This window comes from Chenopodium album, chromosome 7 (assembly GCF_948465745.1).
Source record: "Chenopodium album chromosome 7, dcCheAlbu1.1, whole genome shotgun sequence".
Lineage (NCBI taxonomy): Eukaryota > Viridiplantae > Streptophyta > Magnoliopsida > Caryophyllales > Amaranthaceae > Chenopodium > Chenopodium album.
Window position 1 is genome coordinate 49548480 of NC_137840.1, and position 72089 is coordinate 49620568.

The 72089-nt window shown below is 34.2% G+C and overlaps 4 protein-coding genes and 1 pseudogene across 4 annotated transcripts in view; 2 read left to right on the plus strand and 3 right to left on the minus strand.

Annotated features, from left to right (window-relative positions):
* The first annotated feature begins 2496 nt into the window (after positions 1–2496).
* LOC145639039 (peptidase uncH-like) lies at positions 2497–20335 on the plus strand. Its single transcript, XM_081690143.1, has 18 exons — positions 2497–2857; positions 4728–4915; positions 5437–5541; positions 5705–5776; positions 6056–6203; positions 9704–9786; positions 12311–12366; positions 14014–14150; positions 14415–14505; positions 14603–14668; positions 14820–15042; positions 15758–15859; positions 16095–16180; positions 16267–16389; positions 17331–17400; positions 17523–17614; positions 19440–19544; positions 19645–20335. Exons 1-18 carry the CDS (start codon positions 2535–2537, stop codon positions 19756–19758), a joined length of 2184 nt encoding a protein of 727 aa, XP_081546269.1. The 5' UTR covers positions 2497–2534; the 3' UTR covers positions 19759–20335.
* Positions 20336–20386: 51 nt separating this feature from the next.
* LOC145640270 (uncharacterized) lies at positions 20387–21346 on the minus strand. The gene has a single exon (XM_081691572.1). It carries the CDS (start codon positions 21344–21346, stop codon positions 20387–20389), a length of 960 nt encoding a protein of 319 aa, XP_081547698.1.
* A 17902-nt stretch (positions 21347–39248) lies between these two features.
* Positions 39249–40259, plus strand: LOC145637884 (uncharacterized). The gene has a single exon (XM_081688891.1). It carries the CDS (start codon positions 39336–39338, stop codon positions 40113–40115), a length of 780 nt encoding a protein of 259 aa, XP_081545017.1. The 5' UTR covers positions 39249–39335; the 3' UTR covers positions 40116–40259.
* A 12871-nt stretch (positions 40260–53130) lies between these two features.
* On the minus strand, positions 53131–64920 carry LOC145640271 (protein FAR1-RELATED SEQUENCE 5-like; annotated as a pseudogene).
* Positions 64921–70574: 5654 nt separating this feature from the next.
* The window catches only part of LOC145639040 (uncharacterized), a 4484-nt gene continuing 2969 nt past the window's right edge, over positions 70575–72089 (minus strand). Inside the window, exons 9-12 of the mRNA XM_081690144.1 lie at positions 72009–72068; positions 71763–71846; positions 71532–71654; positions 70575–71145 (exon numbers count right to left, since the gene is read on the minus strand). Of these exons, the coding sequence (XP_081546270.1) occupies positions 70843–71145; positions 71532–71654; positions 71763–71846; positions 72009–72068 (570 nt within the window). The 3' untranslated portion in view covers positions 70575–70842. The remainder of the gene's footprint in view (positions 71146–71531; positions 71655–71762; positions 71847–72008; positions 72069–72089) is intronic.

The following is a 72089-nucleotide window of genomic DNA, read 5'->3' on the forward strand; positions in this document are numbered from 1 at the left end:
AGGAGTAATTGAGGATCCAGCCATCATCTACGAAAACAATACTGCATGCATCGCATAAGTAACTGAAGGATACATCAAAGGTGATAGGACTAAACATCTACCCCCAAAATTGTTCTTTACAACGATTTGCAAAAGGAAGGGAAGATAAATGTCCAACAAATCCAATCATGTGATAATCTCGCAGACTTGTTTACAAAGTCCCTACTGACAGGGTAAAGTCGTATCCCCTAATCAAAAGTAAATACCTAAGTCCTCTAACTAAAGTAGATAGGGAAGTAGGGTCGATCTCCACAGGGAAACAAGTCTTTTTACTCCTAATTAATTATTATAATCTAAATTATTTAAGTAACCAATATTTATAATTGAATAAGAAACTAAACTACTAAGGTTGAGAACAGGAAGAAAACAATATATGAAAGGATCTAGGGCATAGGTTCACCAATAAATAATACTCCAGGGTAAAACATAGTAACCAATCATTGACATTGCATAAATAACATGATTAATAGGCTCTCGCAATTTATTAATCAACATAGATCTAACAGGCTCTCGCAATTTACTAGATCTAAGTTCTTATTGAAATTAGCCTTTAATATCAAATTAACATCTGCTCGATTCATCAATTTAATATTGCTATACTTTTACAAGCCGCAATTGTAAAACATTAAAACAATCCAATAAGAAATTATCATGCAATACCAATAATCAATAATAGTCAATCATCAATGCATCAATTAACCAGATTGTAAAGGGCTTTCGCTACGTATTACAATCACACAATTAATTTACCGGTATTAAATCTCATCTCTCGATTCTCGACTTAACCATTTATAAATTAATCTGCCTATTGAAACTAGACCTAAACATTAATTCTCATCTCTCGAATCTTGAATCAATATTGTCAAACTCATGCATAAAAGATAGGCCTAATCTAGTCACAGAGCATTAATCCAATCAATAGGAAATTAATCTAGCATTGATAATCAACAACAATAATTTACCCCTTCATATTATTTATTAGATCCCCATAAACCCTAGAAATTTAATTACTCACACATAATAAAAACTAAACTAATCAAAGTAATAAAATAAATCATGATGAAAGGAATAAAATAAATAACTAAGATTAAGGGAAGAGAAATCGTTACCAAAATAAATCTGGAATTAATGAAAGAAATAAGAACAAAGGTTTAGAGAGAGTTTAAGAGAGAGAAAGTCTAAGAGAAGAGGGTGATAAGTGAAATTAATCGTCCTCAAAAACGTACTTAAAACCTAACTAAAACAACTCCTAATTAGAAACTAATTGCTCGTCAAAAGACCCTTCCAGAAACACGCGCCCGATCGGGCCCGCCTTTTTTCTCGCACAGGTCTTCTCACAGCACCGCCCGATCGTGCTAAGCCTCGCACGATCGGGCGCGCCTTGGCTTGCTGCGCATCTTGCCCTTGCATGCATCCGCCCGATCGGGTCTATGCTTGCCCGATCGGGCCCGGTCTTCTCCTTCGAGGCTTGGACTTCGATTGGGCTAGATTTCTCGGCCCAATCCATATTTCCTCTCGGGTCTCGAATACATGGTCCAAATGCCTCGTGATCCAAATCACCGAGCCCTTAGTCACCGGCTCGATGGCCCTAGCCGGCCTTGGGCTCCAAAAGTGGTCGTGTTCCTCCAATGCTCGTAGTTGCTTCATAAAAATCCCGGGAAAATGCTCCAAAGGTGCAATTCCCTGCAAAACTCAACCAAAACTACGAAAACACTGGAAAACACCGATTAGTAATAAAAGTGGCTCTAAAGAGCCAAAAACACTACTAATTACGACCAAGGGACGGGGGTAAAATACTATATAAAATAGACATATCACCTACCTTCGAAGAGTTTTGAGCGGTTGGTCCACAAGATTGGGATGCGTCGTATTCGTGAGCTACGTTAAGATTCAGGGGAGTATTATATGCACTGCACTCTTTTTCCCTTCGATTAGGTTTTTATCTTAATGAGTTTTTCCCGACAAGGTTTTCAATGAGGCTATACACTAAAGCACATAATAAAATATTGCTGTACTCTTTTCCCTTAGCTATGACTTTTATCCCAAAGGAGTTTACCTAACAAGGTTTTAATGAGGCAACAAATACCATATTTTGTATGGACATTCAAGTGGGAGCATTAAAAGTTAATTAATTTGATCATTAGGTATGGTGTGAATTTCCACACTCCAAATTTCTTCGTGGAATTTAATGTAGTAGCCAACCTTGTTGTCACCGTTTGTAGCCCACAATGTAATAGACTAATAACAAGTTCACTTGTAGGAAGCACAAAAAATTTACCAGAGTAATATTTACAAATAATAATTCTACCCCTTTTACCTTCTTATCTTAATCCTCTAATTTCTTCCTATTTCATAACAGTAATTACTAATTAGATTTTTTTATTTTTATTTTTTTTATTTATTTTTTTTTATTTTTAACTAAGAAAAGAACATTTTGAAGGAAAACAAAAGTCAACACTCAAAAGACCAGTCTCCAGTACTCCAGTGCAAATGTTATGGCTTTATCAACAGTAGTAGCCACTGGTCTAACTAACTCCCTTCTCTATTCATCTCGTCTCAGCCATTCTCTTTCTTCACTCACTCTCTTCAACTTCGCTCGCACTCCTCTCACTCGTCAACGCCGTGTCACCACTCTGTTTTCCACTACCTCTCGCCGAAGCTTGATAACAATGGCGGCGATGAATACGACGCCTTACGGCTCTTGGAAATCGCCGATCACCGCCGATGTTATTGCCGGCGGTGAGAAGCGTCTCGGTGGATTCGCCGTTGACGGTCATGGCCGCCTTATTTTGCTTGAATCTCGTCCTACTGAAGGAGGGTAATTCCTCTTGCCTTTTATCATAATTTAATCTGTATTGCATTTTTATTTAATTTTAATTGTTGATTTTAATGCTTAAACCCTAAATTTTGGTGTGTTTAGGATTAGTGAGAGAGATATTGATGTTATTTTATATGATCATGTAGCTCTATTACTTGGAATTCGTGAATTGATAATCTATGAAGTTTACAATGTTATGGAATTGATTCTAAGGAATGAAATTAGTAGAACAAGGAGTTTAGTTATAATTACATCGTACGATGTGATTTAGAGCCGTTTCGGTTAATTCTGTAAAGTCTAATGTACTGCCTTTATTTTTAATTAGATTCAAATGAGCCATGCTTATGAAATTATTCTTCATAGATGAAGTCGAAGCTCGTTATTTTCTTTTCTCATCATAGCTTATGATTTTTTTTTTTTGAGGAAAATAGCTTATGATTTCTTTAGTGTAGCTGGTGAACTCAGAATGATTTTAACTCCGTGTGATGTTAATGGGACACCACTGTGTTGTGATGAATCGATATCCTGTTGTTTCTACCCCGTCTAGAACTCTAATAATTTACAAGCACTGATTAAAGGTTGTAGAAATTTCTTCAATTTCTACCCCCTAGAATATTTTGTGGAAATTGTTTCTTTTGCTAAGCTCTTGGATGATTATTTGGTGCTGCATTTCCATCCTTCTGCTTGAGGCTCGTTAGGACGTCAATGAATTCAATCAGCATTTTGGTCATTAGAATTGGGATGGAGAAGTGAGCTAAGGGGGTAAGTGTATTATAAAATGTGAGATCCATTTCCTACTTTGAGGGCCTAACATATTGCTTTATAAGCTTCTACTAAGTTTTGTTTGCCAACTTGCAACTCCCTAGCGCTCCTTTTGGGCAATGTGTTCATTAGCTGTTTTATTCCCATTAATCAGATTATCTGCCCCAGTGATTCAACAAAATTCATCAGCCAATGACTTTAATATGATTTATCTTTGATTACATATAGGAAGAACAAATTTATTTAAATAGGATGAGCTATCAGCTATGTAAGCTCGGCATTACAGTTACACTCAGTTCCTTCACCAAAGCACTGCACCTTCACTGTAACCTGTTTCTTATCTCCTATACATGTAATATGTTGATGCTTGGATTAGCCCTTTAGTTGCTATCTGACCTGTGCTTTCACATTGTTTTCCAAATGTAATTGTAAGGTATTGTAAGATGGTTATATAACGGCATGGAAATATGGGGAAATTAAGGGTATTTTATATGATAAAGGTAAAAAAATAGGAGTATTATGGTAAAATTACGTGAATAAAAAAAGGCTTATTGGAAATAGGCATAACATTTTAGGAAATCTGGAAATGAATACACGCACTGTACTATGGGACGGGAGTTAGTAATTTAAATGTCGAAGTTTATCTCTTTCACATCTTGAAATCTGTAGCATTGAAATTATGGTTTTAAGGGTTGCCTTTGACAAAAACAACTTTATACTCCCTCGGTCCACAATTAATCTTCTTTTTAGGTTTGGACACGCAGATTAAGGAGTTTGAAAGGGGGGTTAGAATATGAGAGAAAGAAAGGTAGTGGAGGGGTCCACATCACCTGGGCTGAGTGTAACAATTATCCGATTTATGTAACATGAAATTTTTTTGTGGACATTCTAAAAAGGAATAGGAAGATCATTTTTGGACAGAGGGATTACTTGCTATCTATTTATGCAAATGAGAAAGAAGATTATTCCATGTTTCTCCGTCGAACGGTTTTCCTTTGTTACTTAAATAATAATGCCTTACATGTCCCTAATAGATTTCGTTTAGTGGCATCACTAGCATGTATGGCAATTGTTCAATCTTTGATAATAATTTTAATTTTGGTGTTAGACGAGGTGTCCTCATTAGAGAAGCTGACATTGACGAAATGACGTCAGTTGACATCACTCCCAAAGAGTTTTCTGTTCGCTCGCGTGCTCAGGAATATGGAGGTGGTGCCTTTGCAGTTTCTGGAAATAAAGTAGTATTCTCGAATAATAAGGATCAAAGACTGTATCTGCAGTCAATTGGTCCTGGAGGTAATGTGCTTAAGTAGTTACGTGAACATCTTTTAATTTGTTTGTTTGTTTTTTTTTTTCCCCCATGCATTGAGGTTACAACTTATAACAAGTTAGATGGAAATAGTTATTTTCTTAATGTGAAGATTATTTTAGTTGCATCAGTAAGGATGTAATGGGGAGTGAGGCGAGTGAAACATGGAGAAGTAGCTTGTGATTGCTTTGGGCTTTAGGAATTGTATAGATATGCTCCTATCACACATAGGTCTCTAATGGCGGGTCATAAACTCTTGTATATATTTCCAGTTCTAGTTGATAATCGAAAGCTTTATGCTATAGGTAATTAAGTGTTGGTTTCTTTTGTATTCTTGCTGTACAAAATTATGTTATAATATGTCAAAAAAATTGGGATCAGGCAATTAGAGGGGATGCCATTTCCTTTGTAATATGAATTATGGTTGGATGTAATGATGACTTTTGCTTGTGTTACTTTCTGATGGACTGGGATCTAGTAAGGTGATTGGTAGCATTTGCTTCTGTAGATTCTTCTCCGTCTCCAATTACTCCAGATTATGGTGGGCCAACAATTTGCTATGCTGATGGAGTGTTTGATCCTCGTTTCCCTCGTTTTATCACTGTAATGGAAGGTATGTTATAATTTTTTGTGTCTACAATATTTGCTTTTTTAAAAAAAAAATAAAAAAATTTCGTAGGTTTCTTTATTTCTTTTTATTTTTATAAGGGGTGGGGGGGGGGGTCTTAGATCATGATGTACCCAAATATAATTATTTTCCTTCCATATATTGCCAGATCAACGTCTAAGTCACTCAAATCCAGTCACCACAATTGCAGCAATTACCCTTAGAGATCATAATGTTCAAGGTAAGAAAGGAAGGAACATACTCTTTTGAAGTTTTGGTGGATTAATCATGGTCTCTCTTTCTGTATGTGTGTGTGCATGCACAGGTTGCGCGCACTATACATTCATTTACTGCATGTATTATTAGGTTGTTTATTCCAGAACCTAAAATTATCCCATATCCTGTGCCATGTTCTGTTTCTGGTCCGCCTTTTCAGTCATTTAATATTTTTTTATTGAAATCAAGAACCATGTTGGAAATTGAGTCATTGACTATCATTCTACTGGGCTGTCATTTTCAGAACCTAAAATATTAGTTAGTGGGAATGATTTCTATGCTTTCCCACGTGTGGATTCCAAGGGGGAGCGAATAGCTTGGATTGAGTGGGGCCATCCCAACATGCCGTGGGACAGATCAGAGCTTTGGGTTGGCTACATATCTGAAAATGGGTGAGTAAGATGCCACTTTGTTACCTCTTTTTTTAGTAGCACATACTCAAGCTTGTTATTTGCACATTGATTGTAAATGACTGTTACTCAGAAACATGAAATTACTTTTTAATTTTGATAGATGTCGACATATGAACATTTGTGCAATTATGGTCAAAATATTTTTATATAAATCTTGATAATGATGTCTACATGTTGTGGCGGATCAAAGATTTTATGGATAGTGGGTTACTATTAATGGTGAGATTTCCATAAATTCAAATTTGGCAAGATATCGTCCTGTAATATTTCCTATTGACGACACCATATTCCCTTAATATTATTAATTAATATAAAAATAACTTGAGACTTATAACAATGTCATAACAATGTCTCTATCTTGTTGTTGGGTACATCTAGCTAGCTAATGTGCTTTTAACTAAAGTTTATTAGTTTTGCTCATTTGATGAACATTAAATAAGGAGAAAAAAATGATATGGTAAAAATTTGTATACTTATGATGATTATTAACGTAATCTTATATTTATTGTAAATAGATGAAAACTTAGTGCATAAGACAATTTGATTGGTTACATATTATTAAATGTAACATCAATCAATCAATCAAAGCCTTAATCCCATATAAGTGGGGTCGGCTAACATGAAACATATTTGATTATTCCGTGTAGTCATCAACATAAATCTTCCTCCTCCATCCCTTACGATCCAATGCTTCATCTTTATGCAAATCCATCTACTTCATATCCTTCCAATCTCCTTCTAACCAAGTCATTTTCAGTCTCCCTCTCCCTCGTTTAACCCTTCCATGGTCCTACTCTTCCACTCTTCAAATTGGTGCACCCTCGGGTCTCCGTCTTACATGCCCAAACTAACGCAGACGATTTTCCCTTAGTTTATCTACAATGTTTGCCACACCTGCTTACTTGCGGATAACCTCATTTCTGATTCTATCTCTTAGAGTGTTCCTACACATCCACCTTAACATGCGCATTTCCGTTACCTCCATCTTTTTAATGTTCTCCTTCTTAAAAGCCCTACATTTTAAACCATAGAGCAACACTGTTCTTATGGCAGTCTTGTAGAATATTCCCTTCAACTGTAAGGAAAAACTTTGGTCACATATCACTCCCGTGGCTGCTCTCCATTTAAGCAACCCCGACTTAATCCTGTGGGCTACGTCTTTATGAATGTCACCATTCACCAGTGTGTTTTCCTACCCAAACTATTCCGACTCCACGGTAAAGCAAAGATCGGGCTGGCTTTTCAATCAATCTCCGGCCGCTACTAGATAACTCTCTTCAATTATTCTTGAGAAGTCTATGACCTGTTGTGAATGCAGTCTCGAAATGGTTCATTGATCACTTATGATTTTTCCGAAACTAGAGAATTGAACATCGGAAATCTATTGGTGTTGTAGTTCCTGGAGTGAGTGAGACCGGGGCGGACTCACGTACGTAGCTACAAGGGGACCTGCCGAATTGTTTCAACGAGATACCGTTAACAAAACGGAGCCTTCCTTAGACTTTGAGTAGCTAAAGGAAGGGAAATCAACCGAGACCCCGTTGCTTAAAATCATTGACATATAAAACACCAGTCGTCAGCTGGTAACCAACCTCGGGATTGATTGTTGACGGATGGCAGATAAAGGAGGAAGGTTTCGGTAGGCCAGTGACACCGAGTTTAAAACTTTGAGTATGCTTTGATAAAAATCTTAAGAACAAGAAGTTAGAAATTTGAGATTCTTCTTCCTTATGGAAGTTTTACCACTAAAACTCTTAGTTGGCAAACTGTGGTCCACTCGTTTAATTTTTTAAATTCTACTGTAGATTTATTAACCTGAATTTGGGCTCAATTGAGTAGTTTAATTTTTTAATTCTACTGTAAATTTTATTAACCTGAATTTGGGCTCAATTGAGTAGTAAAGTATCTCATAGTTTTTGAAGTATGTAGCCCAGGGTTGTGTGTTATTTATTTGATTATGCATTTATCTGTTTCTTCTTATTTCTAAAGTTCTAAACTTATTAAAGGCACTTTTGTTGTTAGTTAAACTATACAGGAGAATGGTTCAAAAAAAAAAAAAAAAAAAAAAAAAAAAAAAAAAAAAAAACTATACAGGAGAAAACGAGAGGTTTTTTTACGATTGACCATACCGTTTAAGATAAATGGTACGGTTGACCATAATAGCAGTTATTTAAATTTGGTGACTGCAAGCGTACCATTAAAAAAGGGTTGGTTATAGGTTAACCATTAACGCATAATAATTAAATTCCTTTCAACAATACGTTAGTTTCTTTTTGGTATTTTCCACAACTGCGTCTTCTTCATTCCCGATTCAAGTGATTGGTTCTCCAATTTGTTACTCTTAGAGTCTCAGGCAACAAATTTTCATCAACAACACTCTCCATTAACAATAATCTGCAGGAACAAAGAAAACATATGAGTACAACAACCAAGTGCAAATATCACTCAGTTAGGGCTGAATTAGAAGAAAATCAAGACTAAGTGAAGAGACTAGCATTAAATTAGAAGCAAAAAAAAAAAAAAAAACCATTGGTTTTAATTAGGACGAAATTTTTGTCAAAAAAAAAAAAAAAAAGGACGAAATTTAAAGACTAAGTGTGAGACAAAAAACACAACAATAATTTCATGAAAAAAGACTTCAGTGAGAGAGAGAACCCATGAGAAAAACAGATTGAATGAGGGCAGGCATACCTGAAGAACAACAGCATTTTTTTGATGGTGTAGCCTCACTGCTCCAGTGAAGAGATGAAAAGGATTCTGGTGAAGAGAAACAGAGAAAGAAAATAATGAAGAGGTTGGAGGCAGCTGAAGAGTGTTTGGGGAATTGTGATCTTTATAGAGGAAAGGATAGTTGCATTAATTTAGTGAAAATTAAAAAAAAAAAAAAAAAACCTATTTAATTTGTTGGTTAGCCATTTACTCAAAATAATAACCATGACCGTAAAATTTAACTACTATCTTTATCAGTTTGGTTAACCGTAACTGTTAAAAAGTCAACATACTCCATGTTGTGACTTTTGGATGCACTGGCTCACTGCCATACGCAGGTTCTCATTTATGAGAAGGTTATACTACTGATACATGAGCATTAATTTTGTATAGTGTATTCATGTCCTACCTGATCTATCCCTTCTAGGCTTGGGCTTGTGGCTCTATTGATAGAACTATCTGGTTGACAGTTAAGAGTATTGGGAGGTTGATTAATGCATTAACAAATACGAAGTTTATTATGCCGATAATGTAATGTCATGATGTAGTCTTTCACAAAAAAAAAAAAAAAATAAATCATTATCTCGTCTTTTTATTTTGTTGAGAAATATTGAATTAACGAATCACTACCATATGCTTTTTTCATTTTCCATCATGTACAATTGTAATTTTCTTACTTTATAATGTTCTATTCTTCATCTCAAAGCTACTTTTATACCTATTGTGTCTTCATGGTTACTTAAATTGCTTGTTCAATACTTTTTGTGTAGTGATGTCTACAAACGCATCTGTGTCGCTGGTGGGGATCACACCCTTGTTGAGTCTCCCACCGAGCCCAAATGGACACCAGAAGGTACCATCAATGAATTTGTTTATCAAGTTTTGCACTGCCAAAATTCTAATTATTATTAATATGTTACTACAATAATTTGTTTAGCATGTGAATTGCAGTTTAGTAAGTGACAAGTTTTCATTTATTTCATCAATGAATTTGTTTATCAAGTTTTGCACTGCCAAAATGCTAATTATTATAACTATGTTACTACAATAATTTGTTTAGCATGTGAGTTGCAGTCTAGTAAGTAAATGGTACATTTCAAGTTTCCATTTCATTTGATCCAATATGCATTTAAGGCTGATAAGCTGCTTGCTGTAATCCTCTATTTGTTTATTTATATCTATTTTTTATGGCGAAGGAAAAATTTTCATTCATGATAAGCCATATGGCATCTAAAATGGAAATCAACCTAAAACAATACAAATTCAAGAAATATTACTCATTATGTTTCAAGTTAAATGCAACATTTTGACTGCATACTGGCCAATGCACATTTTAAAAAAAATAATTTCTAATTATCAATTAGTAAATATAATGAAAATATGATATGTAGAAAATATACATTGACATAGATCTAGAAACATCTTATGTTCTTACAACATGTTTTTAATAATAATATAATGTGTTTTTATTATGTAAAAATGTGTGTATTTTTTCTTTCATTTATTTCTATTTTTTTTTTTGTATTGGTTATTATTTTTGATTTTTTTTAATGTTATGTGCTTTTATTCGTTTCTAATTGTCTATGTACTTTTATATATTACCAATGTTTTTTTATAATATGGAGTAATATTTGTGCTTTTATTGTAGTGCTATGTGCTTTTGTTCAGTTTGTATGTGGTATTATCATACAAAAGTACCAAAAGGAAAACAATCCCGGTCGCATGTAGATTTACATGTAACCAAGTGTATGTTGTAATTTGTAGTTGTCGATAACTGAAAATCCGGTTGAATGTGAAAGCTACCAAAATTTGGTGGAATCCTAGTGTATATATATACCTTTCCTGTTTATAGAAATAGCCAAACATTACAAACAGATGACAGATCCTGCTGCATTGTCTGAAAGATTTTGTTTGTAATGGTGATGAATGAATGACTGATGAGGTATTCTTTGGGTGTGCTTTCGTCTGTTGGTAAGCTGAGTGCCAAGGACCAAGGTGCTGTTGCTGATGATATAGTATTAAACAATGAGCAAAAGTTTGGGTGAAATTACAAAAAAAAAGGACTTACACCAATGAGAAAAAACAAATTTGCTCATGAGCAAAATGAAAAATGCTCATAGGATGAGCAATTTTTAAGGTGAATAGTAACTATGTGGGGTCCACAAGGTAAGTAAAAATAAAAGATAAAAATAATATAGTAGAGAGAAATATAAGTACGTGTTAGTAATAACTAAAAAGTAAGAGAGAATGGTGAAGAAATTTTTTTTGATCATTGGTGGGATAAAAATATGATTACAAAAATGCTCACGAGTTGGAGGGGAGAGAAAGTGGGTAGAGAGAGAATGGGGAAACCATTTTTTCTTTTTTTTTTTTTTTTGCTCATTGTTGATAGTGCTCTTATATGTTGATCTAGCATTGTGAGAGACCATCCATCTAGACTTTTCACTGGAAGACCACTAAAATGATTGCATTTGCTTGGGATTAGGGAGCTCCACCTTCAGGCAGTTATTACAAGTGGAATGTAGACATCTTATTCAAAATATGATCTATGTGGCAAATTGGGTTCAAGTCTAATGACCTGTTTTTCTTCTTAATCAACAGAGGAGAAATGATGAGAGAGTGGAAATTAATCATATCATACCTTCTGAATTATTACTGTCATTATTATTAGTAAGTATGTTGTTGGGGAGGGGTGGGAGTCATAATGGATTCTATCCAATGTGTCATAGTATATTCTAAGAGGGTTTTATAGTTGTTGTAGAGTTCTTATTATAATGGCACTATTTGGGAGTCATATATTGTTAGAATTCTGTATTTATTTATTTATTTTAGAGTTCTTATTATATTGGCATTAGGAAACTATTGGGCTTCTTGAATTTTGAATTAAATCAAGAATTCTCAATTGTTTTCTCAATATAACTTGAACTATATTTAAAATATTTCATATAGCTTTATTATTTTATGATAGTGCAAGCGCTAAAGCAAAGCTGATAATATTATTGTGAATCTTGAGATAGTTGTAATTTGTCTTTGATTTGTTGAAATGCATGAACTTTTTTTTTTTGAAAACGAAATGCATTAATTTCAGGCTTTTCTTGTAGTGTTGTAAGCAAGCCAAGCTCGTTTGGTTACTAAAGTTTGATTTTTCCTACATGTTCCCTTTGGTAATTAATAGAACCACAAGATGTTTTCTTGGTTGGTCTAGCACTTGTATATAGCTGTAGCCCTAAATAAAGTCACTCTTCATTTTTTTTTTATTTTTTATTTTTTTTTTTGAGGAAAGCCACTCTTCATTTGCACTGGACAAAAGTCTATATGCTAGAAAACTTTCAAGTTTTTTAATTTTAAATTTTAATACTGTATATTGGTTTGCACAGGTGATCTACTTTTCATCACTGACAGGAAAAATGGATTTTGGAATCTCTATAAGTGGGTAAGGCTTTTAGATTTTAATCCAGATGCATAACCAGTATAAGCTGAGTAGCTTGTTTACTTGTTATAATATATCTCTAGACTCCCTTCTTGTGCTTACTGGAGACTATATTTGTGGGATGTGACATTTAGGTCGCTGAAAAAGATGAAACCACTATGACAGTATTGCCACAAGGCCCACAATGCCACATCTCTTGGCACACTGTAGATCACCCTTTTGGTTTGGGTGGTCCTTTCTTAAAGCAAAAAAAATTGAAATAAATTATGAGGGAGAAAGTTATGAGTGAATCTCAGCAGTTTTTTGGCTTTGATTGTGAGGTAGAATGTGTCACAGCAAAAAGAGGCAACTTCAGGGCCATCTCCCTTTTAATGAGTAAAGGGTATCAGTTTGAGGGACCCTAGATGATCTTGCCCATGTTTGGCTATTGAATAGAAATGTGACATTCGGCACTTATTTCTTGTCAATGACTGTATTAGGAGTCATTGACTGTATGTTTAGTGAGTTAAGTTTACTTGGGCTGGTAACAACTAACTAGTGCCTTTGACAAAACCAGGCATGGTAGGATTAGGTGACAATGATGTACAAGCTAACTCGTGGCTCTTGCTTTCTCATGATGTAGAGGTATGGTGGGCATTAGTTGAATTTGATGTACAAACTGAAATTGAGAAACTGGAGATAAAGAAACAGTCTATACATGTCAAACATGTGTTATTTAACGTTTGGATTGAGAATTTCTTGTAGTTCGGTTAGATCTAAGGTGTTTATAATTCCTTTTTCCTATTTGTATTGTTAAATACATGAAAAAGTGAAGCCACGCATTTACTTAATGGACGCCTTTTGTACCACAAACCTCCTCACATTCTCACAAATAATTCAGTTCCTTAAGTTAAAAATTAAATACTAACTGGGGAGGTATAAAGTGTGTTATTGACGAGGAGGATGAAAGGAGGGTAATTAATTGTGATGTCCCTTTAATATTATTTCCCGTCAATAAAGTTGAATAACTATTTCGGTACCTAGTAAGAGTGTAAGAATTATAACATGTTTCCTTTATTTATAGGTCCTTATAACGATTTATGTTTGTTGTGGCTGAACTTCAACTTCAACCATATTCAATTAGTGATTATATTGATTTGCTGTTGTTTGGAAGTTGATGCTTTTGGCAATCTGGTACTAAATTAGCAATTTTCGAGTTCAAAGCCTTATTATGTCAAGAATTTCAGTTGGAATGGTACTTGATTTTCTCAATTATACATGTATAGCTGGAAGATAGAATCTGAACAATGCAATGTGTTTGAAGTGATACTGTTTAGTTGCTTAATTCAATACTCCCTCCGTCCCTTAATACAAAGCCTCTTTCTAGCATTTATTACTCACATAATAAAGAGAAAGAGGCTTTTAATTTAGGGACGGAGGGAGTATTACTTAATCGAAAGATGGAAATGTTTGATACCCGCATAATCCAACAAAGTAAAGGAATGGACCATTATTTCTCTCTCAAAGACCTTATATTCATTTGTTATGTGGATATATACTATATATTGAATTGTAGTTCATATCATGGATAAATATTAATTGTTGTGCCCCACTTTTTATTTGTAGCAGCTGGTATTGATAATTGTTAATGTGTATACTTGTTGATGACAGATTGAATCGAAAAATGAGGTTATTGCTCTTTGCACCATGGAAGCTGAGTTCGCAAGGCCTTTGTGGGTTTTTGGCATGAACTCTTATGAAGTTGTAAACAGTCATGATCAAACGAACTTAATTGCTTGTAGTTACAGGTATGTTTTTAATGTTGGTGCGGAGAGTTATTTTGGTGTATGCACATTAATTCATGTCTATCCTCTATAACAACATTGTTCTGTTGGAAATTTAGATTATACTGTCTTGCAACAAATGTAAAAAGCAATAAACTCTTTAAACCTTTGTAACTTTGTTTGATGGTTGGGTTTCACTTTTTACCAAGAATTGTATGATTGTCTTTGGGTTTGACTATCTTGTCTTTTTGAAAAATAATGCTTTTAGTTCTTGGTATTGTGTTTCAGGTTGAAAGGTAGATCATATATTGGAGTCCTTGACGATGCTCAGAGCTCTTTGTCTCTTCTTGATATCCCTTTCACAGATATAAGCAATATTGTAATACCTAATTCCTCTACTTATTCTTTTTTGATGATTGAGAAGCTCCATCTTGAGCAATTGTATAGTTTATAAAATTTGCCTCTTTCTTATGCAGACATTAGGTTCCAATTGCTTGTATATTGAGGGTGGATCTGCTTCGCTTCCACTATCGGTGGCTAAGGTGCACTAACTATCATTTGAGCATTTCTTATGATCTTCCCACCTTTTTCTATGTAATTACAAGAGTGCTGCTATGTTGGGTTACTTAGATTACTGATGGATCCTGTTTGTTTATTTACCATGTTCGCTTGTTTCTTTTTTTGTGCTAGTAGGTGTCCTTGGATGATCAGAAACGAAAAGCAGTAGATTTTAGCATTATGTGGTCCTCATCACCAGGAAGCTCGAAATATGACTCATATTTTAGCTTACCAGAGTTGATTGAATTCCCTACTGGGAAAACGGGACAAACTGCTTATGCATACTTCTATCCTCCCACAAACCCTGTACATCAAGCTGTAGGTGGGGAAAAACCTCCACTTTTGTTGAAAAGTCATGGTATGTGTAATTTTCTTTGCATATACTATATGAAATATACTGATGTATGCAATGTGCTTATACACTATTAGCAATTGTGGCATTCCCTTTCTTCCCTGTATAATTAATCAATGATGTTCAGACTTAGGGTAAATATGTCGGACAAGGGTCTTGATTTAATAGCCTGACAGAATATTCTTCTGTTAAAGATTCTGGACAGGTGTGTCTTAATATAAGATATAGTCTGGTAGAAGGATACTTTCTTCTGTTTCATATGTATTATTATTGGGAAAGTATCTATTTCTATAGATTTTTGCCAAATTTGAAGTACTTAAATATTCAAATGAAATAAAGTGTCAGGAGTCTAGTATATATATAATTGAGCTAATTTAAAGAGTTGGAGATTAGGTTTTGGCTAGCAAGTTCATAATTCAATTTAGTTTCGAATAATGATCTGCTTGAGCTATGTACTACCTAAGACGCAGTTTTTATTTTATTTTTTTCAATTTGTAATTGGGAGAAATTTTTGTGTTGTTTCTTTTAGCAAGTATCCTAAAAAAACAGAAGAATGTTAAGGAACAGATGGTTTTTCTTGGTTACACATTGAATACTTTTTGGTTTATATAAAACAATCAAATCAATTTTGGGAATAATAGGCTTATTATTGCTCCGTTTGGATGTCAGAAGCTTATAGTTTTTTACTCTGATCAGTTCCATTATATCCAAACTTGTTTAGGAGGACCCACTGCAGAGACTCGTGGAATCCTTAATCTTAGTATACAGTACTGGACCAGCCGTGGCTGGGCATTTGTGGATGTTAATTATGGTGGAAGTACAGGTTAGTTCTACCATTTTTCAATGTTTCCTTCATAAGAAAGCCAGTTAAATTTTTATGCTTGCCCAGAAGAATTTATGCAGCCTTTCTTGTCAATTGTTGGCCTTTTATAAAAAAAATGCTCTCAGGACTTGAGAGTTCTCACTATCGGTCTCTTACTCTCATCTCATATACATTGTAAATTTGTAACTGAGAGCAATTTTTTGCATTTTTAATTTTATCTTTCTTTTTTGTATAGGCTATGGAAGAGAATACCGAGAGCGCTTGTTGAATAACTGGGGCATTGTTGATGTTAATGATTGTTGCAGTTGTGCTAAATTTCTGGCAAGCTCTATCCTTAGGTCTTTCAGTCATTGTTACCTGTTGTCCAAGAAGCTTTAAAATTAAATTTTATTTGTTTTATTTGGCAGGTGGACAATGGAAAGGTAGATGGTGATCGACTCTGTATAACTGGGGGTTCTGCTGGTGGATATACAACATTAGCTGCTCTTGCATTTAAGGAGACTTTCAAAGCTGGTGCATCATTGTATGGTGTAAGTATGTCAATTTTGTGATAACAACAGGTGCTGATTGTTGACCAACTTTGGAAAAATTCAATATTTCTTTTATTTACTCGCTTATTCAATTTGGAAGTGATGTTAGTTTTAGTTCGATTTTCAAAAAGATGATCTTAGATAATATTTTGATAGTTTTTATTGTATCTTATGTACTAAATGAGTGACATGAGAATATGATGCTTGACTCTGTTACTGAGAACACAGATTAAACAACTGAGTATAATTTAGTTAATGCTCCCTAAGAAAAGTAATCAATTTCAGAGTGGTTCTGTCTAAAATTTATTAAGGCTAAAGGAGTATATGTTGGAACCTCGTAAACAAATTTGGGTTCTTTGTCGTAGGGACTGATATCATTCATCCTTAGTTCATGCAAAGACTGTGATACAATGCCTGTAATGAACTGAAGAAAATAACCCTAACTCACCTAGGACTAAAATATAGAACAAAAGCTGAGAACATTTCTAAGTGCAATGCTCCCAGCCACTCGTAACATAAATTATTATGACCAAGAATAAAATCATTGTACAATTTTGAACGCTAGCAGGCTCCCATGTCACTTGAAAAACTCTAAATTCATTAAAAATAAATAAATTAATTAATTAAAAGAGCACTGATTTTGGACTGCATAGTTTAAGTATTAAATATAATAGCAGTAAGCTCTTGTGACTTCTTTGACATCATAACATGTTTACAATGGTATCTATACCATGATTCCAGAGTTGGACACTTGTACATGAGTATGCCTTTATTTTGATGTTTTGGCAAATCAGCTTACTTGTTTTTAAAGATTAATACATATTTTTTTAAAACTTTATCAAATGAAAATTGAAACAATAAAGCCTCTCTCCTCATCCAAACATAATTGATATCTTTTTTTGGCTCACTAACCTGTTTTACATGCCTCGGTTGTTGAACAGGTAGCTGACTTAAACTTGCTCAGAGCTGAAACACACAAATTTGAATCACGTTATATTGACAATCTTGTTGGTAATTATTCTGTTCCACCTGAAATAGAAAGTTTCAAAGAGTTTGCTTTCCATATCATTGGTTTTTTGTTTATTAGTTTGATTTAACCCAACTAATTTAGTGTACCCTTTATGCTGTTGTAGGGGATGAAAAAGCTTATCATGAGAGATCACCCATTAACTTCGTTGATAGATTTTCTTGTCCAATTATCCTTTTCCAGGGATTGGAGGATAAGGTATTTGTGATCTAATTTCCTCTGCAAGTTACTAGGGGTGTGAATTGGGGCATTGGGCAGTCTGAAATGTATTAGTACAATTTCGGATTCAGGTCCCAATCGAAAATTTTACTTACCAAATTAGTTCAACTTCAATATGATATTAATTGTATGACACAAAACACATGGGTTTCCATCGACCATGAAACACTTGAGTGTACCATGCACACATTATGTCAACAGCTGGGGTATTCAGGTGACTATAATTGAAACTGCACAACCACACAACTCACCGCGTTAGCTGTGGATTTTAATATTTTTAATACATGCTCTCATATTGAAATTGAATTATCTTAAAACTTACATGGTATTATTTTAAGATTTAAGAATTAAAATAGTACACTTGTTTAGAGCCTTTTGGTATCTTCATAAATTATCAGAGTAAAATACGGAATGTATGATTCTTTTCTTTTTTGTAATGAAAAAATTTACATTTACAAGGATATAGTGGAATATGATGGTCGTAGCTTGCAACATAACACATTGTTGGATCCTGAAAATTTGGCTTATGGGTTCGAATTCATTGAAGGCTACTCTTTTTGAAAATACAAGTATAGCTTATGGGTTCAGATTCATTTTGCCTAAGCTACTGATAAATAAAACTAAATTATTTTGTGCAACAAAACAACATAATATTATTATTTTTTTTTTTTTTACCCCAATTATAATTTAACTAATTTGGGGTTTTGATTATATACTTCATCCGGTTAATACTTGCAAGACACATTCACTGTATTTAAGAAAAGTGAGACTTAAATGATTTCATACACTTAAATGGGGTTGAGAGATTGTTAGGAGCAAAATTAAGTGGGCCATGAGCTTTAAGAGAGGGTAATGGTACAACTTTCACTTAAAAAATTACAATTATAGTACGGTGTAAGTATTGTGACTCTTCCATTTTAGAGAATTGTTGCAAGTATTAAAAAAGTATCTTGTAAATATATAGCAAATAGTATTTTATCTGATAATAAAAAAAATGAATAAAATAATGAAGCTATAAAGACCTGTTGGCACTATCGTTATTAACTTGTGTATTGGATAGGAATATAGGGTGGAAAGGGAGGCTAGGGAAAGTGAGTGATAAAATTTCCCTTATTTGGGTAAGGCATAGGGCAAGGAAAGGGAAAGGAAATGGAGATATTCATTTTCCTTCATATTTTGATAAACCGAATCCCTCCATTGTTGAGATTTTAAAGGAAAATAGGTCACTCTCACCCTCTCCCTTGCCTCCCTTTCTCTTCACTCTTTTTCCTCCTCCTCCCCCTCCTTTTCCCTTCTTAATTGTTATCCTAACATAGAGTAAGAAAATTGAAATGAGAATGAAAATAAACAAAAAATGTCTCTCATAGTGCTTGAACCCACGACTTAAATCACACCTTTGCATGCTAGTTGTTCCAGAAATCATTACTATCTTTTTTTTTTCCTGCTGTTTTTTTCTGATCATTTTTTTTTTTTTTACATTCCAGTACAGGTTCAGTTGAACCTATACTAGATTTGCCTCTGACAGAACACCACTTGAGGTGTTTTTGTTTTTTATGGTTCTAAACTTCTAATAATTATCAAATTGAGACCTCAACTTTAAGTACTCCTTTTTTCCTACTGGTTTTAATTAATTGTTGAAACTTAAGAGTGATGGGAGTGATTTTCTGGTTATTAAATTTATCTCTTGAAGTATGAACTTGGCATTGTTTATTTATTCTCTTTTAATAATAATAAAAATAAAAATAAAAAATAAAAAAATAATAAAAAAACTAAAATTGTACTATATATCATGAACACTTTTCAGGTTGTACCCCCTGATCAAGCTCGAGCAATCTACAAAGCATTGAAGGAGAAGGGCTTGCCTGTTGCCCTTGTTGAGTATGAAGGTGAACAACATGGGTTCCGAAAGGTAGATGATGGTCTTTCATTTAAAAAAAAAAAATTGTTTTCATATAAAATGTAACTATGCATACCCAAATGGGAATTTTTATACTTCGAATAATGCACAGGCTGAAAACATCAAGTTCACCCTTGAGCAACAGATTGTCTTCTTTGCACGCACAATAGGAAACTTCAAAGTGGCTGATGATATTACTCCAATCAAGATTGATAACTTTGATTGATCAGCAATTGACAGTTTGACACCCTATTAATGCACTTTGGGCCTCTTTGACTCAATCATGGCTTATGCATTGATCATGATGATCCCATGATAACAGCTATTGTTGATGTTTACTTGCGTATGGCACAGTTTATTGGCGCGCATAGATGCATGAGTGTATGACTCCAAAAGGTTGGCTAGACAGGCGTATATCTGTAAGGAGAAGTTTCCTTTCCTTTCCTTTTCTTTTGGGCGATGGAATTGTTATACTGAAAATGCTTCCCTTACTAATCTATGGTACTTTAGCGGATGTAGTTGGATGATCATCTGAAGATTGCTTTTTGATTTTACAGTTTTCTTCTGATGCTTGTTGCTTGGTTAGAAATATACAAAGTACTAGTATGTAGTACTCGTGTAACTTTGCACTTGTAGAATAATTCTTGCTTCTCTATTCCCGGGGACCTATGAGTACATGACTATATGTGGGAATTTTTTTTTGGAATTAGCTAGCTAATGCTCTATACAGTTATCTGAGAATCTTCCCACTTATTCTTTTGAAATGATTTCAAGTTTCGGTATGGACTTCACAAAATTGGAGAGGTCTAGGTCTAATTACAGTTATCTTATCTTTCATTCTTAACTACGATGAGCTAAAGACCATAACCATGTGCTAGTGCATGAACTGTTGGATTGATTGCCAAGCGACCTAAAATCCCTTGTTTGTATGGGAGGAATGACTTCTTCCTCATATCTTGTGAGATAGCCTTATTTACAGTATAGTGCAGCTCGTGAGCTGACATCGGTCCTCTTCGAGCAGGAATTATACTCGAGGAGCCTTGTGCTGATGATGGTGATCCTGGGTTATTGGCAACTTCGTGTTTCCTATGCACATATGAATATTTCTTCAAAAGATCTTTCTCTGATGCTCGTCCTTCTGATGCACTACGAAACAGGAACAGATCTTTTAACCTCCACTTTTTACTTCCTTTAGAAGAAGTGGACAATGTTGATGGAGATGAAGTTGGCTTTGAAGTGGAGGCGATTTCTTCTGTATTCTGCTCTTGTTCCCATGGATACTTAGATTCCCGTGGTGGAGAAAGTGACCTTATCACTCTCCTTCCATTCCTAGAGTCAGATAAAGCTGAAACCGCTCTCTCTCTTGCTCGTTCTCTTCCTTTCTTTTTAATTCTTGTTCCCTCATTGTCAACTGCAGGTTTATCAGGTTCTGATTCCTTCTTTCGTTTTGGTGAAAACACGCTCCAAAAACTCTTCTTTTGCTGTAATTTGGTTGAATGTGGAGATAAAAGAGGACTATCTATGGATTCTAGTTTGTGCCCTTCAAAAGGCAGAGGCTTTACAAGGGATTTGGATTCTGTCTTTGTAGCAAATGGGAAATCAAATGATAAATCAGAGGTAGATGTATCACCTCTCGTGTAGTTACTAACCTTGGAAAATTGCTCAACTTCATGATAGATCCCTATGGATCGAGCTGGACTTGTTGGCGCACTAAAGTAGTAATCACTGAACCCCTTAGGAGTCGATGGAGAGCTTCCACAGGGAGATGCCCGGCCGCTGTTGAAATCAAACTCTATTGATGAAGGCGATTGCATTTGCAATAACTCCTTTTTTCTTTGGTATAATTTGGAATAATATTTGTGATTATTGGCCCTTAAAATTGATATTACAATAAGATTGTATTTGTTGTGCTCTACCTAAGTTCTCAGCATAATGCTTATATTTTCTTCGCTTGATTTCTATTTATTGAAAAAAAGTTTGACTTTTAACAATTTAATTATAATGAAAATACGTTTACATAGTATTAGAATTAAAGGAGGAAGTTGGTTGATGTTGAATTGTAAGCGTAATGGGTGGCATCATCTTTAGCTTTACCCCCACGTTTTCTAGCTAAATATAATAAAGTCATAGATTTACATTCTAGATGCATAACATCATAATATCTTTTGTCGCATTTTTTTCATTTAAAAATTAACTTATGGTCCAATATTACGGTCTCAATAAATTAGGTATGTATTTGATGGAAACAAATGCACTCCATCTAGCACCCCTGTACTCGAGCTGCACGGCTATAACAAGCAAATCTTGATGTAGTAAAAATTTTAACTTCTAACAATTATGAAGATAAGAGATCAAATTTTATTGGTAGTTCTTTAAAATTGGACAATTTGGGGATTCCTATTTCCTTCCCCTATTCTTCGTTGGGACTCATGGAAACTTGACACCTACCTACTATTTAATACATGAATAAACTATTATTAATTATGTTTTAAATTAAGAGCTATTATACAATAATTTTAAGGGTGCTTTGCCACACTGTGTGACCGGGGTTACTTATTCAGGAGTTACTCAGTCAGCCACACGGTGTAGCCAATCACATATGAAAATTACTGTAGTCCCAACTAGAGGTTAAGGTTGAACTAATGGTCTGATGGTTTCCCATTTTGGAATTCAATTGTATAATAATCTTCTTCTTATGTCCGTATTTAAGGCACGTGTTGCTGCCCATATCTTCACTATAATAAGATTTAATATAGTTAAAGGAGTGGAGGCTTAGATTGTATTTCGGCTCTACACTAATTTTTTTGTAAGTTGTATGATTTTGTTTGTTTTTCATTTGTCATAATATTAAGGATATTGCAAAGGGAACAAAAATACATAGAGAAGACTAGAAGAGAGGTAGATTCTAAGCTTTTCTCCTTCGGAGGGTTTTTTTTGTTCCCTCTAGGGTTTTTCCCGTGGGAGGGTTTTTCTAGCCTCCATAGCTAGGTTTTTTCAATTCTTTTGAAGGTTTTCCTTCACTCCTCTCCCTTTTCTCTTCATCTCTACAATCTCTTTTCCTCTTGATCTTAATTGTGAACCTTTGTAGGGGCCTCCGTTGGTGTTCTTGCCGGTGGTAAGCCCCAAAAACCTTTAAATTGCTTTCAATAAACAAATCTCATCCTTGAGATGATGTTTTTTCTCTTGAGTATATTTTCTTTTTATGTTTCTTTGGTAAGAGTTGAAGATCTAGGGTTTCATATTATGTACAAGAATCCAGATGACCACATGAATATTTTCACTCAAACGACTACGCATCCGTGGATTTCAAGCCGAATCAGTGCGAACTCACAAATTTATTGCTTCAGATGAAGTTTTTTATAAAGACGATTATTAATCAATTTTACGATATATTTACTTTTAAGGTGTGTATTTGTGCTGGAATTCTTGATTTCTTAAGAATTATATGTAAGTGTCGTTTGGCGACATTTTATTAATGAAATCTCTTTTTCTTCTTGTCAAAAAAAAAAAAAAAAAAAAAAAAAAGATATTGCTAACGAAATCCCCTACGACGTTATATAAGAATTTAAAATACTTTCTAAAGTAATATTAATTTGGAAATGTATGGCAAAATCACACGTCGATCAATGTAATTAATATTTATTTTAATTTAATAAATCAACTTTTACCTATCGTATCCAACACCTCGGGACGTTTATTAGCTCTTGTCTGAAAATAATTATTATAATAATAACACCCAAGTTGCATGTGAAGTCTTTGATCCGTTAGCATAATTAATGGAAATTCGATGCTTGTTGTAAATGACGGTTTCTTATTGGTGCCCATCTGTAATAAACTAATAACTTACACTTCTAGATAATAGATGACGACTTCTTCGTGTTTATTCATTATTTTGGTTGGTGTACTATGAGGTGTTTCTATTATTCTATTAATGCAATTTTTGACGAATTTTGTTCTATAAGTTGAATTTAATAACCTTACCGTCTAGAAGGTGTGTGACATCATAATTTATACTTCTGTTATTTTTAGTATTGCAACATTTACAAGTTTCACACCATTCACGTACTCCTTTACATTCACATACATTGATATATAAAATAAACTTTTGTAAAATCTTACTAGTTAGTCGTTTCATCTTAATACATAAATTCACAAAATCAGACTTTAAGGCCTGTTCTCATACGTTGAAATTCAGTTCAGTTCAGTTCAATTCAGCTCCTAATTTCCTTCTCTTATAAAATACTCATTTCAGTTCAGTTCAGTTCAGTTCAGCTCATTTCAGCTCAGTTCAGTTCAGCTCATTTCAGTTCAGTTCAGTTCAGTACAGTTCAATTCAGCTGATTTCAGTCAATGTGAACAGGCCCTTAATGAGTACCATTACATCATTAACACAAATTTTTTTATGTGGCTAGCCACATAGTGTGGCCATTTCACATAATAACATACAAGATAAGTAATTAATTAATAGGGGGTTACGGTGATACGTAAATGAGGTTACCTTAACGCGTATGTAAGTTATTAATAGGGGTTACTTTCTTAAGTAAGTGGAATTATTCTTTCATTTTTTAAAACAAAATAATAGGGGTTATTCGAATGAACAAATGGAGTTACTTATTTCTAAATGACTTGTATTCACTCGTATAATGAATTTAGGTTACTTTTATGGACAACATAAGGTTACCTTTATGAAAAATTGAGGTTATTCATACATATAAATGAAGATTACTCTTATAAACTAATGTGGTCACACCGTATGGCTAACCACATACAAGACTTATCCCCATAAATAAAGATTAAGTTTTATATGTCTAGCTCCTCGAAGACATCTAATTAATAAAATTGTAACAATAAATTTAAAGCGTAATCAATCCCTAGCCTCGTGTTGGAACGAGTTCCTTACGATGGTAAATCATAAATTTATTCTTTATTTGTGTCGGTCTCAAACTAACACCTCACATACTATCCAATGTGGATGTTATTTGTAGTAGAGGTTTTAGTTGAAACAAACCGCTAATACCGTTGTTGGTTTTATTATAACTAAAGATATTACGTATAGATGATTAAAGATTTACTAGCATACGTGTCTAAGGGAAATAAAATCAAGTAATAAAATAAAGAGGGGATTATTGAATATATTGATAGTCTAAGTTGAACAACAAAAAAAAAAGGTCAAGTACCTAAATACAACCCAAAAAAGTCCGAAATTCTGTTTAAATCCAACAAGCCCGCTACTTTAGCCCAACTAGACCCAACCCCCCTTCCCCCGCCGCAAATTTTAACATGCACCATGTATGCACCACAAGTAATAAGAGGCCACATATTCTACAATTTGCCAGCAAAATAACAACACTATTCTCTCTCCTTAGTATTTTCTCTCTCCTCTCTTCTCCTCCCTCACACTTTCTTAATTTTTGTTTTCTCTCCTCTATCTTCTCTTTCTTCTATTTTTCTCTCTCTTAAATTAATTCATTATTTTGTTTTTTATTTAATTTTTTCATCACCATTACCAATTACCATTATACATTAGGAATTTCCCTTGTGAGGAAAAAAAACAATTACCATTGACCATTGTTGATCACCATAGATTGAGATAATTCATCTCCTCCTCTTACAATTCATATTTTTTTTTCTTTCTCCTCTATTTTTCTTTTTCTTGAATTCATTCTTTATTTTGTTTTTGATTTAATTCCTTCATCACCAAATGTCGCCAGGTCACAAGGCAGCGACACTTGGAGTTCCAACTTTTCGCCAAATGTCGGCCACGTAGGATAGACATAGATAGACTTTATTACAAGATAAAAAAAAGTTAGTTTAGAATTCATTTGGATAGAATTTTAAGATAAAATTGTTAGTTTATAGTTTTATTTTTGATAAAATACCAATATTTCAAATGTACAAATTGAATTATAATTTTATTCAAAAAAATTATTAGATTATAATTCTAATATAGTTCAAAGCGTAAAATATCCCTTTATGATGTATACTAATCGGCTAAAATAACATGAGTACTTCACAATTTAATAGAATTTTATTACTACCCATCAATTAGGGTTGGGTTACGAGTCATCTCGAATTGGGTCACTTCAGCTTATGAGTAAAAAAATGTTCGAATCTTGCCCAAAGTTTTAGGTTCGGATCAACCCAACGGATTTTGAACATTTATTTCATTTAATTTATTTTTTGCTATTTTTTTTAGTGTATTAAATCGAACATTTCCACCAACACTATTATTAGCCAATGTCTATTAGATAGCAAATCGTCACAAAAACACATCCAATTCCTAACTAATTTGTATCAATGATATATTTTAAAATTTGATGTATAGATTAAAAATTTATCTTACAATTCAATAAATAACCCAAACATAGTACGGGGCACAAAACTAGTATCATATAACTAATATATAAAGCTAAACTTTTAGCCAGGTCACAAAATAGCGACACTTGGTGTTCCAACTTTTCGCCAAGTGTCGCGCCACCTTAGATAGACTTTATACATAAAAATCGCCAAGTGTCGCACCACCTTAGATATATTTGGATAGATTTCATAAGATAAAAAGTTAATTTAGAATAAGATTGTTAGTTTAGAGTTTTATTTTCGATAAAATACAAAATAATAAACTTATAATTAGGCTGTTTCGGGTCTTTTTTGGATTTCCTGGGATACTGGTCACGCTCTGCTGGCAATGAGTTGGTCCCACCTGCAAAACAACGAATATTCCGATCAACGGAATATTCGCCTCCGACGATCAAGTCAGTGATCAGAAAGGAAAAGGCTAGAGAGAGAAAGTAGAGAGAAGTTGGAGCTATTTAATGCTCTGTTGTTTTTAATTGTCTGAATCCCCCCTCATATAAATTATTGGGGTATTTATAGGGGTGGGACTCGTGCCCCTTTCGAGGGTTTATACCCTAGATTTGCCTGACGTGATTGGCTGTGCAATCAATGAGTGCCAGGTGCTACTCTGGGGGCGTCGTTTTGCGGCTTTCATTGATATCTCTCGGGATTTGGGCCCTGACGTTATTAGGGCTTTCGGGAATGTTGATTTATTAAGGGAACATATGCCTTTAACACATGGCATCTTCCCGTGGTGACACGTGTCTCCCTATAACTGGGCCACGTGTCACTATGGGATTGGTCCACGGCCTTAAGGGCTCTGATTTAGGTGGCGTCTTCCCGTGGTGACACGTGTCACCCTATAACTGGGCCACGTGTCACTATGGGATTGGTCCACGTATACGGGGTATTTTTACCCACAACATTTGCCCCTCAGAGGGGGCGGCTCGTACGCTTACAGGCCGACTCCTCTGACCTCAAGTAGCCTTGGTGCGTACAGGGGTATTATGGTTTTGTCAGTTTTCCGTCCGCCTGACAATTTTAGAACGAACGCCTATCTATACAAATGGCACGGACGGAGATAGACCGTCTTTCTTTTGGGAGATGTGGCCGTCTTGCCACTACGGAGAGAGCTTTAGCTCTGCCAACCTCCCTGGACGAAGATAGGCCGTCTTACTTTTGGGAGATGTGGCTGTCTTGCCACTGCGGAGAGAGCTTTAGCTCTTCCAACTTCCCTTTGGACGCGCCGTTTACTAGGTCATCCTCTTTTCCGCCTAATTTAACGGAGTTGCTCCTTGCCTCTCCAAATTCTAGGTCACATTTTTCAAATTGTAACCGTTCAGCTGTGTTAGGCGGGAAAGATGAATTTACTCTCTTGCCCTCATAACTTTTCCCTATATATACAAGGGTTTTGACTTCATTTTGGTACTTTGGAACTTTACATTTTCTAGAGAGAAGTCAGAGCTTCTAGAGAGAGAAAGTGCATTTTCTTTTGAATCTTCAAGAGCTCCGCCGTGCATTTGAGTTTTCCGGTGACATTCGTTGAATTTTCCGATCAACCTTCAAGGCTTCCAAGTTTTCAACACGTACAGAGGTAGGCCGCCTGTTTTTATTTTCCTTGTCTTTTTTTTTTCTTTGTTTATTTAAAAGCTGGCTCAACACTCGGCTTCGTCCGTTTCTCCTCATGAGGCCGGTCGTTCGCCTGGGACTAAGGAGTCTAGAGTGGACGGAGACGAGTTGTCTCCTTCATGGAGTGGGTCCATTTCTAGTGCGTACCAACTCACATCCACCCATTCTTCTCTGTCCCTGCAGTCGAACATGGCACGGACGATGCAAACGCACGACCGTCATGCGGCCAGAAATCCAGACGGAAGTCTGGTAAACCCTAGGCCTCCTTATGACCCAAACAATGTTAACGTTGAGACCCCTTCCACCACTCTTACGACCGCTTCCACGAGCACTCACTGCTCGGCCGTGGAAGTAACTTCCTCATTCGAGGAGCGTCAAAGAACTCAAGGCGCATCTACAATGGGGGGAACGTCCGGGAAAATTCCGGGGTTGAGGTTCCCCCAATATGCCAGCTCGGTCATGGATGGGGCCGAGTTGCTACTCTGTGAGGGGCCTGCTTCTTCTTCTCAGGCGGACGCTGATGCGTCCGTCCCTACTCCCTCAGAACTCTATCTCCGATATGGCAGGTCGGACAGACCAAGAACGGGGGTTTCAATTAATGAACCGTCCGACCTGCCCCCTCGCAGAGCTCCTCCTACTGGGAGTCAGGCGGCCGGTGCCAAAGATAAGGGCAAACGACCACTTGAAGACATTATCTCTCCCCGAGGCGGCCATAACTCTAGGAGCCGCAGCTCGGCGGAGGCAGCCGACCTGGACAGAGTGCTGTCTTCCGAGTTTGGGAGCGCTCCTCAGCGAGAAGAGGATGAAGCTGAGAATGCGGCCGAGGGTGGAGCGGCGGCCGCAGAGGGCGAAGAGGCGGCCGAGGAGGATATTGCCAATATTGACAACTTCAAGGATCCGTACGCCTGCACAGTGGGTAGCACAGCCTTGGGCTATCTGAACTAAAAATTTGAGGAATACAAGGCATTCCTCCACCTTGGGGAGGGGTTTGAGATCCAGCCTCCAAGGAAGTCCCGCGCTTTGGCCGCTTGGGAAGAAGAGAGGCCGCGCCAAAGATCCTTCAGCGTCTACAGGGCGGCCTTGGACGTTGGACTGCGCTTCCCCCTCCATCCTTTCGTCCGCACCGTCTTGGACGAGTATGACATTGCCCTCTTCCAGCTGATGCCAAACAGCTGGTTGAATATTTTTGGGTACTTAGTGACGTGCATCTGCAAAGGCTTCAAGCCGGACTTTGCAGTTTTCTGTGAGATGCACTCACTGACTAAGCTGGACGCGGACACGGACGGCTGGCTCATCTTGAGCACCACTAGAGATTATATGATGGTGGTGGACCGCGTCTCCAAGTGGCGTGACTGGAAGCACCGATTCTACCGCGTCAAAACCAAGGACGTTGAATTTAACTTGCGGATGAATCGGTTCAATGCTGAGCCAATTCAACTTGGACGTGGGGACCTCAAGCCCGATAAACCACCCGTCCACCCCAGCCAGGAGTACCAGCTTGAATATTTCAAAGTCAAGCGGGTGAAAAGGAACGGCAAAATTGAGCGCGTTCCAAGTAACTGGGTCCCTTTATCCACCTGGCTGCGGGATCCCACCTTTATGTCCGCCTATGGCCTGTACAAGAACCTGCCCCAAGGTGGACGCATGGACACATATTCTTACACTTACACAAGTTATTTGATATTGAAGAATTTTCTAACTCTTTTTCCTCTTTTCTTTCAGCTGAGGCGTACAAGATGCTAGACAAAGAGCAGAAAGGGGAGGTCAACATGTCCGAGATTGACTTGGCTCGGTACAAGGCTCGCCAGAGGCTGTACGAGCAAACTAAAGGAGTAAGTAAACCCATCTAGCTTTCTTCCCCTCGTCCGTGTATGTATTACGGAAGAGATCTTCTTCCTAACTTGGCTCGGCCTATTATATTATCTTGTTTTCTTTTACTAACTTTTGTCTCTACAGCTGGCCACTCCAACCCCACGGTCCAAACGGAAGCAGTCGTCCCCTGCGTCCAAGACGGATCAGGACGGTAAGGCGTCCAAACAAAGGAAGATGGTCGCATCCAAGACCACTTCCACTTCTGCGGCCAAGACGACGTCGCGGACTGTCTCTAGGCAGTCCAAAGGAGAACAACCCCGGCTGAGCGATAGCGGGGCCTCCAAGTCCATAGATCCGGCCGCCATGCCGGGTCATGTTGGGTCCGAGAAATCGGACAGTAGGGGTAAGTCGACCCCGGCAAAACCGACCGGGCCAGAAGTGACTCCGCCCGTCCAAAGAGTCAATGAATCTGATTGGCTTGATGCCAGTCAGTCGGCCGGCGATCAGCCTGGCTGGACGGGGGAAGGGGATAACGAGCCTGCGCCGCCCCCGCCATTCACTTTCAACCTTCCTACCCCTCCAAGCTTCTCTGACGGTCAGTCCAAGTAACTTTGGATCTTTTATTTTGTTCCTTCTCTTTCTTTTTTTTTTTTTTTTACTAAGCTTATATTAGACTCTTTGCGTCCGCCTACAGACATTGCAGAGGAGCTACAAATGAAGCTGCCCGGCCAGTCCTTTATTGGGGCGGACAGGAAGGCTATGCGGGAAGCCATGGCCCGGGCCGTCCCTGCTGAGCAGCGAGACAAGCTGCGGGGGATACACGAGGGATTCCTCGGCCCCATGATCAATTGCAACGCTGAGGTAACTTTTCCCCTCAAATGCACTTAGTCAATTTTTCACTCTTACTTTACTAACACATTTACCCTGTTTTTCTTGTGCGCAACTTTTCTTGCGGCTGACCGCCTTCCTTGAATGGAAAGAGAAAGAAAACGAAAAGCTGAAGCGCGCCTGGGAAAACATCTAGAAGGCCCAGGATGCTGTTACTGGGGAAGTGGCCGTCCAGCGCCGATACTTTGATACCCAAATCAATGCGCTGTCCGACAAGGCAACGCGGCAGGCGGAGGATCTGGTGAAACTGGGTAAGTCCCTCGAACAGGAGGCCTTAGACAGGGACACTATGAGGCTGGAGAGGGACCAGGCCCTCCTGGACGGCCAACGCTGGAAGGAGGGATTTGAGGCTTCAGAGAAGCTCAGAAGTGAGGTGTCCTTGGCCCAGAAGCATTTGAAAGAATCCCTGGACGAGGCGGACGCACTTAGGGCCGAGGTGGAGACCTTGAAGAAGTCTATTGAGGACTTGACTCTCCAGCTGAAGACGCCTCGGGCCCCTAGCGCAGACGAGGTCGTCCGCATTGAGCAAAACGCTGAGGATAGGCTGAAGAGTTTCTTCTTCGAAGCGTTCGAGCTCATGGTGTAAGATGGGGAGGCCGCCTATTTTCAAGAGCGCTTCACTAAGCGCCTCAACTTCGTCTGCCTCAGGGAAGAAGCTAAGAAGGCTGGACAACCTTCTCCTGAGCTGGACGCCACACCAACAACCTCAGAGGATGAGGAAAATCAAGTGGCGGCCGGCCATGATGGTGAAGCGGAGAGCAAAGAGGTGCCAGCTGAGGACGCCTCTCCTGCAGCTTCTCAATATCCCATCCTAGTCCATGATTCAGCTTCAACCCCGACCGCCCCCTGACTTTCAGCTTTCTCTGCTTTTAAGCTCTATTTATGTATATTTTTCTTGACTTTTTCAACCGCCTTTTCGAGCGGTTTTTATGTAAGATATTTTACCGCCTTTTGAACGGCCCTTTTATTAATTTAGCTTCCAATTTTTGCTTCATACTTTGCACATTTTATACTTAACAAGTTTTTACATGGTTTCTGCATTTTCGTACACATACTTTTCACGTTTTTGTATCTTCGTACAATTGGGGGGTATGCCCCTTTATTCGGCATTCGCCTTGTCCATACTTTGGGTGGTTTGATTGGCTTGGTAAAATTTATACCTTAGGTGGTATGACTTCTACCAAGTTAATCAAATCATAATAACGATTGCCCTTGGACTAGGTGGTACGCCGAATCAACACGTTAATTGGCCGTTCAATTGGCTTTAAGTGAGTTTGTCCGTTGAAACTATCGCTCGGACGCACTCAGAAAATTCCAAGTGTGATCTCAACTTAGAATTTTCATGTTTGGCTAGGCTGGAATGCCTAGGTATGCCCTTGCCCCATTATATGGGTTTCACAGGGTACCTTACCTTTACCGTCCGCATTAATTAAGGGCGGACGCGTTCATGTGGCTTTTGGGATCAAGTTGCCCATTTTATTTAATTTACTTTTGTTCTGCGGCCTTGTTGCTATGTTGCAAGCAACCTACTTGCAACTTCCATGCGGCCTATCTGTATAAGTTATGACTGTGCAAATGAGCATAAATTAAATAGAAAAATAATTATAACAATGTTTGACCTTTTCATTAATTTGTCAAAATTACATTGCTATGGCCGTACGGCTTACATTGCTCGGTCAACAGACCTAGCTGTGTACACAGCTTTTGGCTAAGTAATTAAACATAATATTTCTTCAGATTGTCAGTGTTCCATGTACGTGGGATGGGTCGGCCGTCCATGGCTTCAAGACGGTAAGTCCCATCTCTGACCTCCTCTCTGACTCGATAAGGCCCTTCCCAATTTAGGGTCAGCTTGCCGTCCTCATTTGCTCGTCCCACAACCTCCATCTTCCTTAGGACCAGATCTCCCAATTTTATCGGTCGCTTTGACACTCGGCGATTGTATGCCCTTGTCATCCGAAGACGATAGATTTCGTGTCTAAGCGCCGCATTGCCCCTAGCTTCAGGAAGGAAGTCTAGAGCGGTCTTCATGGCTTCCCAATTGGCCGCTTCATCATATAGCATCACCCTAAGAGTGGGCTCATACATTTCAATTGGAAGGACCGCCTCAGCACCATAGACTAAGAAGAAGGGAGTTTCTCCTGTGGAACTTTTGGCTGTGGTTCGTATGGACCACAACACATTAACCAATTCGTCAGCCCATAAGCCGCCTGCTCTTTCAAGCTTGCGCTTAATTCCATTGGAGATCAATTTGTTGTATGCCTCTACCTGACCATTTGCTTGTGGGCGGCCGACTGAAGCAAAGCAATGAGCTATGCCTTGGTCTTCCAACCATTCTTTGAGTTGAGGCGTTTCGAATTGAGGTCCGTTGTCAAACACCATAGACTGAGGAACGCCAAAGCGTGTAATGATACTCTTCCATATGAAAGCTGAAACATCCGTCCATTTGATTCCCCGGACGGCCTCGGCCTCTACCCATTTTGTGAAGTAGTCTACTGCTACAAACACATACCGCCTCTGGCCGGACGCTGGTGTGTATGGTCCTAAAATGTCCATCCCCCATTTGGCAAAGGGGAGCAGACTACTGATGGCCGAAAGATTGTTGGCGGGTCGATGAATTAATGTTGCGAACCTCTGGCATTTGTCACACTTCTTTACCATTTCCATTGCGTCCGTCTTTAAGCTCGGCCAGTAGTAACCCAGGCGGGCAGCCTTTTCAGCCAAAGCTCGTCCTCCAATGTGAGAACCACACTGCCCCTGGTGAATATCATCCAAGACATCATACCCTCTCTCAGGAGTGATGCATTTCAGGTACGGCTTTACAAATGCCTTTTTGAACAACTCTCCTTGCTTAATTTCAAACCAAGCCGCTCTCTTTTTCATCAACCAGCTCTCTTTAGGATCGGCCGGGAGTAATCCGTCCTTAAGGTAAGATATGATCCTATCCATCCAAGTGGAGCTTCTATCAATTGCGTGTACTGGCTCAGCGTCAATACTCCTCTTCTCTTTTACTTCCCAAAACACTGACCTGGGAGTATCACATGATGCTTAGGATGCTAGCTTAGAGAGGGCGTCCTCCTGATGATTGGACGAACGAGGGACCTGCTGTAGGGTAAAATGATCTAGGCTCTCAGCCTCCTCTTTTACAATCTTCAAGTACTTTATCATGGCCGGCTCCCTCGCCTCGAAGTCTCCATTCACCTGGCCGACTACAAGTAGGGAGTCGGAGCATACGTCAATTTTTGTCGCTCCTGCCGCCTTACACATTCTTAGGCCAGCCAAGAGGGCTTCGTACTCGGCCTCGTTATTAGAGGCTTGAAACTGGAATCTCAGGGCGTACTCAAACTTGTCTCCTTCAGGTGACTGGCATATAACACCTGCACCGCAACCAGTGGCTGTCGCGCTGCCATCCACAAACACTTTCCAGATTTGATCTCCGGCCGTCTGAAGATCCGGCCGAGTCATTTCAGCTAAAAAATCAGCAAAGGCTTGCCCCTTGATTGCTTTTCTTGGCTCAAATGTAATATCCAAGCCTCTCATTTCCAAGGCCCATTTCAGCATACGGCCGCTTGCCTCTAGCGTTGTAAATGGCTTCTTCAAAGGTTGGTCTGTGTAGACCACAATTGAATGTGCCAAGAAGTATGGCCGCAACTTTTTTGATGCCATGTACAATGCCAAGCCAAATTTTTCAATGGGGGGATACCTTAGCTCAGCGTTATGTAGAACGTGGCTAATAAAGTAGACAGGGATCTGGCGGCCGTCCCGTTCAACAAGTAGGACGGCACTTAAGGAGTGTTCTGAGATAGCAAGATAGATGAATAGCTTCTCGCTCTTAAGTGGACTGACAAGCCGAGGCAATGTATGTAAATGGCCTTTTAGCTGTACGAATGCTTCCTCGGCCTCCTCTGTCCACTTAAACATGGCTTTCTTTTTTATGGTTTGAAAGAAATAGCGGCACTTATCCCCTGATCTTGACAGAAATCTACCAAGTGCGGCCAAACAGCCGGTCAATCTTTGGACTTCTTTAATTGTCCTTGGTGACTTCATGTCCATGACAGCTTGGATTTTTTCAGGGTTGGCCTCGATTCCACGTTGATCAATCAAAAATCCGAGAAATTTACCGGACTTAACACTTAAGACACATTTCTTTGGATTTAACATCATCTTATGCCGCCTGAGTTCGGTGAAAGTTTCTCGTAGATCTTTCAAATGGTCAGCCGGCTCTTTTGACTTGACAATCATGTCATCAATGTACGCCTCCATATTCCGGCCGAGCTGATCTCTGAAGACTGTGTTAACTAGTCGTTGAAAGGTAGCTGGGGCATTCTTAAGGCCGAATGGCATAACTTTGTAACAATACAACCCCTGCTCAGTCACGAACGGTGTTTTCTCCTAGTCTTCTTCCCATAACGGAATTTGATGGAATCCGGAGTATGCGTCCATAAAGCTCATCAGGGCATGCCCGGCCGTCGAATCAACCAGACGGTCGATTTTAGGCAGGGGAAAGCTATCCTTAGGGCATGCCTTGTGTTAGATCGGTGTAATCTACGCACATTCTCCAAGTTCCATTCGGCTTCTTGACAAGGACCACATTGGCCACCCATTCTAGGTAATAGCATTGCCGAATGAAACCGGCATCTAGAAGCTTCTTGACTTCTTCTGCGGCCGCCTGATTCCTCTCTTCTCCATGATTCCTTTTCTTCTGACGGACAGGTTTTACGGCCGGATTCACAGCCAATTTGTGCACGGCCAGATCTGGACTTATACCTGGCATCTCACCGACATCAAATGCAAATACATCCTTGAACTCTCTCAATAATTGAATTAATTCATCCCCAAGCACACCCAAAGCTATAGTGCCCACACTGACCGTCCGACTTGGTTGATCGGGGTCAAGCACTATATCCTGGTGACTGCCGGCCGGCTGGGGGCGTAGCTCTTCTAGCCGTCCGACAGTCATTAGCTGCTATGCTTGCTCTATCTTGGTCGCCTTACGCTTCTGGCTGACCTGGTGTGTTGGGAGTGAGGTTCCTTCTTCTTTTGGCTCGGACAGTTTTGGTCCGCGCGCTGTAGGCTTAACCGCCAACTGATTGCATTCCTTAGCCATCTTCTGACTTCCTTGGATTGTACCTATTTTCCCGTTTGTCCTTTCAAACTTTAGCAGCATTAGGTGAGGCACAATGACTGCTTTTGCTGCATTCAGTGTAGGACGGCCGAGTATGACATTATATCCAGTCAGTTCTTTTACGACCAAGAAGCGGACAACCATATCTCTTCCTTCCCCTTTTTGCCCGAATCGGACAGGTAAGTCTATCCGCCCCACTGGGTGGATGACATTCCCCCCAAATCCGACCAGCGGGTGAGTGATGTCCTGGAGAGCATCCTCTGGGAAGCTCAGATTCTTCAAGGCGGCCAGGCTGATGATATCAGCCGCGCTACCCGTGTCTATCAATATTCGTCCGACCTTCAAATTGGCTATCTTCATAATGAATACCATGGGATCATTGTGTAAGGCTTTGACCTCTCCCCGATCGGCCTCACTGATGATTACTTCGGGGAAGGGTTCAGCCTTCACTGAATCCATCTGCATCACCTTTCCCAGGTTCCGGGCGTCCTGCTTGATCCCTTTCATAGTGGGACCGCCTGAGGCAAATCCTCCTGATATCACGGCCACAAAACCTGAATTAGTGCTGTTGCCATCATCTTTATCTTTGTTCTTATCATTCTTCTGTCTTTGCTCGGACGTGTTGTTTGTCCGTGTGTAAGTAAATTTGGACTTCATCACATATGAATTTAGCATGCCTTTCTCGGCTAGTTTGTCCAGGAGTCTTTTTAAGTTAATGCAATCGTTCGTGTCATGTCCCACATCCTTGTGGTAATGACAGTACTTGTTCTTGTTCCTATACTGAGCCGGGCCTCTCAGCGGCTGTGGCTTCTCAAACTCAAACTTATCCTTGATTTCCATCAAGATAGAATAACAATCCTTGTTGAATTCAAACTGAGGCTCGTACGCCTTGACCTTCTTGGATTTCTGTGGCTGGCCATCAGCCACCCAGACTTCCTTTCTCTTTTTTCCTTCTTTCTTTTGGCCGGCCGAGTCTTGCTGAGAAGGTTTCTTCTCAGCCCCCTTGGCCGGCGCTTCTGCTTTTGTGAGCGAACAAAAGTCTGCCGCCTCAATATAAGCTTCGGCTTCCCGCAGAACACCTGCGTATGTCCGAATCTTTTTCCTTACCAAGTCAAATTTAAAACCATTGTGCCTTAATCCCCGGAGAAATTCAGAGTAAGCCATTTCGTCCGGTAGATTATGAATTTGGGCTTTTTCTTGGTTAAATCGCTGGACGTACGAGCGTAAGCCCTCATTTTTTTCTTGGACGATTGTCGCCAAGTTAAGGCTAGTCTTTCAAGGCGGTATGTTGTATGAAAAATTTCCCACGAACAACAAACTAAGAGTAGTGAAACAATTGATACAACCAGCCGGCAAACTGTTGAACCAATCCTGTGCCACACCTTTCAGAGTAGCCGGGAAACATTTGCCCCAAGTAGCATCATCTACGCTTTGCAAGTACATCAGGTTCCTGTACGAGGTGATGTGCTCTTCTGGGTTGCCCGTACCATCATAAGCTCCCACAAGTACACTCTTCACCTTTGGTGGCTGAGGGGCATTTAAAATATCTTGCGAAAACGGGGGCGGCTTATCTCCCAGAGTGAGTAGGCGCATCTGCCAATCGATGGGTTGCGGTTGCACGGACGGTCCAGCTAGATAGGGAGCTTGTCCGTACACCTGCCCATATGGCCCATATTGTCCGTATGCCTGGGGGTTTGGCTGCATCAAGCCATTGAACCCCTGAGGTTGATATTGCAGTGATTGGGCTGGAATAGGAGTTGGAGCATGGAAGACTGGAATAGGAGTTGGGGTGCGAACTGCCTGACTTCCACTGGAGATGGCCGTGTTGGTATGCTGGGAAAGAGAATGATGTGAAAAATCATCCGGCATTGTCGGGGTTGAGGCCGTGTCAGAGTAGGCGGCGCGCTCCCGCTGCTTATGCCGAAGGTAATCCCTTGCGTCCTTCCATCGTCTGGACGGCTCAGGCTCCTCTCTTCGAGGCTGTCTACCCCTCCCCCCAGCCGACTGCGTTTTCGCCAGCAAGTCAGAGAAATTAGTCCGCGGTACTCTCGGGGACCTTCCAGTCGACCTTCGAAATGGAGTGTTTCGAGCGTCCGTTGCATGGACTGTTTTGCTGTGTGTCTTTCTTGGAACCCTCTGTTCCTCTATCCTGGGCGGCTGCCTAGAGGTAGAGGCTCCGTTTTCAATTTCTTTTCTGAGTTTGTTAAGCGCGGCCTTAAGAGAGGCTGCGGTAACATGAGGGTCATCAGCTTCTTCAAATGTGGCTATCAGAGGATCGCTAGTACGAATCGTAGGGATTAAATCCTCTACATGTCCATCCTCGCCTGGATTAGGTGTCTGACCGTCTATCGCCATAACGTACGAGTATCCCCACAGACGGCGCCAAATGTTTCGGGTCTTTTTTGGATTTACTGGGATACTGGTCACGCTCTTCTGGCAATGAGTTGGTCCCACCTGCAAAACAACGAATATTCCGATCAACGGAATATTCGCCTCCGACGATCAAGTCAGTGATCAGAACGGAAAAGGCTAGAGAGAGAAAGTAGAGAGAAGTTGGAGCTATTTAATGCTCTGTTGTTTTCAATTGTCTGAATCCCCCCTCATCATAAATGATTGGGGTATTTATAGGGGTGGGACTCGTGCCCCTTTCTAGGGTTTATGCCCTAGATTTGCGTGACGTGATTGGCTGTGCAATCAGTGAGTGCCACGTGCTACTCTGGGGGCGTCGTTTTGCGGCTTTCATTGATATCTCTCGGGATTTGGGCCCTGACGTTATTAGGGCTTTCGGGCATGTTGATTTATTAAGGGAACAGATGCCTTTAACACATGGCATCTTCCCGTGGTGACACGTGTCTCCCTATAACTGGGCCACGTGTCACTATGGGATTGGTCCACGGCCTTAAGCGCTCTGATTTAGGTGGCGTCTTCCCGTGGTGACACGTGTCACCCTATAACTGGGCCACGTGTCACTATGGGATTGATCCACGTATACGGGGTATTTTTACCCACAACATAGGCCACAAGACAACATCATTTAGCGTTTTAATTTTTCACGCACCAAGTGTCGTACCACATTGGATAAATATAGATAGACTTTGTGGCAAAAAAAAAGGTTAATTAAGAATTCTATTTTCAATTAAATTGAATCATAATATAATTTTATCTTAAAAGTCCATAAACAACCCGGGCATCGCACGGGGCACAAAACTAGTATATATATGGGAGTTTTTTCCCGAGTTTTTAGAGAGCCACGTAGGATTTAATTTTTTCAGAGCACCATATAGGATATTGAATAATTTAAATGACACGTAAGCAAGATTGACGAATGAGATTTCTCAGTTTAAAATTAATTAAATATAAAATATTATCTTTTTGATATTAGAAATTTTATGTAAATGTATAACAAATTTTAGCACATAATTATATATATAAAAAAATTATATTGAAAAATTCAAACAAATCGTGCATCGCACTGCCTTCATCTAATACATTGTTATTGTTGATTATATAATTTTTTAATTCTATACTGTTATTATTCTAGTGAGATTTTTGATTAAGAAAGAGGAAAAAAGCGTATTTTTTTATTATACTGTTATTATTAATTTTATACAGTTATTTTATTATTATTGATTTATTTTTTTATGATTTCGTCCCTTGTTATGGACTATACCTGATAGGTGACCATCACGCCTCCATCCTAAACCCTAGTTACATAAAATATTACTACATTAATTGAAAATCGAACATTAATATACTCACTAAGAAAAAAAAAAAAAAAAAAAAATCGAATAAATCCCAAAGCGCGAACTACAAAAATTTTGCGAAGCGCGCAATATTATAAGAGCGGGAGTTTTACCGCCACATATTTCCCGCCAAACATCTTCACTGTGACCTTAATCGCTGTTCTATATATTAACACTGTCAACACTCAATTCTCTAAAACCCTACATTCTCTCACACCTAACAAATCTCAACAATCTCATCTCTCTTACCCAGAAAATCTTATAGCAGTAGCAATGGTAGTCCCTCTTCGACCTGCCCGATTCTACGGCCGCAGCCTTCCCCGGCCTAGGTTCTATACTGACGTGAAGTTCAGCGATGAGCGTGTCGATCCACCGATTCCGGTACTCGATCCGCTCATGTCTTGGGCCAGTGAGGCTCACTGGTCCATGGGTGGTCTTTGCCTGAATCGCCTTCGCCTTCAGGGGAAGATCGAGGGGAATGTGGAGAAGCTTAGGAAACAGAGGGAGAAGTCTTTTAAAATAAAGATGGAGAATAGTCCGTTGAAGGGTGTTGATTCGCCTCCGCCCGCTCCGATTTCGAAGAAGCGGAGGCGGAGAGTCAAGGTGGTGGATGATGAAGAAGAAGATGTAGATGTAGATGATGACGACGAGGAGGACGAGGAAGAGGAGGAGGAGATTGAAATGGAGATTAGGAAGGCAAAGCGAAATGGAGGAATGAAGAAGAGGAGGAGGCTTGTGAGGAAGCTTGGGGATGATTTTGAGTTGGTTGCTGATGCGAATCAGAGGGCTCCATTGAAGGATGTGAGCAATGGTGGTGGGGTTTTGGAAGGTGGTGTCGCGTTGCGGACTAGGAGCAGGAGATCTATGGTGTTGAATGAAGAGGAGGATGAAGGTAGATTTGATGAAAAAAGTTCTAAATCTAAGAAAATCAAAGAAAAGGATGTTGTGTCTGTTGCTCCTAAAAAAATGAGTAAGAAGAATGGGGATAAGAAGGGTTCCATTTCTCCAAATGGGTCAAGGAGTTCTCCAAGATTGAAGCAGAAATCAAATTAGTTTTATTTTGGAATTTGTTATGCTCATCTTAGATGTGAAAGAAACTTTTATGTGGTAGGATTGATGTTTATATTAATGGTAGAAAAAAATTGAAATGAGGCTGTTTTGACTATTGAACTATCAATGAAATGAAAGTGGTGTCAATTTCATGGACTAATATTTGATCTTGGTTTATATTGATATATAATATGGTTTTAACTAATTAGAAAATTTGTGTGAAAATCTGAATTGGATATTTATATTTGTTGCCAACTTGCATATTGAACAGTTTAATTATACATTTCATACAATTATGCAAGTGAGGCATTGGCTAATTTGCTTTAGATGTCTATTGAAGTAATTTGTACCTTTCATGGTGGGTTGATGTTGCTCAACATTGTGATTGTCATTCTCAAATTTCTGAATTTGTTTTCATCCTTCTGAACTTATTGCTTACATGAAAGAAAACCTGGTGTAATATAAGCATTTGTAAATGTATCTTCTTTCAATTTTTTTTCTCAATTTAAGGCTAGGGTAATTTAAGAGCTGAAGATTGAGCTACTATCTTAAGTTTTTTTGGGTGTTGACAAGAATGACAACACAGAAATACATAGACAACATAGTGTAACATTTCTTGACATCGTCACTGACTTCAACATAATTATCGTATAGAAAGAATACACTGCACCGATAGTTAGACAGCTATAAATAAGAGGAAAAAATCTCTTTTCGATCTAAATCTTGTTGTAGGATGGAAAAAGAATGATCAGCTGTTACCTTTTTCTATGCGAGGCCAGTGGCGTTCACCTGGGTGCATTTTGTCAGATAGCTTCCATAATATACATTTCTTTCCGTGGCAACATTATGAAAATATGAATGATCTATGATATTAATAAAGCTAATCCCAACCTCACCTTTCTCCTCTTCTGTTTCGAAAATTACCATCTCTAGGATAGGATCAGGAATTTGCAGTGGATGAAGCAAGAAAGAAATGCAGCAATTCAGCAAATAAAAGCACCAACTCTAACAGGAAATTGTAAGACTGTAAGTTCGGCTTTATGCGTACTTGTTTTTCTAGAACAAAGCATGAAAGAAGAAAGAGATGCAGATATTCGACATAAGAAGCAAATCCAACTGAAATCTGTAAACACCTACTGGCTTTGATATGTTCAGTCACTTGGCGTATCTGTTATAAATTACACATCAAGTGAGATTTTGAGAAGCAGGGCTAAATATAGCACCTTTTGGGGGTTTGGTTTTGTCCTATTTGGATAATGTTATAATTATAATGTTAAAAGACTTAACGTTGATGTCTTGTAAGTTGTATCACTTGCATCACAAAGTATTTGTATTAAATTTCACCCAAAATCATAGAATAAAACTTAAAAAGCCTCTTTAATAACTATTATGTTTACAGCTATTAGCATCAGTCCTATTTGTACACCTTGGTTAAATATGAGTTAGTCACTAATGTTGTTCCTTTTTTTAAGGCTACATTATGACAAATCAAGAAGAGTCCATAGAAAGTCTGTTACAATCCGTGAGATATAATCCATACAACAGAGGATCAGTAAATATCCTAGAATCATCTAAGCATTTAGAGGTTTTCGCTATTGCATGATTTGCATCTGCTAGCTTGTTCCCCCTGTATGGCTTAGGGTATCTCCAACAGGGCAACAGGTACACTTTCAATTATAATCAGTGAGTTATATGATCTATTTTGGGGAAATGGATTACTATGCAACCGAGCATAACAACGAGAATCCTTGAAACATATTGGAGCATTTAACTTCTCCTGTCGTACAGGCTCACATAACAAAGGTAACAAGTTGCTGTTAGAATTCTGAATTTCTGATTTTGGCTCTGCCTGAATGATCTTTTTTTTAAGCAAGGCGTATTCAACTGGACAACTGGTACAAGGAACTCATGATTACGAGCTTTGTCTGCAGAAATCCTCAATCTTGATTCCACAGTTGATCACTTTTCAAGCATATTCGTGGTTGTATGACTTGGCCACTTCCCTAAGCTCTTCATTGTCCTTCTTATTTACTATATAGTTCGTGTTTCTACCATTATAAAACGGCTGTAGTACATGCTTGAATATGCAGAGTGAAACATGCTTACTGCTCTTGGTCGTTGACTGGATGACTTGTCGTTAAGAGCAATCTTCCGCTTATTAGGTGAAGTAAAGCAACACCAGGTGATCAAACATCAATCTTAGGACGCACATTAAATCGTTTAAGAGTCATGAGGGTCACTACAAGTTCTTGGTCTTGCCTTTTGGTTTGACTAATAATGCTCAAGCGACCTTCCAATCGTTAATGAAGGATGTTTTTAGACCGTATTTGAGGAAATTTGTCCTCATTTTTTTTATGACATTTTAATTTACTGTAAGAGAAAAGAAAAGCATAAGAGGCATGTTCAATTCTTTTGGGCTAGCCACCTTGGCAGATGTTTGGGTCCAATTTACTCCAATTGGGCCGGTCCATAAACACTTTGATTTAAAGAGCATAAGGGCTAAATTTAAAGAAATTAAGGACTGAATTCAAACAATATCGACACTACAACACATACAAGATTAATAAAGAGATAAAAACTTAAAAACTGCATAAGGGATAAAACAAAGAGCATAAGAGCTTCTCCAACGGCAAGCTAATTGCCAAATTAGTTTGTCATGCCACCTAGGATTGCAAAATTATTCTTCCTTCTAGCTAATTTATGCCACAATGGTTAAGCAAATTAGCATTTAGATTTTTCAGCTTTATTTTTTAAATAATTAGTCTTTTATTAGAGACAATTAATTTCTAAGCTAATTAGCTTAGCTAAACTAATTTGCTTGGCATTAACTTGGCCAAGCTAATTATTAAACTACTCTTCAATGGTTTGGCTATTAGCTTGAAAATTCTTAAAATTGCAAGCTAGTCCCTAAAAGCAACCATTGGAGTTGCTCTAAGGGGCATATAAAAGAACATAAAAGATATACTAAAAGAACATAAGTAATATTTAAACAAAACATGTCAATTAAATTAAGATTCAACATTGATTTCAGAGTTATTATAACAATGAACATAACAATATTTTATGAAGAACATCATCTTTAACCTTTTGTCATCATATACCCATATGTTTTTTGCCTTCTTGTAATATCTTCATTACTCCTTATTTACTTGCAAACATGCTTATAATATATACTATGGTTAATTTATTTAGTCATTTTATGATACGATGAAAAAACCACCAAAAACTATAATAACTGATCAAGATCCATGGATGACACAAGCAATTGCCAAAGAGTTTCCACACACTAAACATTGCTTTTATACATGGCATTTTATTTAGTGGTTGGCTCACATCCATTCTCTGCCAAAAATACCAAGAATGGTTTGCTGATTATTTTTACAAGTTTTTATAAATAGAGACAGTAGAGGAGTTTTAAAATCAATGACCATTATTACTACAAAATAAAATTTTCAGGACAACAAACATATGACTACCATTAAAACATTATGGTAATCATATCTCAAACGACCACTTAATATGGAAGTTTCAACTAAGGGCCTGTTCACTTCAACTTAATTTCAATTCAGTTCAGTTCAATTCAGTCTATTTCACCTCCAATTAGTTTAGTTCAGTTTAGTTCAATTCAGTTCCTAATTTCCTTCTCTCATAAAATATTCATTTCAGCTCAATTCAGTTCAGCTCCAATTAGTTCAGTTCAGTTCAGCTCGATCAATTCAGTAATGTGAACAAGCCCTAAGAGTTTGTACGAAATTAAAGATTTTTGGGCACCGACATAACTTCAAGGTTCGTGGCTATTTTGAAGGCATGAAGACCATATGAATGTTTCTCTACCTTATAAAAAGTATAAGAAAACTCTTATAAATAGTGTGCTTCCAATTCTACCATTAAAAATGTTTATTTACACAATTATCCTCAATTACTCTTATGAATAGTATGTTTTCAATTTTATCCTTCACAATATTTAGTTACACATTTACTCGCAATAATATATATATTTTTTTAATAAATAATGTGTTCAAGTAATTGATACTCCAAAGCAGCAAAGCATTATAAGATCATATGACAATGTTTAGTGTTCTAAATTTTGCAGTAGACAAAGAGATGAGAGCAAATTATTGTGTACAATAAAGATACTTGTTGACCGCTAAAAAACTTTTGGTATGCAGAATGGAGGTTATACTACTTTAATTGTGCAGCATAGTAATAAACCTATATAATTTGCAATAATATCGTTGTAAAAATACAATGAAGTAGCCCCTATAATTCGTTCAAAAAAAATAAATTAACCCCAATAATAGTGTTGAAGAGTATACAGTAACCCATATTACATTATCAAGTAACCCTATAATGTGGTTCTAAAAAATAGATAAATAAATAAATAAAGTAACCCTATAACATTAACTGAAACCGAGTAATCCCTATAACACTGACAAATTAACCCCTACAACACTAATTAACGAGGTAACCCTGGTCACACGGTGTAATAGTACAAGCCACTTATAAGAGTTTGTGTTTAGTATGATAGATAGTTTAAATTAACGAAAATTATTGTGTAGAACGGACTCATGTGAGTCCGTTCTATTTACTGGCCCGCGCTCGGCCCGTTTACTAAATATTAGCCCGCGCGTGGCCCGATACTTAAAAAGGTCTTCTTTTTTTTTTCGTCGTTCCGCCTTCCTCCTTCTTCTTCTCACCCACGATTTCTTCTTCCACTCCATTTCTAACAGTTACACTCTATTACTATCGACTTAATTTCACGTTTCCGACTAATTCGCATAACTACTTCATTTTCTAGTTTTAATTTCCGACTAATTTTTACTTCTTTATAAACCCTAACATTCTTCATTTTCGACTCAATTAATGTCGTCGATTAAAGATACTTCTCCCTTAAAAGTTTATCAGAAACGAAGTAAAGAAGCTCGAAAAAAAGAGAATACAGTTGCAATGGCTGAAAGGTTTTTATACTTCAGTTATTTTCTAGGTTATACTTCAGTTATTTTTTTCTAAACAATCATTTTTATAATTTATTATTCCGTTTTGTAGGGTCGATTCAGAACCACCATTGAAGAAGCGTGGTCCTAAACCTGGGTCTAAACGAAGTCGACCTGTTAGGTGTGAAATTGTATTCTATTTATTTCGCAAAAAGACATAGCATTTTTTATTTGTTGTTTCATGTTGAATACTTGTATATTTTCTTGGGAAATAAACACACATATGTGGTTATAATATTGTATTTTAGTAAGTCAGGAATAAGATTATTATTTTCAAGAAATTACAGTTTTTTAGCCAGGAATTATGATTGTTTAGTCAGATATTAGATAGTGTGCTTAAGGAATTGGTGAATTCAAGTCAGACATATATTAGCAAATTTATATCAGGAATTGATCTAGGTTTATCAGTAATAAAAAAATAAATTAATCAATTGATGATGTCAATAGTTACAGTTTTGTATTAAAAAATTTGAAGCCAAAAATAAGATTATTATAATCAGGAATTAGTTTGCTTTCTTCATATATTAGATAATTTAATTAAGTTCTTTGTCTATTCTGGTCTAGCATAACATTTTTATTAGCCAGTAATTAGGATTGTTTAGTCAGATATAAGATAGTGTGCTTAAGAAATTGGTGTATTCAAGTCAGACATATATTTCTAAAAGTTGGAAATTATCAAGTTTTAGTTAGATATTAGCAAATTTATATCAGGAATTGATCTAGGTTTATCAGTAATAAAAAAAATAAATTAATCAATTGATGATAACAATAGTTACAGTTTTGTATTTAAAAATTTAAAGCCAGAAATAAGATTATTATTAGATAATTTAATTAAGTTCTTTGTCTATTCTGGTCTAGCATAACATTCTAAATTTCAGGAATTAGCAAGTTCAAGACAGAAATAAGATTAATATAATCAGGAATTAAATATTATTAGTCAGGAATTAGAATGGTAAGAAAATAAATCTCATGCTTTGGTGAATTTTATTCAGGAATTAGTACATTTTAGTCAGATATTACATAAATTTTTTCAGTTATTAGTCTTTTATTTTACTTAGAGTGTTTCTCATTACTGTGTGATTTGGTTAAAGATTTTTATCTTAAATATTTGATTTTTTACTTTATAAACTTTCAGAATTCTTAGTGAAGATGATATTGAAGACTTAGAGCTTGGTAATAAATCTGGTCCTAGTCATCTTTGTTAAATCATGGAAGATTTAAGTGATGAGCAAAAAAAGGATGTGAAAGATATTGGGTTTGGTGGGTTGCTTAATATGAACTTGAAGGATAATATCAGTCACCAGTTGTATGGTTATATGGTAACTCATTATAATCCTAAGGCAAGAAATCTGATTGTTGGTAAAAAAGAACATGCCATTCATATTGACAGTTCTGATATTGCTGATGTTTTGGGCATTCCTTTTACTGATATACATGTAAAAGAGATTTCCAAAAACAAAAAAGGTTTTAATCCTGATGATTATTTGAAGTCAGAGTGGAGAAAATTTTTAGGTTTGGATGGAGATGAAGATTTGGAAAGAGAAAATGAATCTAAAAGTAACAAAAAAAAGAAGAGGAAAACTGGTGATGAATCTGAAAAAGGTATTCAAAGCAAGAAGAAGGAATCTGAAAGACCAGCTCAAAGTAAGAAGAAGAAGACATATGTTAATTTTCTTACTTATCAATCATTGTTTGAGAAGTATAGGGGTGGAGGTTATGAATTTAAGAAACTCTTTGTTATGTTTGCTGTTTCTAATTTTTTGGCTCCAATTGGTGATAAGTCCCCTAATTTTAATATCATAAAGTCTTTGGAAGATGTACGTTTCATAAAGACTTTCAACTGGGCTGGATATGTGATGGATTGGTTATGTACATCTATAGCAGAGTTTCAGTCCTTTGTTTTGAAGAAGAAGGAAGGACAAGAATTGAAAAGTAAATCAAAACAAGTAAATGGCTGTTTGGTTGCCTTTATAATTGCTTTTTTGCAAAAGTTTGAGTTTGGTACCACTTTAGATAGGAAGCCATTTGTAATGAATTGGTCATGTGAATCTCTGAATGAGCGGATTAAAGCAATTGCTGAAAATATTGATTATGGTTCTGTGAAATTGTATCCTCAGACATTACCATTACAGTATGCTGGCAAAAGTGAACAGGAGATTCTTAAATCTTTTCAGCTGGATAAGAATGAGTTTAAACTTGAAGATACTGATGATGATGAAGATTCTGTTGGTAATATGGAAGGTCAGGGTGTACAATCTGGTCTAATTGATTCTGGTAAAAATATGGATGGTCAGGGTTTACTATCTGCTCCAATTGAGTTCAAAGCTGATGATGACAAAGCTAGATATGTCATGTACAAAATTCCTAAAGAATACCCAACTGATGATGAGATTGATAAAATGGATATTGATGTAAGTTTAAAATGTTTTTTTTTTTATTAATTTATTAAAGCTTTTAATTCAAGAGTTCATTATTTATTATCTGTTATTATGCACTAAATTCTGAAAGCTTTTTTTATTATAACCTGTCATTAAGTTTAGTTTAGTTTAGTTTTATTAGGAGTAAGAAATTTGATATCATTATTAATATGAGAATATTGATCAGGAATATCATAGTTTTTTTCAGGAATGGAATAATTTTAATCAGGAAATAACTTATAATTCTAAAAGTTAGAAATTATTAAGTCAGATATAAGAATATTTTTATCAGGAATTAATATATGTTTATCAGTAATAAAAAAATTAAATACCTAATTGATGATGTCAATAGTAACTGTTTTCTAATTAACAATTTTATTCCAGAAATAAGATTATTATCAGGAATTATATATTATTAGTCAGGAATTAGGTAAACATTATTTTTCATTAGAAATTATATTACTTTTAGCAGGAATAACATTATTTTTGTCAGGAATGTGTTATTTTTTGTCAGTAAATAAGGTATTATTTTCAGGAATAATGTTGTTTTATTCAGAAATTATTTAATTTTTATCAGGAATTAGAATATTCAGTGTCTTTTATGTTGGATATGTTATTATATTTAACTCATTCATTTTTTTAAACTCAATTTTTTTTTATCAGCCTGTGAAAAAGAAAATGATGAAATTTGGTCGTGACTTGAAGATTGTATCAGAGAACCAAATTCACTTTGCTACTAACTTGAAGGATGAGGCAATAAAAAGTTCACAAGAATCTCAATCTCAAGGAGAAGATGATATATATTCCAATCCACAGTTCTTAGCTAAAATTGATGAAATAGTGTTATTAGCTGCTATGAAGAGCAAAGAGTTAGCCACTGAATTGGATAATTTTGATCTTAAACTTAAGTCTGATGAAATTGTAAGTTTAATTACCTTTATCTTTAATTTTTATATGAAATTTAACTTAATTTTTATTTTTTATATTAATGTTTATTTCATACAGGTGAATAATGTTATTGCTGATCTTGATTTGTCAAAAGTCTTTAGTCAAGATATACCTGAAGAAGATAGAAATGAAGAAAAAGAATCTGAAGAAGAAGAAAAATTTGATGTACCAGAAACTGGTGTCCCTGAACAGATACCAGAAATAAATGAAGATGAAGCTGATGTGTCACTTGGTTCAGAAGCTGCTCCAGTTCACCAAGGACCTGTTGCTGATTTTTCACTTGGTGCAGAAGTTTCTGTTGTTGACAATGTAACTGATGTTCCTGTTTCAGATGTTGAAACTACTGCTGTAAATTCTGATCTTGTCACAGCACCAGGTGAAAATATGGTTAGTTCAGTTGATAAGGAGGGTGTTTTTGGTTCTTCAACATCACCTCCTAGGACACCAAGAAAAGCGAGGGGACTCAATGAAGTTTATTCCGCGGGTTTGAATGATAATCAGGCTAGGATTGTGCAAGAAGGTAGAAGTTTTTCAATGGGAGATCAATCTATGCCAAAATTTAATTTAATTACCCCTACTCCTCCTTCTCCTCAACCATCAGAGGAGCAAATTGCAGAAGTTACCGAAAAAGAAGTTCCGGTAACTGTTGAAGAAGAAACAAAAAATGACAAAGATGATGACAACACATCTAAGGTCTAATATTTGTATTTTATTTGAATAATTTATGAAAAATACTAGTAATTATTGTATTAAAATTGAATATTTTATATAAATAAATTATTTATTTTTTATTTCTGTCATACATATGTTTTCAGGTTTTTACTAAATATGATGATGTTGGTCAGACCAAAGTTATAGAAGAACATCAATCAACTATTGATGCTGTGAATCAGGTAATTTTTTTTGTTAATTTTCACGAGTTAAATTATTCTAGTCAGGAATTAGAATTATTTTGTCATATATTATTTTAGTTTTGTCAGTAATTAGAATATTTTTGTCATGATTTAAAATATTGTTGGGTATTTAATTAGATTTACTGTATCAGGAATAATTATATTTTATTCAGTTATTAGATGATTTGTGCAAGAAATGATAAAATTTTGTTCAGATGTAAATTTTAACTCTAGTTGTTCATCGGGAATAAAGTTTTCATTGTCAGTTATTAGAATATTTTAGTCAGGAATAATTAATTTTTGATCAGAAATTTACTTATTTTTTTCAAAATAATACATTCTTAATAAGGAAAAAGATTTATTCAATCAGCTATTAAATTAATTTTGTCAGTAGTAAGAATATTCTTATCAGGAATTAGAAATTTTAGTTCAATAAAGTTGTCATTGTCAGTTATTAGAATATTTTAGTCAGGAATAATAATTTTTTGATCAGAAATTACTTCTATTTTTCAAAATAATACATTCTTTATCAGGAAAAAGATTTATTCAATCAGCTATTAGATTAAATTTGTCATTAATAAGAATATCCTATCAGGAATTAGAAATTTTAGTTCAATAAAGTTGTCATTGTCAGTTATTAGAATATTTTAGTCAGGCTTAATAATTTTTTGATCAGAAATTTACTTCTTTTTTCAAAATAATACATTCTTAATCAGGAAAAACATTTATTCAATCAGCTATTAGATTAATTTTGTTTGTATAGGTTATTTTTGTTTGTATTTAAGTTATTTGTTTTTTATTTTAATACTTTTTTTTGTAGGAAGCTCAGCCTAAAGATACAACTGAAGTTTTAGATTTGTTGAGAAATAAATATGTTGAAACGGAAACGGTTGCTAATGAATCTGTTCCAACTGAAGTTGTAAAATCTCCTAGTGCTCCTCTTTCTACCCTTATTGTAATAGACAAAACTCCTACTCCTACTGCTGCTGAATCATCTCATGATGAGTTTATGGAAATAGGACCTCAGCCTCCTAAAACTCAAATTCAGTTAATTGATGTGGACAAAGTTTCTACTGATAAAAATGTCCCTCCTGAAATTGAATTTATTGCTGCTGATGCATATGCTGAAAAAAAGGCTGAGAGATCACAATATCTAAGAGATAAACAGCTGTTGGAATTACAGGCTAATTAGGAAGCATCTAGTTTGGATTCAGATTGGGTAGATCCCCCTATTGATAAGATTCCGATTCAAAATCGAGAAATGATTGTCTCTAGGAGTTTGCAGGAAAATAAGCCTTTGTATCTGAAAAATTTAACTGAGCATGAAATATATATGTGTGACTTCCTCTTTTTTAGAAAATATGATGAGGAGTTTGAGTTAGATCCTACAGGAGAAGATGAGGGTGTTAAGGCGCGTAACAGGAGACTGTATGTGGAAGATACAGGTGATGTTATCTGTCAGTTTAAAACTGAAGATCTATCGCAAAGCGATATTATTTTGGTGAAAGAGGAGTTTTGTTCGGTGCGCCCCTCTGTCTGGATTAATAGTGCTATTCATGATACTTGGGCTTCTGCTTTGAATCTTGAAGAGAGCAAAATAACTGACAGAGAAATATTTCAGTACAAAAGATTTGTTTTTTTTACTGGAGTTGCTGTAAGTTTTTTTTTTTTTTTTTTTTTTTATATTTCTACTTATAATGTTTATAATTTATATTTATATAACATAATATATGTTTCAATTTTTTTGTTTTGTAGGATTCTGTACAGAGATATTTAATAAAGAGAGAAAATTACAAAAACAATGTCAAGAAGATAAAAGAGCAGGAAAAAAATTTGGATTCTTTGGAAAATAATCCAGAAGAATATGCAACTTTTAAGGAGAAGTTGAAAAAATTAGAGCTCAATATGGAATTGAAAAAACATGATGCTAAAGATGTTATTGCTGCTATTCAAAAATGGGTTGATCGTTTTCCAAATTTAAACATAGCAGAAGCAGAGTTGGTAAGTTATTAAATTTATTTTTTCATGTATAAAGATATTTAATTTAGTAATTAGACAATCTTAGATTTTACACTGTTGGATTAACATTACAATATTTAATCATAAATTTTATTATTATAATCAAGAATAAGATTTTATTAGTCAGGAATTACTATGCTTAGTTAGATATTAGATGATTTATATCATGTACTGTTGTATTTTGTCAGACTTAACAATTTAAGTGTTGAATATTATTACTCTATTCAGGAATTAAGGTATATTGATTAGGAATTAAATTTTAGTCAGATATTAATAATTTATACTGTAAGAGTTCAACTTTTGGATTTAACATTGTCAAGTTTAAGATAATATATTATTATTATATTTAGTCAGAAATTATATTATTATAATCAGTTATTAGATATTTTTAGTCAGGAATTATCAAAAATTTCAATATTTTGTCAGGAACTTTATTATTATAATCAGTAATTAGATATTATTTGTCAGGAATTATCAAGTATTAGATTATTTATGTCATTTATCATTCAGTCAGACATTGTAATATAAAACTCATTTTTTTTTTTTTATTGTTGCAGTTAATCTTTCCCATTTGGTACAAAAATCACTACACTTTGATGGTTTTCAATTTTATTCCTGATATAACTCCACGTATAGATTGGATAAATAACAGGATTGACATTGTTCGATCTGACTTGGATTTAATTGATAAATATTTGGTAAGTTTGTTGTCTAGTAACTATTTCATTTTGTTTCTTTAATATTACACTTTTACATGTTTATATATTAAAATATATATATATATATATATTTACAGATCAGAGTTGTTCATCGTTTTTTGCAAAGTAAAGGTCATCCTTTAGCAGATAAGGTTCCTACCTTGACATGGAATACTCCAGTTTTTAGTTGGAAGACTAGCACTGAAAATTATGATTGTGGGCTTTTTGCATTAATGTGTATGCAAAAATACAATGGATTTGATGGAGGACTAATTGATTTAAAAAGCGTAAGTGTTTTTCTGTCTTTATTTTTTATTTTATTTTAACTAATTTTTTTTTAGTGTTTTTATTTCTTTATTTTTGTATAAATTTGCAGAAACAAAATCGGAAATTGTATAGATGCAGGGTAGCATATAATTTGGTTAATAGAGAAGACAATTTTTTGCGCAAGCAATTATGGAATTCTTGCATTGAATTTTCTATTAACAAAGACAAAATTTTAAAAGCTCAACCTGCAAGGAAGAAACTTGAGGCTCAATATAAGAAGGATGTACAAGCTATAAAAGATGAAAAAGATAGGAGATACAAGTTGGAGCAGAAGAAACTAAAGGAAATGGAAAAACAGAAGAATATAGACCAAAGTTAGATAATTTTATTTTGTATATATATTACCTTTTTGTAGTTAAATATTAGGTTTGTTTTGGTTGATAAACTTTGTTTATACAATTATTTATAGATGTATATATTTTGCTTTTCCTTAATATTTATCAATTAGGTGTACATGCGTGTTTTTGAATAAGTTAGCTTATTTTTATCAAGGAATGAGTGAATATTATCAGGGAATAAATCATATTAGTCAGTAATATCATTACTATGTTCAGAAATTATATTTAAGAAATAAGTGATGTTTATCAAGAAATAAAACATGTTAGTCAGGAATAGAATTTTTTTCTTCAGAAATTTGATTAATTCTGTCAGGAATAATAAAAATTATCAAAACTTAATTTTGATTATAAATCTAAAATCTCGTTTTAACAGTGATATATGATTTAATAGGTGTGCATATAATCTTCATCAAACATCAATGAATTTGACATATATTCTCCTAGGCTGGTCTCAAATTCCAACTTAAAATCATTGAATAAGTTTAGAGCATAAATTGATATAGTCAGGAATAAGAATCTGTTAGTCAGGAATTAACTTTAGGTAATCAGGAATTAAATTGAGTTAGTCAGTAATTAACTTTAGTTAGTTAGTCAGTAATTAAGTCAGGAATGATATTGTTTTAGTCGGGAATAAACATAGGTTAGTCAGGAATAAACTTGAGTACGTCAGCAATAAGATTTTTTATGTCAGAAATAAAATTAGGTTAGTCAGGAATAACATTGTCCTAATCAGAAAATAAAATAATTTTTTTCAGGAGTAATAAAAAAATATCAAACCTTAAAATACCAAGATATAGTATTTTTTACAATTCTTTTGAATAAAAAAAAATTATTTGAAGATTGGCCTCATGATAGAAGAAGTCAGCAGTAGTGAAATATTAAATGAGTTGTGGATTTGGAGTTATTGTTCCAAACTCATTTGGATCTCTTGTTGCTGTTCTTCTTCTTTCAAAATGTCCTCTAATTCTTTTGTTCTTCTTTGGCCTTCCTTTTGTTTTTGGTCGTTTAGGATCTTTTACTGTATTTCTTCTCTCTTCTTCTTCATCAAGTTCACGAATTTTTTCTTCATTTGTTTGGAACACTTTCCTTACAGATTTGTACATTTGTTCCAAAGCATCATCACATATTTTTGATGCTTCTTCATTCCCTTGACATATTGTCACAAGGTTGTAAAAATTCTTTGTTATTGATTGCCTCCAAGGAGTGTTTATTAATGAATGATCTGTAGTTGAATTTCCTAACCAAAAAAAAAAAAATAGATTACTACATTTTTGTCAGTAATAAAAAATTTTTACTCAGGAATAATGTTATAATTTTCTGCTAAAACAATATTATAATATCAGAAAAGTCATCAATAAGCTATGCCATGATATTTTTTTTTTCTGTTTGAGTCATATGTTTTCTGACAAAATTTATTGCATTTCTTAAAAAAGTCATACAAAATTTAATAAAGTCATGAAAAAGTTCTATAAATCTGAAAAGTAATTTATTGCATCATTGAAAAGTCATTCTAATCTATAAAAAGTAATTTATTGCATCATTAAAAAGTCATTTAAATTTTACTGAGGTTATAATTTTTTCTGTTAAATTACATATTAATTATTGTTGTTCATACATAACTCTTCTCTATTTAAAGCCTGTTCTAAATCAAGTTTTTTCTATTAAAAGAGTTATATTAATATATACATTGTTTCTATAAAAGGTGCAGTTTTGTAACAATAAGTTATATTTTCTTCATCTAATCAAGAGTTCTAAGATAATGGCTGATTTCTACGCAAATAAAGAAAAATGCACTATTACTTTCAAGACAATTCATCGCCTTAGTATAGTAAATATATTTTACATTAAGTTTTAAATTTATAAATTTGTTTTGTGTTTTAGTAAAAACTTAATGATTTCATTTTTTTTTTTTTTAATTTCAGCCACTTCCTGCAGAATGGAAGTTATTTCTTCTAAGATTCAGGCATCATGTAAGAGTCTATGCTGGAAATAATGGCAGAGAAGATAGATTTTGGGAAGTAAGAGTCATAAGCATACCACAAGATACAGGGTATGGTGGTATGTTGGTTGATCGTGAATGGGAAAACTTCGTAGCTACTAACAACATAGTTCCTAGAGACAGACTTGATATTTACCATGATCGTGATACCATTTACATTAGAATTTTTAATGCTGATGGTACTGAAAAGCTTCCTAATGAAGCAGAAAATGGTAGCAATGTTTAAGTTTTTTAATATTAAGATTATGTTTGTAATAAATCCGATTTTATATCAGAAATAATAATATATGTATCAGATATTAAACTATGATTATCAGAAATAATAATATTTGAATCTGATTATTTTTGTCATTTATTTTTGTTCATTGTAAATTATCTTCAGGAATTAGATTATTTTTGTCATTTATTAGATTTGTTTTGTCATGAATTAAATTCTATAGTCGGATATTAAAATATTTTAATAAGGAATTAAGCTGAATATTTCAGGAATTTGATTGTATATTTCAGGAAAAAAATTGTTTCAATCAGAAATTAGATTGAATATATCAGGAATAAGATTATCTAGGACAGGTATTATACTATTTAAGTCAGCTGTTGCATTTCTATGTCAGGAAATTATTTATGTTAGTAATTAAAATATTTAGTTCAGGAATAAAGATATTTTTATTTTATACTAAATAGGCAAGTAAAAAATTTTAAAATAACAAAGTATGTACGTACCTGATTCATTCTCATCCTATATCCTTGATTTAGCAAGCTTGGTCCAACGTTTCAGAATGTATCTCTCTGGTATAGAATGTATGTTGTACATTTGCATTATCTTGATAATGTGAAAGCACAACAATCCAGTCTCTGTGAAGCACATACAAGAACACATAAATTCATTGTTTTGACAGTGATATATGACTTGATAGGTGTGCATATAATCTTCATCAAGAGAAACATCAAAGAATTTGACGTATTGCATTGAAGTTGGCTTTTCCTTTGCATATGCTCCTAGGCTGGTCTCAAATTCCAACTTAAAATCCTTGTATAAGTTCAGAGTATAAACTTCAGCAGCATGTTTTAAGATTTTTGTTTTTGTTTTTGGTTTCTCAGTAGTACATCTGAAGTTGTCACTCTTTTCAGTGCTTCTCCATCTTCTCACAGTAGCTTTAAATATATGGAAGAACTCCAAAAGTTTAGTGGTTCTGTTAGCCTTAAATGAAATTGCTCTGTTTGTTACTTCTACTCTTTGAGATGAAAGGATTCCCGCAGAGAAAATATCCTTGCTCAAAGCAGTGCACCATTTTTCTCGTAGCCCGAACAACCTATCAAACCACTCTTTTTTTTCTAATCCATATTTTTGAACCATCTTGTTCCAGACATCTTCGAATTCTGATTCTGAATCACACCCACTTAAGCACTTGTGAAACATATTCTTGAATTCAGGGTTGTTTTTTAAAGTTCCAAAGTGTGATACAAAATTCTTTTGCAAATGCCATAGACATAGCCTATGTCTTGAATTTGGATGAACCTGCAACAATCAAATAATTTCATTTTATAGTCAGATATTAGATAAATAATGGAAGAAATTAATAAAATTTTGTCAGGAATTAAAGAGTCAACGTTAGATATTATATAACTCAAGTTAGTTATTAATCTATTTTTGTCAGGCATAACAATTTACTATTCAGGAATTAAAGAGTTTTAATCACATATTAAACAAATAATGTCAATTATATATTTATTTTCTTCAACAATTATAGAAGAATTTGATATATTTTTATCAGTGTTTAGATTATATTTATCAGGAATTACATGATATTCATTAGGAATTAGGAAAGTTATAGTCATTTTTTAGACAACATAAATCAAATAATTTCATTATATAGTCAGTTATAAGATATATAATAGCAGTAATTAATAAATTTTTGTCAGGTATTAAAGAGTCAAAGTTAGATATTATATAACTCTCGTCAGTTATTAATCTATTTTTGTCAGGCATAACAATTTATTAGTCAGGAATTAAAGTGGTGTAGTAAGATATTAGATAAAATAAATCAAGTGGTCGTTTCTTCAGGGAAAACATTTTTTAATACAGAAATTAGTACATTTTGTTCATATATTAGATAACTTATAAACAATTAATGTCAATTATATATTTATTTTCTTCAACAATTATAGAACAATTTGATTTATTTTAATCAGTTTTTAGAAAATATTTATCAGGAATTATATTATATTCATTAGGAATTAGCAAAGTTATAGTCATTACTTAGACAACATAAATCAAATAATTTCATTATATAATCAGATATTAGATATATAATGGCAGTAATAAATAAATTTTTGTCAGGCATAACAATTTATTAGTCAAGAAATAGAGTTGTTTTATCAGATATTAGATAAACTAAATCAAGTATTGTATAATTTTCTTCAGGGAAAACATTTTTAATACAGAAATTAGCACATTTTGTTCATATATTAGACAACTTATATCAAGCAAAAATTTACTAGTGTTTGACTTTACTTAGAGTTGCTTTCAGTACTTTGTGGTTTGGATAAAGATATTTAAAATAAAGATATTTAACATGAAGATATTTACCAACTCTTTTGGATAAAGATGACAAAAATGTAAAAATAAGAATTATTCGTAGAAAATTATTCTAAAAGTAAATTATTTTTTTAATCTCTTATATTTGTCTATAAAACCAATAATTGGTCATACATTTTGCATGTTTGTGTTCCTGTATATTCTCTCTCCTAAAACATACTCTTTTTCTTTTTTCCTCAATTATGGAAAACAATTCTCAGTCTTCTACTTCATCAAACGATTTAGAAGAAAATGTTTTTGATAACTTTGAAAAGAGATTAAATGATCCACTTGAGAGAAGAGACAGAGTGAAGAATGGGTTGATGAAGCTGTATGAAAAATTTGAGAAGAACAAAATCGAAGAACTGAGTAAGAGAAAGAGGGTTGAAGAAAAATTCCAGGAAGAACAAAACAAAAAAAAGAAAGAAGACGATCAACAAAAGAAGAAACAAGAAGAAGAAAAAGAAGATCAAATGAAAAAACAAGTTTAAAATCTCTAGAAGATGATTAAGATTCTAGGGTTTTGTTTTTTTGTTTTTTTTGTTTTTTTTTTTTGATATATTATATTTTTCGAAATAGTATATGAAATCAAGTATATTTCAGTAATGTACTTTGATTTTATTTTGGTTTCTCATGTATTGCCTTTATTTTTTTTCAGTAAAATACTTGTTGGACAAAAATTAGTATATTTAAATTTTCATATAATAGGTTTTTTTTTCAATAATTATAATATTATTACGTGGGCACATAAAAAGCCAGGAAATGATGTATTGATTGATTTAAAATTAAATTACTTTGGAAAATGCACAGTAAAAACTGATATAAATAAAGTATTTTAAAGTCATACTCCCAAAAAAACATCATATTCCCAAAAAAATCTATATACCCTTTCATATTTCTCTTCTGTTTGTTAAAAAAACCATTCATTTCTAGTTTTTCAACAAATGATGTTTATCAATTTTGTTCAATTTTATTCAGATATTAGATTAATAATGTCATTTATAATAATATAGGTATTTACTTGTTAGTAAAAATTTATATATTTAGTCACATAATAGATTTAAATTTTCATATAACGGTTTAAATTTATCAGAAAATAGAATTATAAACAGTAATTATATAACAATATTTTATGTTAGGACTGAGTATTATTACGTGGGCAGATAAAAAGTCAGGAAATGATGAATTGATTGATTTAGAATTTAATTACTTGGGAAAACGCGCAGTGAAAACTGATATAAATAAAGTATTTCAAACATCATACTCTCAAAAAAAATCTATACACCCTTTCATATATCTCTTCTGTGTGTTAAAAACAACAATCCATTTCCACTTTTTCAACAAAGAATATTTATCAGTTTTGTTCAATTTTTATTCGAATTCAAGTATATTGTAAGATTTGTAACGTAGTATTTCAAATGGATCCAATAGACGACCCTCATTACATGGCTGCTCTAGAGGATGCTCCACATGCATTATCTGTTCCTGAAATCTTATGCATGTATATTTTTCCTAAATGCACCCCTCGTGCGCAAGCGATGTGTAATTGTGTTTGTAGGCATTGGAATGAATTATGGTACTTAAATACTTGGATTCCTCATGTAGTTAGATGTAGGCAGGCCAGTAAAAGGTGGTGGCTTGCAACTGATATTATGAGGCATAATGGATATGGCTTTCATAATTCAATGGTTCAAGATTGGGCTGAATTTCTGGATGGGTTGCGATGGCTATTTAGGGATGAGGAAGATATGTGGAGTAAGAAAAGAAAGAGAGAGGAAGCTATTCAACCTGGAGGGCCGCAGAAGAAGATTAGACTAGCTTAAATGCCCTGTAAATATGTTTTTCTTTAATTAAAAAGCAATGTTTTGTATAGAACTGTTATGATCATATATAGTTAAAGTGACAGTGTTCATTTGCTTTTGTAAGGCATTGTCATAAGTATGACAAAATATTATGAAGAAATATATACTAATTTGGACTTATGCTTTTGTTTTTGTTAATTTTCTTTTATGTACATAATGTTATTCAGCTATTATTATATTAAAGTCAGATATAAAATGATTATAGACAAATATTTCTATATTTTAGACAGGAATTAAATATTTTCAGAATTTAATTAGTGTTATTTGATTTATCAGTTATTAATCTCTTTTTGTCAGAATTAATAATATTTTAGTCAGTTTTTAAATTATTTTGATCAGAAATTACATGAAATTTTTAACTCAGAAATAACGTTGATGCATAGTAATATTTTTAACTCATAAATAAGCTTAACTTAGACAGGAATTAGGTTTTATTAGTCAGTTGTTACATTTTTGGATTATTTTTGTCATGCATTATAATATATTAGTCAGCATTTAAAGTATTATACGCCCGGTTTATCTCAGTTTTAAGTTATTCCATTGTATTTAAAATATTTTAACTCAGTTTTTAGATTATTTTGATCAGAAATTACATGAAATTTTTAACTCAGAAATTATTTTGATGCATAATAATATTTTACTCAAGAATAATAATATTTTAGTCAGGAATTAAAGAGTAACAGTCATATATTATATATTTAACGTTAGTTATTCTTCTATTTTTGTCATGCATAATAATATACTAGTCAGCATTTAAAGTATTATAGTCAGATAATAGATTAATAGTTTCATATAATAGGAATTAACGTGATTTAAGTTATTCCATTGTATTAAAAATCAGAAATAATATTATTTCTTTCACGATTATTATATTTTTACTCAGGTATTATATTATTTGATTTGTCAGTTATTAATCTCTTTTTGTCAGGAATAATAATATTTTAGTCAGTTTTTAAATTATTTTGATCAGAAATTACATGAAATTTTTAACTCAGAAATTATTTTGATGCATAGTAATATTTTTAACTCAGAAATAAGATTAACTTAGACAGGAATTAGGTTTTATTAGTCAGTTGTTACATTTTTGGATTGGTTGATTTATGTCAGTCATAATAATATTTTACTCAAGAATAATAATATTTTAGTCAGGAATTAAAGAGTAACAGTTAGATATTATAAATTTAACGTTAGTTATTCTTCTATTTTTGTCATGCATAATAATATACTAGTCAGCATTTAAAGTATTATAGTCAGATAATAGATTAATAGTTTCATATAATAGGAATTAACGTGATTTAAGTTATTCCATTGTATTAAAAATCAGAAATAATATTATTTCTTTCACGATTATTATATTTTTACTCAGGTATTATATTATTAAGTGCAGGAAATAAATTATATCTCTCAGAAAATTATTTTTGTTGTGTTTTTCTAAAGAATGATAAAATTTTATTCAGCTATTATTATATTAAAGTCAGATATAAAATGATTATAGACAGATATTTCTATATTTTAGACAGGAATTAAATATTTTCAGAATTAAATTAGTGTTATTTGATTTGTCAGTTATTAATCTCATTTTGTCGGGAATAATAATATTTTAGACAGTTTTTAGATTATTTTGATCAGAAATTACATGAAATTCATAAGGAATAACATGATATTCAAATACTTTCTTCTTATAGTCAGATATTAAATAAGTAATTGCAGTAATTAATATATTTTTGTCAGGTATTAAAGAGTCAAAGTCAATTATTTTATATATCATATCAGTTATTAATCAATTTTTGTCAGGCATAACAATTTGTTAGTCAAGAAACAAAGTGTTTTAATTACATATTAAATATATGATGTCAATTATAAAATTTATTTTCTTCATCTGTTTTAATATTATTTTCATCAGATATTACATGATATTTATTTGATATTAGTAAAGTTATAGTCATTACTTAGACAGAAATCAAATAATTTCATTTTATAGTCAGATATTATATAAATCATGGCAGTAATTGACTTATTTATGTCAGGTATTAAAGAGTTAAAGTCAGATTATTTTATTTGATACAAAACATATCCTAATATAAAATACAGAAACTGCTTACCTCTGGTATGGCGTTGCTCATTGCAAGATCTTGATTAGTGAAGATTGTTTTTGGTTCAATTCCATACATTGACTTTTTGAAGATTGAAAGCAGCCAAACAAATGTATCGGTCTTTTCATCGGTTATGAATGCACATCCAAACATTGTTGTTTTCCAATGATTGTTTATACCAACAAATGGAGCACATATCAACCCATATTTGTTTGTTCTGTATGTTGTATCGAAGATTAAAACATCACCATAAGCTTTGAAATCTTCAAGCATTTGGGAGTCACGCCAAAAATAGCTCACAACATTATTTTCTTCTCCAAATTTCAATCTATAAAAGAATGAGGGATCTTGATCTGCTCTTTCTTGAAGGGTGTCTAACACATTTTGCATGTCTCCACCTTCAACCATACTCATTTTCACCCTTGATACATAATTAAGGTGATCTCTCTTAGTATGACCTACACATTCTTCTCCTCCAGCTTCATTGCTTATATAATTATAAGCATCCATTGGTTTAATACCACTCTCAATCATGCTCTCAATTAGTTCACCCATTGGAGCTGATATTTGCCTTTCTGATCTTAGATGATGTCGTTGAACTGCTATAACCAATTCATGATTATGCTCCAACTCATGTGTAACAACTTCGAAATTTCCTTCTTTGTTTTTCTTGAAACGAATATGGGCTTTACATCCAGTTCTTGTCTCATTTACCTCCCTATCTTTTCTCTTTTTTGCATCAGTTTTACCCAATAAGGGTATTTCCACAGTATTTTGTTCAGCTGCTATCTTCATTTTACCCTTTGTATGTCCTTCCTTAGAACATCTAAAATAAAACTCATACATTTTATCATTGGAATCTCTTCTCTTTGTTGATTTTCTGACACTGAAACCAACAGATCTTGAATGAGCTTTGTATAACACATATCCCTCATTGTAGTTTGATACTGTATAACTTGCTAGACATTTACTTATGTTTTCATCCTTGTCATATTTGTAATAATCTGCAACAAAAGTATACAAGTTGTCATTTATCTTCATATTTGTAATTATCTTCAGGAATTAGATTATTTTTGTCATTTATTAGATTTGTTTTGTCAGGAATTAAATTCTGTATGTCAGGTATAAAAATGTTTTGATTAGGAATTAATTTGAGTATATCAGATATTATATTGTATATTTCAGTAATAAAATTGTTTAAATCAGAAATTAAATTGAACAATTTTATTAATTTAATTTCAGTGACAAAAAATAGTCAAAATATTACTCAAAAAATAGTCAAAAAATTGTTTGTATTAGAAATTAGATTATAATAGTCAGGAATAAAATTTATAATACTTATGAATTACCATGTCTTGATCAGGAAATAGATTATTTAAATCAGGAATTACTAAATACTAGTTAGGAAATAAATCATCTCAGTCTTGTTTAGGATTATATTAATCAGGAAACAGGTAATATTGGTCAGTAATAAAGTTATATCATTCAGAAATAATAATATTTGTATATGATTATATGTTGTTCAATGTTCATTATCTTCAGGAATTAGATTATTTTTGTCATTTATTAGATTTGTTTTGTCAGGAATTAAATTCTGTATGTCAGGTATAAAAATGTTTTGATTAGGAATTAATTTGAGTATATCAGATATTATATTGTATATTTCAGTAATAAAATTGTTTCAATCAGAAATTAAATTGAACAATTTTATTCATTTAATTTCAGTGACAAAAAATAGTCAAAATATTACTCAAAAAATTGTTTGAATTAGAAATTAGATTATAATAGTCAGGAATAAAATTGTCTAAGTCAGGAAAATAGATAATAAAATACTCAGGACATAAATGATATAGTCAGGTTTAAGAAATTATATTCAGAAAAAAAAAATAAAAATTATTGCACTCAAGAATTAGAATTTGAAAAGTCATGACCTTCCCTCTTCTAAAACATCAACACTCAAAACACTCAAAAAACACGTAAAATCATTTAAAAGACATAAAATTAATTGAATAAAATTAAATGTATTTACTAGAACCGAGGTTAATTATAAATGAAAAACACATATTTGAAAAGGCATGACCTTCCCTCTTCCTAAACTCAGCACCAATTCACGTTCTAAACACTATATATAAGATACCATAGTGTACAAGAAACTATATTAAGAAAAAAAAATTCATATAAAAATATAAATTGTTTCAGTTTGAATTTTAATCATTTTTATAAGAATATAACTACTGCTATTACAAAAGGTATATTTTTTTTTCATTTTATGATCTTACATTTGTTAGTTTATTTTATTTTGTTTTGTTATGATTTATGTGTTTATTTTTTTTTTTTGGTTAGATGGCTAATCATATTGCACACCCAGTTGATGCCTTAGAAGATGCACATCCAGCATTAGCTATTGAAGAGATTTTATGCATGCATATTTTTCCTAGGTGCACCTTCAAAGCGCAGGCGATGATTAATTGTACATGTAAATATTATAATGAATTATGGTATTACAAATTTTGGATTCCAGAAATTGTAAGAAGAAATCATAATTCAAATGAATGGTGGGTTGCATATGACATTATGAGGCATAATGGTTATGGTTTTCACAATGGAATGGTGCAAGACTGGGCTGAATTTCTTAATGGATTACGTTTAATTTTTGCGGAAGAAGAAGCCAACAAGAAAAAGAGAAGAGGCAATCCAACCAGGTAGAGAGGAAAAAAGAATAAAAATAGATGATGTTATTAGTAGTTTATGTTCAATGTTTTGCAGTTTATTATATTTGAATTAATAAACATAACATTTCAGTAATATGTAATTTGTTTTTAAATTTAAATGATTTTATTTTATTTTTTGTTTTGTATGACGTTATTAAATTATTAAATGTTTTTTGAAGTTTATAATACTCAGGAATTAACATATCTTAGTCAGGAATTAGATATTTTAGATCAGGTATTACAATATATTAGTCAGGAATAAAATTAACTCATTCAGGTTTAAGATAATATTAGTCAGGAAACATATAATAATAGTCAGTAATTTTATTATCAAATATATATATAGTAATTAAATGTTTTTAAATTTATAATACTCAGGAATTAAGAAATGTTAGTCAGGAATTAGATAATTTTGTTCAGAAAATAGATAAAGATAGTCAGTTTTAAGATAATAATATTCAGATATATCATAGCATACATAAATTTTATTTTTTTTATCAAATCAGAAAAAAATTTCTGGTCAGAAATTACAATATATTAATCAGGAAATATATTATTTTAGTCAGGAAATAGATAATGATAATTATTAATTATAGGAATTGGAAAGAAAAGAAATAATATTAAACAGGAAATAGAAAATGATAATCAGGTTTAAGTTAGTAATAGTCAGTTTTAAAATAATTATAGTCAGGTTTACATTATTTTCACTAATTTTTTTTAGGAAATAGGTTTCCATAGGAATAAAATTAATTCAGTCAGGATTCATATAATATTAGTCAGGAATTATATTGTCTACAACAATAAATTACAAAGCATTTAATAAATTTACAGAACATAGTATACCTATTATACTTGCAGCATCTTCATCTCTTTCTTCATCATCTCTTTCTTCATTTATATTGTCTCCTAAAATTACATTATCTGTTGCATTCATCATTAGTGTTAGTATATTTGGATTTCATTCTAAAATTATCAAAAAACTGGATTCAAATTAAAATTTATTTTTCTACGACATGTAATATATACAATTCGTGAAATATAAATTAATCCTGATTTCAAATTCGATTGGAATATAAATTAATCCTGATTTCAAATTCGATTGGAATATAAATTAAGCCTGATTTTCAAATAAGTCGAAATTAACTACGATCTGAAATTCGATTGGCATTGATTGCTTATAATAAGTCGAAATTAATTCGAATTTAAATACGATTTGATATTAAATCGAAATTTACTACGATCTGAAATTCAATTTGGCTTGCATGCGAATTATAAGTAGAAATTCATATTTCAAATTCAAGAACTATATAATTTTGAAATACAATCTGAAATCATTAACTATATAATTTTGAAATTCTTAAATATGATTCGAAATTGCATACAATCAAAATTATGAACTAAATTGTACCTTTTTCAGCAGTAATTGAGCTAGAAATTGATTCTATAGGTGAATCAGAATCTCCTTCAATCATCATTCTATTATTTGATTTCTCCATTTTTTTTATGAAATTTGAAGATTTGAATTCTCTGAAATTTGAGGAAATGAAGTGGTTGAAATTCGATGAAATGAAATTTCAGTAAATGACGGCGCACGAAATTTTATAAAAATGATGAAAACGAAATCGAAAATTCAGACACTATATAAAATGGCGTGTGGGCTTTGGTCGGGTTGATCAGGCCCGCACCTTTTTAATAAGGAGCCCGAAGGCCCGCGCCTTTTTAAATAAGGAGCCCGGACTCACGTGAGTCCAGTCTCACGCAAAATGCTTTGTTAAATTAATTCTAATAATACAGAATACAAGTAAAATATAGACATATGATATTAATTAATCATTTCATGTTTAATTGATTCGTCTTAGTATGTACATAAAATATATCAAACATTTGCATTTATAGAACTCAATATCTTTTACAATTCTCTCACTGTATGTTGCTAAAGTTTAGAACATTGTAAAGATACACCACATTCCTCTATATACAAATATTTATAATAAAATAGTATGCAAATCAGCATAAGGCATAAGGCATAAAGAGTAATTACAATGACTCTTCTCGAAACGCTAGCCATACCGTAGGAATCCTAGTAAATATATACTACCTCCGTTACATATTATTTGTAACGATTTGACATAAAATAGAGACGAAAAGTGTCTAATCGTTGTAAATAATATTTAACGGAGGTAGTAAATGGTTTCATAAAAAAATGTGTATCGTCTACTTCAATATAGAAGGGGGTTGTTAAATATCGCCCTCGAATATCTAACTTGAGCTAAGAAGACTAAAGGAGCCCTTAAACAGAAAGTTAAACCAAGTAGAAGAAGAGTTCTCTAACAAGAACTAAGTTTTCTAATAGGAACGTTCCCTAACAGGAACTTGAAGACAACATGCTGAGGTGTCAGCCTGGACTGCGAGTGAAGACAGTAAGTTCCTTTAGGAACTTAGCCTGCGTGACGTCCAAGTAATCTATCTTACAGAATATGGCGCAGCAATATCATTTAGTTAAGATTTTATCTTCTAGATTTATTGTTAAATACGTGAAGTAGGTTATGCACGAGATTTATTAGAAGCGTGACAAGTTGCTCGGTAAATAAAGATAAAATTGGAAAAGATAAAATTGAAAAAGATAAAAGATAGATTTTATGAAAAGATTTTATTTTAAAATTTGTTTCTTAAAATCGGTTTTAAAAAGATTTTATTCTTTTTAATATTTATCTTTCTATTTTATTTTTCCGGAAAGAATTTCTTCTAAAATTGATTTACTTAAATCGTGTTTTAAGATAAGGCAAGTTAACTTCTTTATCTTTTAGAAAACCTACTTGCTATACAAGTTGTGCTTGTATAAATAGTAGAGATCGAATTGTTTTAGGTTTTTGTAAGTTTATACGTGGAGAAATCACAGAGCTTTAATTGAGTAAGTTCACCAAGCTTCTAACCTTGTCATATTAGTTTCGGATTTCGTGCATTGCTTGCCTATCATATACTAGGTTTCATTACTTGTATTGGTTGGGTTATTTGGGTGTGTGTGTTTAATATTTACATACAGTTTGTGTAAGCTTCTAGTGTGAAGATGAGAATTTATGTACTTTGGGAGTACGAGTGAATCTAAGGGTGGTGCTTAGATTGAGTAGGATAGGTCCTACTGTGTAGCAAGTTCTTACTAGAACTTGTGAGTAAAGGTCTGATTATAGTAGGTTGTAACTTGGTGTTTGCCCTATTATAGTAAAGTGTTTGTGGTTGAAATCCCTAAGGTAGGGTCGAGGTTTTACTTCCAGTTGGGCTCTGGAAGGTTTCCTCGTGAAATCTGTGTGTCTTTGCAAGTTCCTATAAGCTTTGTTTTATTATTCCGCAAAAAGTAGTCACAAGGAACTCACATACAATTCACCCCCCCTCTTGTATTGTTCGTCTCAACTAACACTAGGTGTTTGAGCCTAGGTCGGACGTGCGAAAAATCTAGGCATTTGCCGCGAATTCAGAAAATAAAAAAAAAACAAACATTTTCTCCGCCGGCGACCGACTTCCCTTTGTCCTTACTCGTCATTACTGCGGCTGTGTAGATCGTGAAACCAGAGGTAAGGAGTTGGTGGTTAAAAGAGGAGGAGGAGGAGGTGGTGGTTAGTATGAAGAGGTGGTAGTGATGGGTAGTATGAAGAGGGAGGTAAATTGAGGGGGTAATTTTTTTTTTATTAAAAAAGGGTAAATTTGTTATTTTAGTTTATTTTGCGGACGTTAGTTAGATATTCGAAGACGGCATTTAGCTTTCCAAAAGATCTTGCTAAAGAGATTAGTTTGGAGTATAGATATTCGAGGACGACATTTAGCTTTCCAAAAAATCTTGCTAAAGAGATTAGTTTGGAGTACATGTACAAATCTGAGGATAAACTTACCCTTAGCAAAAAGTGAATGGAACATAATTTGGATTTATATTCTAAACTTTTTAATCGGATGTTCATTAATTTTGTCGACTCTTAACATAGAGGCAATAGGAACTTTTAACTAGACTAGATGGCTTAAATCCTACGATTCCAAGGCACATGGCGTAGGATGCAAGACTAGCCATGTGAAAAAGCTCCAAGGTAAAAGGTAAAAAATAAAACAACATAAGAAAGATCTAAAATATATATAAAGAGGCATTTAAATTCAGATAACTATATATCATTAGTTCTTTCATCAAAATAATGTGTACTTCGTATTAATGCATGTTCATTTTAACTTAATTCAATTCAGTTCAATTCAGTTTAGCTCATAATTTTCTTCTCTCATAAAATAATAATTTCAATTCAGCTCTAATCGATTCAGTTCAGTTCAGCTCAATTCAGTAAATGTGAAAAGACCCTTAATCTATGCTTCTGATCCATATCACCAAATGTAATGCTTAATTAATATTCCTTCAGTCCCTTAATACAATGCCTATTTCTCTTTATTATGTGAGGAATAAATGCTAAAAAAAAGCATTGTATTAAGGGACAGAGGGAGTACTTCATAATATAGAGAGCTCATAGAAACATTGAATAATGAAAGTGATACCTAAAGAAGAAAAATTAAATTATTATTGAAATTGATACTAATAATAATAGAGTTGACCATAATTTTTATAAAATAAGATAAAAAATTATAAAATGATGATATCATTTATGATTTTGAGGGAATTTTTTAAGGACAACTTGACATGCGTCTAATTTTAGAATAGGATAATGTTAGCGGTTTATTTTAGTATTAGGCCTTCGGTACAATTAATTTTAGTTCTGTAAAAATAAGTTCAGTTTAGCAAAAATAATTTCAATTCAGTAAAAATAATTTCAGTTCACTAAAAATTAGTAAACTAAAAGAAGAAATATAATATAAACTAGTAAAAAATAATTTCAATTCAGCAAAAATAATTTCAGTTCAGTAAAATTAATTTCAGTTCAGTGAATATAATTTAAGTTCATTAAAAATAATTTCAATTCAGCAAAAATAAGGTGAACAGAACAGGGCCTTAGTTATATATAGATTAAATGTAAATCGGTTAGAGTTAATGTTTAATGTATCATTTCAAATAATTAATTATTTTCCAAAGGTTTTTGGCACAATGACTTTAAAAAGAGAACATGTAACTTACGCAAATCAGCAAATGGATCAGATGATGAATGATAACAATTTTTTTTATTAATCTTAACTTTACAAGATATTTCATGGTGGTTAATAAATCCTAAAAACTTTAATGAACTAAACTAATTTATATTTACTACACATAATTTGTGTAAATATAATTTTATTTTATTTCGATCCACATCCATGCACCGCCGATACTCTTCGCCAAGCACATGACGATAAAGGCACCAAGTGCTCGACATTGAATCATTACGGTACTATTAAAGCAAGATGAGAAGAATAAAGACAGATATTGAAATCATTGGATATTCTATGAACAATACATGCATATGATACTTCAACTAATTCTTAAAGTTCTTCACATTTATTTTTTAGTGTGCTTAATATTTAAAAATTATGATTTAACTAATTCTTGGAAGATTGAATGGGCTCACTTCACCGCAAATTTTTATTTATTTATTTTATTTTATTTTATTTTTGAAATACTTCACCGCAAAATTATAAAAATAAAATATAATAATAATTTTTTAATAGATAAAATTAATTTTTACTGATACATAAAAAGATATTCATGACTAAAGGGTTGCACCAGAGATCGAGCAAAATGCAAAACTGAAAAACATTATAGAACGGGTAATTTCATTAACTAATTGAGTCAAGTACAAACTGTTTTCAAGCTCGTCTCATGCACAATAATTATCATTGAATACAATGTATGAGAAAATAAAACAAAATAAGGCCGAAGTTTATATGTACAAAAAAAAAGTTTTGTAATCTACCAATTTCATCACCTTAGGACAAGAGATATCCAGCAGTTGATTGATAGCTTTCCTTGCACTATATGAAAATCTGGACCACATTATCAGTCCCACATGCAATGACCCAAGTCTTTCAACAATTAAATAGACCTTTCAAACCCTTAAGCCATCTCCTCTTATAACATACCTACCATGCTATCAGATTATCCGATTAATTTTTTTTTCTCTCCTCGAGAATTAAATTCAATCTCGAGTCTTGGGTATCTCCATCCAAAGCTTTACCTTTTAGTAGTTGGCCATAGAAATAGTCATTTAAGGCTGACTACCATAGAATTTTCAATTAAATTGATTTAAGATTTAAAACATACTGTTACAATAATCTTCTTATTTTACTAACGGTGTGTTTGGATAGAAGGAAATAGAAGGAAAAGGGGAGGTAAATGGAGAGATATGATATCTTTCATTTGGATAAAAAATGAAGAAGTAAGGGAATTGGAGGGGAGAGAAATGGAGGGATTAAATTATAGGAAAATGATCCCTCCAACAATGGAGAGATTTGGAAGGAAAACTCACAATTCTTCTCTCCCCTCCTCTTCTCCTCCCTCCAATGTTATCCAAACACACTGTAAAGGAAAGAAAAAACTACATCATAGGAGACTCTTCTCGACAAAGGAAATTTTAACCTATCTAACTTAACAATCGTCTGAAGTTTTTTTTCACAAGTTTTCTAGCAGACAAATTTCAGTGCACTACCCAGAATAAATCAACTTTATTGAGAGGGCAACTCAGAAACAAACCAAATTCTTAATACTATGCCTTCTATGTGACAAAAATAAAATGAAGAACAGAATACACCCTGAATCTTACAGATATATGAGGGGGAAGAAGAGCGATTTTACAGTTATTTTATATGCATTCTGGCTGTATACACACTAAAAACTACACTCGTAATCAGACCAAAACCTATGAAGAACACTAAAGATAGGGGAAAAAATTGTGAGTTTATTTCATCTGTGCAGCAGATACCTGAAACTGAATTCATAGGGCCTAATTTGGACAATTTGAGATAGAGGTTCGCTTTTAGCTCTTTCAAGACACTTCATAGAGTCTTTTCTGAGCACCATAGGGAGTTGAAGGCAAATCCAGTCCAGCAATGAATCCAAGTCTTTTGCAAAGTCAAGTAGATACCATTGTAGAAGTTTTGGGATAATCAATTCATTATTTTTCGAAATACCAACAGCTGCCTGTAAGTATTCCCTTTTCGCAACTTCTAGCTCAGTTTCAACATGAGCAGCAGTGTAAATTCTGACCTGTTACAATATGTCAAAACAATTTCAGCAATAGCATGAAAGAAATCAAAGTACCCATGGTATAAATGTTATGAACTACTGAGGGTCTTAAGAAAAAGCCTCTTCAGTTGTCACTAAATAGGCTAGAAACATTTTTTAACACTCATATTAGATATTTTATTGTCATTAGGTAAGGAATGATTAGTTTGCAAGGATAGTAAATTCAATCAGAACTTGAAAATTATGGTTAGAATATTTTATAACTTAAAGACACATCCAGGAGTTTCTCGAGCTGACTATAAAAAAGAGGGAGCTATGAATTGCAGATCTAATGACTCTTATCAGAAATATTCAGTTATCTCTCTGGAGTTTGGTTAGTAGCAGTAAATCGACTTTTGAGAACTTACAGCGGGAGAGGACCAGCTTCCACAAGACAGCGCGAATGTAACCAATGGTTCAGATAACTCCAACCCAAAGGTGCTTCGTGCAACCATCAACATCTCATCTTTTTTGGATCCTTTCGTGAAAGTCTGAAGAGAAGTATATATCAATTATTATTGTAAATGATCAGGATTTTGTAACTGCAACTAAAGACCACAAACAAATTTAGTAAATATGGTGAAAGAGACTTGACTTACAAATTTAGAGTGGTAAGGTAAACGCAGAACAAAATGTTCAATAGTTATAGCATTTAGCTGGTGTCCCCCCACATTTATTGTTGCCTGCAGAAAGTCATGGAATTACAGATAAGCGAAGGGATATATATCTAGATCTACAACACACTTGCAGCATATTAACATCCTATATCACTGCAGAACAAGACAATATGATCAAGTACACATGCTCTTGTTATAACTAAGCTAAGGAAAGGTAGCTTCCAGTACCTTTTGCATCAGTGCAACCATTGTCTCTGGTTTTTCTGGTATTCCATGTTCAAGATATGCCTGAAGCAAATAATTAAGCTT

What these genes read in the sequence shown, in the direction of transcription:
- LOC145637884 (XM_081688891.1), top strand. Translation starts at nt 39,336, where the DNA reads ATGGTAGTCCCTCTTCGACCTGCCCGATTCTACGGCCGCAGCCTTCCC.
- LOC145640270 (XM_081691572.1), bottom strand. Translation starts at nt 21,346, where the DNA reads ATGCAATCGCCTTCATCAATAGAGTTTGATTTCAACAGCGGCCGGGCA.
- LOC145639039 (XM_081690143.1), top strand. Translation starts at nt 2,535, where the DNA reads ATGGCTTTATCAACAGTAGTAGCCACTGGTCTAACTAACTCCCTTCTC. An exon ending in TTATATTGACAATCTTGTTG is followed by an intron (nt 17,401 to 17,522) that starts GTAATTATTCTG and finishes ATGCTGTTGTAG; the next exon opens with GGGATGAAAAAGCTTATCAT. An exon ending in TCCAGGGATTGGAGGATAAG is followed by an intron (nt 17,615 to 19,439) that starts GTATTTGTGATC and finishes AACACTTTTCAG; the next exon opens with GTTGTACCCCCTGATCAAGC.